At 36.1% G+C, this 72,089-nt stretch overlaps 2 protein-coding genes across 5 annotated transcripts; one reads left to right on the top strand and one right to left on the bottom strand.

Annotated features, from left to right (window-relative positions):
- The first annotated feature begins 21,434 nt into the window (after positions 1-21,434).
- LOC149820702 (uncharacterized) lies at positions 21,435-33,075 on the top strand. The gene is made up of 3 exons (XM_089983482.1): positions 21,435-21,713; positions 22,076-22,200; positions 32,254-33,075. Exons 1-3 carry the CDS (start codon positions 21,618-21,620, stop codon positions 32,975-32,977), a joined length of 945 nt encoding a protein of 314 aa, XP_089839608.1. The 5' UTR covers positions 21,435-21,617; the 3' UTR covers positions 32,978-33,075.
- A 1,397-nt stretch (positions 33,076-34,472) lies between these two features.
- Positions 34,473-39,049, bottom strand: LOC149820701 (replication protein A 14 kDa subunit-like). 4 transcript variants are annotated; one of them, XR_016426616.1, is made up of 4 exons: positions 38,916-39,030; positions 38,522-38,572; positions 35,165-35,424; positions 34,473-34,832 (listed from the first exon to the last, which is right to left on the bottom strand). XR_016426616.1 is itself a non-coding variant. In XM_089983091.1 (4 exons), the coding sequence occupies exons 1-3, from the start codon at positions 39,042-39,044 to the stop codon at positions 35,136-35,138; spliced, it is 435 nt and encodes a 144-aa protein (XP_089839217.1). In that variant the 5' UTR covers positions 39,045-39,049; the 3' UTR covers positions 34,473-34,832; positions 35,087-35,135. The 4 variants fall into 4 exon arrangements, 2 of the variants coding, with proteins under 2 accessions (XP_089839217.1, XP_089839216.1); XM_089983091.1 differs by having other exon boundaries at positions 35,087-35,424; positions 38,950-39,049; XM_089983090.1 differs by having other exon boundaries at positions 38,950-39,049.
- Positions 39,050-72,089: the final 33,040 nt, after the last annotated feature.

The following is a 72,089-nucleotide window of genomic DNA, read 5'->3' as shown; positions in this document are numbered from 1 at the left end:
AATCGATATTTGCAAAATTCAAAGTAGGTCATTAAATGTCAATTGAGTATATACGGATAGAATAGTTAATTAGATATAATATGGTATGTTTTAATTAGGTAATCTCTCCTTAGGATAGCCTATCAAATCGTGTTTTTAATGAATATTGTCTTTCATTCATGGTTTTCAAATTCGTGTCTTGCAATTTAGGAAATTTTGAATTCTTTGGTTCAGCCCCTAGGAAAATAGATATTGCAAATAAGTAGGTTAGCATTTCATTAATTGTGTGCGTTAACTTTTAACTAGGTCTCTTGTCCAGAATTGTGTAGTAGGGTGTGTTATTTAAAGTAACGAATGAAATTTCCTTAGGTCAAGTTGAAATTAACTATTTAAATTAGGTTAGATTTTAAATTGCTAGAATAGTTTCCATCCCTTACTCGATAGGATTAATTAGGTTGGTCCATAAAATAGTATTTTATTTGTAGCAAGTTTTTACTTTGTATTGGAATTTCAAAATCCTGTGTTGTGTTCTATTAAGCAAGTTTTGCATGTCATCTTTTTAGAAAGTATTGACTTTTTGGCTAGAATTTCAAAAAGGTGTAGTGTAAGTATACCAAGTGTAGTGTCTTTGCATTTAGAGTAACGTAATGTCCAGATTTTTTTATTGATTAGTTAAGTAGGTATATATATATATATATATATATATATATATATATATATATATATAAAGTAGTATAGTGTGTTTATTTAGAGTGTGTTGACTTTCTCGATTTTTGAAAATTCGTATGGTAGGTTAAGGTATTTTAGGCAAGTAAATATGTCAATTTCATAAATCGTCATTTGCGTCCTTTCTTTAGTGCTTAGGTTAGATTTTTAAGTTGAAGTATTTGCTGTGATTTCCATATCCTAGATGATTTACTTTAGATAGTGCTTAGGATTAGTCAAGAATCGTGTAATGTGTCTTTCAATTTTGATTAGTTGCATCTTTAGCTTTGACAAAACTTCCTATTTTAAAATTCGTAGGTTATTTTCCTATTGTTCTTCTAATGTTTTAATTTTAGTAAATGTTAATAGTAGTAGATTTCCTTTGATAATTAGTGCAACTTTGCATTTTTTTTAGTAACAATTGACTTTACTTAGATTTTAGGAAAATCGTGTGATATGCTTAGGCTAGATTGTTAAGTTGAATTTCTTGCTTTATCTAGTTGTTCCTTTTATGTCATTTTAGTAATGAGCAAATAATCATAGTGGGGTCCACTAAGGGGCATGAATGCTCAAGTCAAAGTCAATTTAAAACCACCCCTTGTGACCCAATTAGGTGAGTTAATTTCGGTTAGTCTTAAATTAGCTTTTAGATTTAAGTAAATTGTCTTAGTTTTAAATTCCAGTTGAGTTTTAAAGTATTTTCAGTTAAGTATGTAGGTTAGTTATTTTCATTGTTATAAGTATGTTAATTCATTACTCAAGGTTAGTCGGTTCAATGTTTTAGTAACTAATTAATTAGTGAGTCGTGTAGCCTATTTTTTATTGCTTAAATTGTAATTCATGACTTTTACGTGTTGTCGTTAGATTTTTAATTCTATTTACATTCCTTCCATGCTTAGTCCTTAGCATTTAATTTCTAATTAGTTATTGTGTTAGTTTAGTCAAGTAACTTAGTTAGAGTTAAACTAATTAGTTAGTTAATTATATATTATCTCTTTAGTTTATTTTAAGTTTAATTGCTACTTTGATTTAGTAATTCCTTATAGAATTAATTTTCTTGTAATTTTTAGAATTACTTATCATAATTGTATACTGACTTGCTGTTTTTGTGGTTTAGGTTGACAAGCAACTACAGGTTACAAGGTTAATTTTGTCAAGCAAAATAATACAAATATGGTGAAATGACATAAATGCCCTTGGTGATCTGTAAAAGACTTAGCAACCTGCTTAGGATTTAATTCTTGTTTTTAGTTTGTAACTTAATTAGAATTATAGTGTTTGACTTAGTTGTAACATTTCTGATATTAATAAATTGAAATTTTTAGAATTAATTTGAATATTTTTCATTCCCTGAGGATTCGACCCGTACTTAACACATTCGTGGAAAGTCGATTTTTATTATTTTTGGTTGACGATTTTCCAAATCTTTTATTGAAAAACATCTTTTTAAAAATACCATTGCAAAAGTTCAACCACCTCCCTTAAAAGAATTTCGTCCGCAAAATTTCCTAAGAAGGTTATCTGCAGAGATCGCAGTCTAATGCACAACATTTATGTGTGATCTCAACCAAGTATAATTTTAAAGTGAACATGACAACACATAATGAGTTGCTGAGAAATTTTTAAAGCCAACAACTTGGTTGAACAAAATATACATGTGATTTTATTAATAATTTTTTGTCTTCGCAAGAGTTTATATAGAGCCATAAAAAGGGTTTAGCAGAAGACTATAAAAATGTTTATTCGTTATCTTCTACTTGATTTGACACGTATGAAGAGGCACAATGAGACATTGCTCTAGCTTATTTTTGTTTCTTGAATGGAGGTCTCTATATTTTATGATTATCAGGTCGTTGTTTGTCGCTCTCACTATTTCTAACAAACTCTTTGTCCTGAATAACCTTAATTTATTCTCATCTCTTAAGGCCTTACACGACCAACTATCACCTGTCATGACTCACTTAAAGCGTCATTCTTTCTTAAAAAATCTCACCCTTTCATAGAAGGTCCAAAACATAATTTTATATCATGATCTAAAATCAATAAGAATCTGATTCTCACATTTGAGTTCAACATATACTCGTGCTATAACAAAAAAGCCAAATCTATAGCTTTATAACTGACTATTTCAATCAATATCAGAAGATCATAACAACTCACCATAACTTTTTATTGTAATCAAAATTCACAAGTTCCATGTCGGATCGCCTAGTCTGGGAAATATACGACCTCATAAGGAATTACCGCCCTAGATGGTATACCTGGTCTTGGATAATACATTTCCTCATAGGAATTCATCGTCTTTGCGGCTACCTGCTCTTAGATAGTGTACTTCCTCAAAGAGATCTACCGCTCTTGCTGGATTATCATATCTTGATCATACATATCTTCATAGAGAATTCTTTGGGAACCTGGTCCTCAACAAATGTCATATTTAATGAAAATTATTGTGATACACGCATCAACACAAATGACCGCTCTCAGGGTCGATAACCACTAATATAATTCACAAGATCCATGCTAGATCACCTGGTCTGAGAAATGTACGACCTCACAAGGAATTATCGTCCTAGATGGTATACCTGGTCTTGGACAATACACTTCCTCACAGGGATTCACCGTCTTTGCGGCTACCCGCTTTTGGACAGTGTACTTCCTCACAGAGATATATCATTCTAGCTGGATTACTTGATCTTGATCATACATACCCTCACAGAGAATCCTTTGGAGATTCGGTCCTCAACAGATACTATATTCAGTGATACATGCATTAATACAATTGACTGCTCAGAATAATTGACCGCTCTCGAGATCGGTAGCCACTAATATGGGCATAATCATATATACCACCAATATGCATCGTATCACTTTATATGACACTCAAATCATAAAATCACACATTCCTCCAATAAGGTTCCATGAACCATATTCATATATTTTCCACCAAGAACATTGCATTCCTCAAATAGGACCTCGAAGCATGCATAGACAAAGCATGAGTTCTATACACATGAGAACACGCATATTATATAATATGAATCAACTACACTTCAACATATGTAACTCCTACGTACTTCGAGTTATTCACACAGGATTTTATGTCATATATGCTTCTAAGATAATTCAGATCATTGCATCATCATATGCATTCATAATTCTTATCTCAAAACTCATGGGATTCGACCATTTTATTCAAATATTCATGATACTCATCAATCATGTTATACAGGTATGATATATTCATACAAACAATCATAATGTAATCCTCTGCAATGCAACTATGTAGGCGTGATGTATCATCCAAAAACTAATCGTTTATAGTCGTGAGATGTCATTCACCTAAATAGTTTCAGCTAATCATTTATAGGCGTGATATGTCAACCACCTAATAAGTCAGAACTAATCATTTGTAGGCATGACATGTCATTCACCTATATGCTAACATGAGCTTCACATCATTGGGATCTCGGAGAAACCAAATTCATACGTAATTTTATTGATAAGCTTTTACTTGACAAAAATACGTATCAAAAACACACAAAAGTCTTAAACTAAGGGGACGACTAGTGATCGAGAGAGTAAATCCCCAAAGGCATAGGTAGCTCGCGGATGCATCCAAACTTCTGCATAAGTGGCCAAAAAGCTATCTTTGTAGCATTTCTCCTAACTCTCTTGTTTGGATAAGCTGAGTCATTTGCCATAAATAGCCATTAATGGCTTATCCATCAGAGTTTTGTGCCATCCATCCTCTCTTTTGATGAACCATTTCGAACGGGCACAATGGGGGTTTCTTAACTGCCACCTCTTTCTACATGCTTTGGTCCATTATACTCTCTCGAGCGACTGCTTATGAAGAGAAAACCATTACCATTAGGTGATTAAACGCGTCAGTGCACGTTTGAGGCAACCACACACCTCTCATCCTACTCACTGCAGTACGCAATGTACCTATTAAAAAATACAACCATGATGAGAGGGGTTAATTTATAGTGAGGGTAAAAACATCACTATTTTGTAGTCTCAAAACACGTGTCCTTGCACGTTTGAGGTAGACACAGACCTCTTATCCCACTCATCATAGTACGCAATGTACTTGTTCAAAAGTACAACTATGATGAGAGGGATCCATATTTCTCACAGGAAATCCCCAAATCATCTGCTTTGCAAAAGTCCACAGTGTAATCATTCGAGTTCCAAATTGTCCTGCTCTGGTCCTTTAGACCGTCACAAGCATCTTGCATGTTAGGCGAATATCGATATTATATGATTACCATAAAGTGTCAAAACACGTTTCGAGGTTACCACAGACCTCTCATTTTGCTTCTCGTAGTCCAAACATATCATAAATGACTAAGAGTACAACTATGAGGAGAGGGACATGGATTTCTCAAAAGAAATCCATCAGCAATAATCTCGCAAAGGAAGTAAAAATGATAACTATCTTAGTTTGGCTAGAAAACCCAATAACTAGGTCTCGCATCAGAGGTGATGTAACAACAGTCTAGAGATGGCGCAAGTTCCTCAGTAGAACCTTAGCCCATCCCATGCACATGCCCTTAAACAAGGTTATCCGAGTTGTATCAGATATATGAACTGAAGTTGTAAAACACTTCTCCCAAATACATTGATCTGAGAGATTGAGCCTCTATCTCGTAAAAGACTTTCAAATTTTTCTTTACAAAACTATACGTTTCAAAAATAGGTTTGCGTCTAAAAGTCATTCCTTTGGAGAACCAAGTGCATAAGTGTGCATCATGTCTTTTAACACAAATGAAAAGAAAATACGCTCAAAGGCTGCACTTAAGTGCAAGACAGCAAAAAGCAAACCGTGCATAATATAGTGCAACGGTAAGGTGTGATCTATCCCCAAAGTACAAAACTGTGGGTTGAGCGCAGAAACCTCGTAAGCAGTGCACAAGGTACGAAATCATACCTTAGCTAAAGAGCCAAGCAAGTACATGAATACTCAAGGTAATGCATGAGGTACAAAACCACACTTCGGCTAAACAAACACGCAAGCAAGTAAAATACCCAGGGCAGTGCATGAGGTATGAAACCATATCTCGGCTAACCAGACATGCAAGCAAGTAATACACAAAGTAAAAGAGCATCCATAACTTAAAAACCAAAAAGGACATAAAGGAAAGCCTTGGCACATAAAGCGCGAGGCAACAAAAAAAAAAGTGCAGAAATTAAAAGAGACAAAATGTAAAAGTCATGGTGCATAAAGTGCGGGGCAACAGAAAGGAAAGTACAAAAAGTAAATGTGAAACAGAAGCCTGGGCACATAAAGCACGGTAGCAAAGTAAAGACAAGAAAGTAAAAAGCCGTGGCGAATAAAGTGCGGGGCAATAGAAATGTAAAGTACAGAAAAGTAAAGAGGACAAGGATCGCAAAACTGCGTCCTTGAGTTAAAAATACATCAAATGTAAAGACAAGAATTAAAAGCCTGGGCACATAAAGCGCGGCGACAACAGGAAAGTAAAGTGTAAAAAGGTAAACAGGACAAGGATCGCGAAACCGCATCCTTGAGTTAAAAGACATACATATATATTTTATACATACATGTATATCACCGTTCTTTTTCATTTTTAATTATCTTTTCTTATTTTAGCCTTTATCCATTCATTATCCTTTTACGCAACATTCAACTGCCTTGAGGGGTTGCAGGTCTAGGTACGTTGGTGAGCGTAAGTGCGAACGGGCTCAAGCCATAGAGAGGGCGAGTGTGTTCTGTAGTGCGACCTGCGAGTCGTAAAAGCGTTAGCATAAACATAACTTAAAAAAGAAGGTGATCGGTAAAACCCACCATGGGTTCAAACCGAGCCTCAAATCAGTTACCGTGAAGGCAGGCAGAGGCTCTGCTCCCTGCCTGCATGCTGCAGAGGCAGGGCCCCTGCATCCAGCAGATATACCGCATAGGCCCATGCAGTGACGGAACCAAAGAGCCATGCACCCTACCTAAACGAACAGCAACAGCGGCCTCTGGCTACTAAAAAGTGGCTCTACTCCCCATTCGTTCAGACAACAGAGGCAGAGGTAGTGCCTCTGTCCGACTCCAAGGAAAAATAAAGGAAGGTCGGTAGGGACCAACAACGGTAAGGGACCCAACAACAACAACACACTATAACATGCTGCAGTGTGGCTCGACAAACCGCATATCCAAGCCTTCTGGCAATAGGCACAAAGGGCCTTGCCAGCAACAAGCTGGGACACAATTCCTATATGGCAAAAGGAAAGCGAACACAAAGACCCAAAAAACACCAGTCGTGCACATAGACCCATGCACGATGGACAAGCAAAGAAGCCAAGCACCCAAGCACCTCATGGCAGACTAGCATAGCTCACAACCACGACGACATCGGTCATCAAAGCCAATGCCACTCATGCGCCAATGCATGAGTAGCATGCCTGAAACTCTACCCACTAGCTGGCACAACAGCTGAATGAGTGAGCAAGCAAGCCAGGGGCTACAGACACTGATCATACAAACATTTTGCACTTTTATTCATCTTATTTTACACATGATCCATGTTAAAATCACTTTGAAACCTCATTTTCATCGTGCAAGTCATTGCACAACAAGTAGTTTATAAGCTACATGTGATAAGCAAATCACACGACAACAGTTATATATTAACCACAAGATATAAGCAGCTTGTATGACAAGCAACTACATTAGTCCTAGTTGGAAATCGTTCATAGATTATGAGCTGTAAGCAGTCACATCAGTCATAAGATGTTTAAGTCAATAAGTGCTACATTATAACAAACATAAATAGTTCACCCAACTAGTAAAGCAAGTCACATGCTAATATATTGCAACTAACATAATGTTATTATCATAAGCATTTAACTAGTACGAGCAACTAGTTATTACTAGCACAGAACTAGCAAAATGCTACAACAGGCATGCATAGGTCAATGAGTAATATATTGAACTATTGAGCAAACAAGCAAGTCATGTCATAGCACGCACATCTCAACAATGTGAATAGGTTATATTTTGTTCTAATTATTAGCTGGCCATTGTGGGTACGCATAAGACACAAAACATAGAAACAACCGAGACTGATCCAGGGGTTATTATGCTATGTATTGTATGATACCCTGAGTGATTGATTGAGTCCGCTCCTAAGGGGACGGCTAGTGACCAAGAGAGTAAATCCCCAAAGGCATAGGTGGCCCACAGATACATTTGAACTTCTGCAGAAGTGGTCTGAAATCTATCTTTGTAGCATTTTTCCTAATTCTGATGTCTGGATAAGCTGAGTCATTTGCCTGAAATAGCCATTAATGGTTTATCCATCAGAGTTTTGTACCATCCATCATATGTCTTGATGAACCATTTCGAACGGGCACAATGGGGGTTTCTTAATCGCCGCCCCACTCTACATGCTCTGGTCCATTATACCAACTCGAGCACCTTGCTTATGAAGGCGAAGCCATCACCATTAGGTGATTAAACGCGTCAGTGCACGTTTGAGGCAACTACACACCTCTCATCCTACTCACCGTAGTACGCAACGAAATTATTTAAAAGTACAACCATGATGAGAGGGGTTAATTTATAGTGACGGTAAAAATATCACCATTTTGTGGTCTCAAAACACGTGTCCTTACACGTTCGAGGTAGACACAGAACTCTTATCCCACTCATCATAGTACGTAATATACTTGTTCAAAAGTACAACTATGATGAGAGGAATCCATATTTCTCATAGGAAATCCCCAACACATCTGCTTTGCAAAAGTCCACAGTGTAATCATTCGAGTTCCAAATTATCCTGCTCTGGTCCTTTAGACCGTCACAAGCATCTTGCATGTTAGGCGAATATCAATATTATATGATTACCATAAAGTGTCAAAACACGTTTCGAGGTTACCACAGACCTCTCATTTTGCTTCTCGTAGTCCAAACATATCGTAAATGACTAAGAGTACAACTATGAGGAGAGGGACATGGATTTCTCAAAAGAAATCCATCAGCAATAATCTTGCAAAGGAAGTAAAAATGATAACTATCTTAGTTTGGCCAGAAAATCCAATAACTAGGTCTCGCATCAGAGGTGATGTAACAACAGTCTAGAGATGGCACAAGTTCCTCAGTAGAACCTTAGCCCATCCCATGCACATGCCCTTAAACAAGGTTATCCGAGTTGTATTAGATATATGAACCGAAGTTGTAAAACACTTCTCCCAAATACATTGATCTGAGAGATTGAGCCTCTATCTCGTAAAAGACTTTCAAATTTTCCTTTACAAAACTATACGTTTCAAAAATAGGTTTGCGTCTAAAAGTCATTCCTTTGGAGAACCAAGTGCATAAGTGTGCATCATGTCCTTTAACACAAATGAAAAGAAAATACGCTCAAAGGCTGCACTTAAGTGCAAGACAGCAAAAAGCAAACCGTGCACAATATAGTGCAACGGTAAGGTGTGATCTATCCCCAAAGTACAAAACTGTGGGTTGGGCGCAGAAACCTCATAAGCAGTGCACAAGGTACAAAATCATACCTCAGCTAAAGAGCCAAGCAAGGTAATGCATGAGGTACAAAACCGCACCTCGGCTAAACAAACACACAAGCAAGTAAAATACCCAGGGCAGTGCATGATGTATGAAACCATACCTCGGCTAACCAGACATGCAAGAAAGTAATACACAAAGTAAAAGAGCATCCATAACTTAAAAACCAAAAAGGACATAAAGGAAAGCCTTGGCACATAAAGCGCGGGGCAACAAAAGAGAAAGTGCAGAAATTAAAAGAGACAAAACGTGAAAGTCATGGTGCATAAAGCGCGGGGCAACAGAAGGAAAAGTACAAAAAGTAAATGTGAAACAGAAGCCTGGGCACATAAAGCACGGCGGCAAAGTAAAGACAAGAAAGTAAAAAGCCATGGCGAATAAAGTGTGAGGCAATAGAAAAGTAAAGTACAAAAAAGTAAAGAGGACAAGGATCGCAAAACTCCGTCATTGAGTTAAAAATACATCAAATGTAAAGACAAGAATTAAAAGCATGGGCACATAAAGCGCGGCAGCAACAGAAAAGTAAAGTGTAAAAAGGTAAACAGGACAAGGATCGCGAAACCACATCCTTGAGTTAAAAGACATACATATATGTATATCATCGTTCCTTTTCATTTTTAATTATCTTTTCTTATTTTAGCCTTTATCCATTCATTGTCCTTTTACGAAACATTCCCCTACCTTGAGGGGTTGCAGGTCTAGGTACGTTGGTGAGTGTAAGTGCGAACAGGCTCAAGCCACGGAGAGTGCGAGCGTGTTCTATGGTGCGACCTGCGAGTCGTAAAAGCGTTAGCATAAACATAACTTAAAAAAAGATGGGGATCAGTAAAACCCACCATGGGTTCAGACCGGGCCTCGAATCAGTTACCGTGAAGGCTGGCAGAGGCTCTGCTCCCTGCCTGCAGGCTGCAAAGGCAGAGCCCCTGCATCCAGCAGACATACCGCATCCCTGTCTACCACGTAGTGACAGAGGCAAAGCGCCTTGCACCCTGCCTAAACGAACAGCAACAGAGGCCTCTGCCTACTAAAAAGTGGCTCTAGTCCCCATTCTTTCGGACAACAGAGGCAGAGGTAGTGCCTCTGCCCGATTCCAAGGAAAAATAGGGGAGGGTCGGTAGAGACCAACAGTGGTAAGGGACCCAACAACAACAACACACTATAGCATGCTGTAGTGTGGCTCGACAACCTGCATATCCAAGCCTTCTGGCAATAGGCACAAAGCGCCTTGCCAACAACAAGTTGGGACACGATTCCGTTGTGGCAAAAGGAAAGCAAACACAAAGACCCAAAAAACACCAATTGTGCACATAGACCCATGCACGATGGACAAGCAAAAAAGCCAAGCACCCAAGCACCTCATGGCAAACTAGCAAAACTCACAACAACAACGGCACCGATCATCAAAGCCAATGCCACTCATGCGCCAATGCATGAGTAGCATACCTGAAGTTCTACCCACTAGCTGGCACATCGGCTGAATGAGTGAGCAAGCAAGCTAGGGGCAGCAGACACTGATCATACAAACATTTTGCACTTTTATTCATCTTATTTTATGCATGATCCATGTTAAAATCACTTTAAAAACTCATTTTTATTGTTAGTTTGAGAAACCGCATCGAAATTGAATTTATTGAAAAATTGTGTATTTCGAAGCTTTTCGTGCATTTGTTTCAGTGCTTTTATTAGTTTAGGATTTTTCTTAATGATATTTTAATTAGATTAGGTTGTAATTAGTTTAAGAATTTGATTTAGTAAAACATTTTTTTAAAAGAAAAAGACCTCTTTTGGAAATTGTTGAAATCTTGGGACTTGTTTTGAAAATTTTATTTTAACCTAATATTGTATTATAAAATAGTATAACTCAACAAAGAGGAGACGTTTTTCACTTTTTGGAGTTGACGCCTCCTATTCTTGCCCTTTTCTCTCTCTCTCTCTCTCTCTCTCTCTCTCTCTCTCTCTCTCTCTCTCCACCGGTTTGCCATCTTCATCTTCATCTTCTTCTTCTTGCCTCTCTTTTCGCTGGTATCTCTCTTTCATCGAGAGGTGTCATACAAAAGGAAAAGCCATATCTCTTCTCAACCCGTCCGTCGGAAGCACTTGTGAGTGTTCTTCTTCTTTTTCCCTTTTCTTTTTACTCATTTTAGCATAGTATCCATAGTCTCGTTTTTTTTTTCTTTTTGAAAATAAAAATAAAAATATACATCAGGTTCTTCGTTAAAATGTTTCTTTAATCTCTAGGGTTTACATTTTTTTTAGATAAGTAGGTATGCCGCTTGGCTGTATTCAGCATGCTGTGTTGCTCGTGTGTGCATTAGTATTTTAATCTCAGCATGTCATCTGCGTTTAGTTTTTTTTGCTTTTTTTATGCATTTAGTTTATTCAGTCTTAACGCTATTAGTCTGAGTGTTTTATTGATCAACATATTTTAGTAGCCTGCCTGTTTTGCTTTTTGTTAGATTCAAACTGAATGTTAGTTTTTGTTAATCAGTATTTATTTTCAGCATTAGATCCAGTCGTCAGTCATTAGAGTGTTAGCATTTTGCATCTGTTTTATTGTTCAGTCGTTCTGCATCAGCGTTGAGTTGCTGTCCTGAGTGTCGGCGTTTGTTTCTTTGTGTTGTGTGCATTCTTTGTTTTTCTTGTTGTTGGTAGCGTCATTAACATTCATGTCTTGGTTGATCTGCTGAAGGGCATAAAGCTTAATTTTGATTAATCCTGGATGATCCTGATCGATAGATCAAACAAACATGGTTTTTGTTTAGAAGAAGTAGCAAAAGCATGTCCCAATAATTTCCTTTTATAGAGTGAAGCCAACGTCAATCACGGGTGAGCGTGAAAGACATTAACTTCGTTCTCCTTATTTTTAATTGAGCTGGGTTAGTTCAGGGTGATTAGTTTCATAGCCTAGTTGCTGTTAATATACATAATAACCTAAATCTTACCACATCCTTGTTAACAATCGTTTTCATGTGCATTAGTCTAAAGGTGATTTAATGATCTTTAGTTGCTTAGTTTTTAGTAGCTATAGTTAGTTTGTTGTGTGTCCTTATTTTTAGTTTACGTAATGACAACTTAGATTACTTCAAGGTTTTATTCACGTTTTGTTTTTAGAGACATTAGAGAGTTAACGTGTGTTAGGTAGGCTGATTTGCATTCCTTTCATTAGCTGTTAAAACTCGTTTTTGCTTTTCTTAAGACATATAATATTCATGGTTGTGTTTGATTAATTCATATCATATTGCATTAGTTGTTAGTTTATAGACTAATACATTCTAAGTATTCTAGATTGAATTTGTTTCATAGTTCTATTCAAGTAGCATAGTTGTTGAATTTGTTACTCAGTTAGTCATTGGTTATGCTATTTTCTCTTGTAGTGGTTTGTTAGAAGTTAGTTTAGATATTGTTTGCTGATTTTTAAGTTTAGATTTGGTATTAGTTAGCATCATACTGTTGTGTTCGTATTTGTGTTTTGCAGGGGAGCGTGTAGACGTGTGGGAGAAGCTATTTTGTGCCCCTCGAGAGTCCTTTGAGATCCTTAAAAGGGTACCCTCAAGGTACCCTCAGACCCTTTGAAGCACCCCTTAAGGGAACCCTAAGAAGAAAAACATAAATAAGATTCAAGCAAGGGACAGAGGGACCACAACAAGGCTCCAACATTGAAGATTTTTTCCTTTCTCTTTTTAGATTAGGCTTTCATTTTATTCAATTCATTGGGTTTGTAATAAGGCTTGTCTATTCTTTTATTCGTTTAAGCCCTCTGCGTAGGGCAACACTCTTCAGTTATTTATTTATTTAATTAATTCTTTTTCTTTATTTTGGCAATAAAGAGTAGCATAGTTGTGTATTTAAATACAAGTATTTTTCGTTCCCTGAGTTCGACCCAGACTCCACCACTCATGCGAGCCTGTTTGTATAAATTTGGTGTCTGGCTTTCATATTTGTTTTCCTTAAAAATATTATTTTAAAAAGGGTTTTACAAAACTAACACCAGACACGCTGAACGCGAGAGAGGAGGAGCAAACAGGGGTAGGGATGGCAGGCCCCGCCCTACCTCGCTCCATTTGGATCAGGGATTAAGGGTATGAAACGGGGATGGAGGCGGGGACGAAGGTTAAAATCCATCCCTATTTGGGGATGGACGTACACTTTTCCCCGCCCTGCCATGATCCCCGCCCCATCCCCACCCCGATCTGTCCCCATCACTTTTCCCCGCAATATCTTTGCCCCGTCCTGCATCATCCCTGTTTGAACCAAGGATGGAGGACATGAAACGGGGATGAAGGCGGGGGTGGAGGTTAAAATCCATCCCCTCCGGGGATGGAGGCGGGGATGGAGGTTCTAATCTTGAGGCGGGGCGGGGGTGGAGACCTTCTCCCCCACCCCACTGCCATCCCTAAAGAGGGGATCAGCCCTTCCCTTGCAAACAGAGGGACCAAGGAGGGGGCTCGGCCTCTACCCCGTTGAAACGAAAAGGCAGGGAGGGGCTCAGCCCCTCCCCTGCAAAAACAAGGCACCAGGGAGAAGCTTGGCCCCTCCCCTGTGAAATCAGGACAGCAGGGAGGGTCCCGACCCCTCTGCTGCGAAGACGAGAAGAAAAAGAAGAAGAGGAGGAGAGGTGCTCGGCACCTCCCTCCTGGTAGACCCAGAGCCACCCACGATGGTGGCTCTGATCCACTGCCAACAAACGAAAAAGGGGACAAAAAGGAAGGCTTACCTGGGAAGACCGTGGTGACAGGGGAGTTCGAGGATGACACAGACGATGGCGACAATGTTGGGACCTCCTTTGATGGGCGAAAAGGGACGAAGGAAGGAGAGGAGGTGGCCGACGAGGTCAGGAACAGAGGGTCTCATCGTCGGGGCTCGTAGGGGAAAGGTTGTGGTGGAGCAGAGTGAGCACATAGAGAGGGGAGCAGGTGATAGAGACTATTGTCGACGAGGAGTGCCAGAACACGAGCAAGAGGGAGGAGAGCAGTGGCGACGTTGGGGACATCGACTGAGCTGTCGGAGCAAGGGCGGCGACAGTCGGTGGTCGGACGGGACTCGAGGTTACGTCGGTGGTAAACAAAAGGGTTTGAGGGAGGTGTCGCCGGCGCTCGAAGGTCACCGACGGTCAGTGGTCGCCGGGAAGCGTGACAGCGAAAGAGGGCAGCAAGAGGAGGTGGGGTGTCGGGCGAGCTATCGACGAGGGGAGAAGAGGGTGACAGATGTAGAGAAGAGGTTGGGGCATTGACGAGGACACCGGTGGCTTCGATCGCCGACGACAGCAAGGACGACACAGAGACGGGAGGCAAAGAGGAGAGAGAGAAGGGGCGAGGGTTTTGCCCCTCGCCTCATAGCCTGTGTCTTTAAAAGATGCAGGCTCTCGATCCTTTGAGAAGCCGGGTCGTGGGTCTAGGTCGAGGTTGGGCCCGAATCCGATCTGAGTCCGCTACCGTAGACCGACATCGGCACGTGCCTGGCACGTCTTTTTTTTATGGGCTTTACAATATCATCCTTCTCATTTTGAGCACTGCTCTTGTGGGCTTTAGCGGTAGCCATGAAAGGCCTGCAGGGGTGAGCAATTCTCAGTATGCACTGAGAGTGGTGTCCACAATTGGTGCTGCTGCTTTCTTTGGGCTGTACCTGCTACTATTATTATAGCTCCTTGATGACAATCTCAGAAAAAGGAAGGTGGGAATAAGTTGTATGCTGGTTTTGGAGAACCAAATAATGATTTCTACCATAGCCATCTCATTTTCCTGTCAACAAATAAGTTTAGTCTATGATGTATATCCAATAACCAAAATTTGAGCCAGTTTAATGTCAAGAATCATACAACCTTTATCGGCATGAGGTATCCCCTCTTTGCTGGTCCAAAAATGCTTTAGTAAAGATTTAGTTCTTTACTGGCGCTGCCCGTCTACCTTTACTGGCGGAGTTTGTTTGTGACGCAGGTTCATGCCAGTGAAGACTTTACTGGCGCTATAAGTGTGCCACTGATTCACACATTTCTTGTAGTTAGGTTTAATAGAAATTGACCATTGGATCATGTTTTTCTAATGTATATATCAGATTTTACGAGGGTTGAAAAATCAACAGCGTACAATGTACCAAATTTTCAAATATAAAAAAAGATACTTTTTTTATGTCAAGATATTATGTTACAAGGGTTGATTCTCACTATTTTGACCATGTTGCATACATCCAAAATAACTTACCCATATGAGTTCCAACTAAGGGTTCCTTATCAAGGGTAGCAGATATGATTAGGTCTGACTCGATTTCTGCCCTTATACAAAAAGGAAAAAAGTAAAAAAGAACGAAGGGGTAAAAAGACGTTTGATGATGGTATGGGCAACAAACTGGCTTGGCCAGATCTTTGATGGACAACGGCTTGGTCAAACTTGGCCTAAAAAAGATCCAAACCAAATCTGATATCCAAACCAAATCTAACACTGTAGTTAGATTCGGTAAAGCAGACTAATTCCAGTTAAGAATTGGATTCAGTTTCGGTTGGAGACTTTCCAATGGATATCCATGTCCGATCAGACGTAACAAGATGGATTCAGTTTTACTTTTTTTCTGCTCAATCCAAATCTGGCTCTGAATCCTATCAACCATTATCCAACTAGGTCAGATTTAGTAAATACTACATCAAACACAAATTTCAATCCATTTACATCTCTACTTGAATGTCAAATTGGAAAGTATAAAAATCAAGGAGCAAAAGAAACGCTTCAAGTGCCTGCAAGGGCTTCACACACCTGGTTATGTGGGTCAGCTCAAGGCTTTCAAGTTGAAGGAGATCGAGAGTTCGAAACCCTGGGTGAATGTCGGTTCGCCGCAGGGCATTAGCCAAGTGGGAAATTAACCTGGTGGGTAGGGGGAGAGAGAGAGATCATGCAGTTTTACAATGCGAACACCAACTCCAGGCCACGATCAATGTAATACCTCTCAGCATGTATGGGATGTCCCAACCATAACAGTGAGCTTTTCATATTACATCGGAACACAAACACACACACACACACACGTGTGTGTGCTTCAAGTACAGCAAGTTTGATAGTGGTGTTAGTGTGTGGTAGAGTTGGAAGAAACTTACCAACGGGGTTCCGCTTGTCTCGTAGGAGCAGCTAGTGCACGTCGCCTTGTGTTGGGATGTTGCAGGTTCAAAATCCAATGGTATAGTTGTATACTGCTAGGGGTCTGACTAACCCCCAGCTTGCCCTTCCAAAAAAAAAAAAAAAAGAGTTGGAAGGAACTTAGGAAGCATGCAAATGATTCAAACTATCGTAGGGTCGCGTAAGCCATGCATGGCCAAGTGGTCTGAGGGGCTAGTTCTTGCAAGTCACCCTGAATCAAATCATATCATGTTGACGGCAGATCAGGTGCAATCACATTGTACACTTTGAGTGTTTCGCTGCACCTGACTGCACTCCATCTGCTGTTGGGCCCCACAACTGACGGGCTGTCGGCCAAAGATGGAGGGCGACTAGGTGCAGCAGCTCACTCAAAGTGTACAATGTGATTGCACCTGATCCGCCGCCTGCTCCACATCTTGAAAGCAATGGGGTTTGATCAGGCATCCATCATCTTGAGCATTGTCACACACACCCTGCTAGCCAGGTATGCTTAACTTGAAAGCTAGAGATTATTAGATTTGGGTCCTAGATAATACAGGATACCCTATCAGGTATAGGCCATACGGGATCAGGATGCAACTAGAGCCGGCTGATCTTAATCCAGTACTCCAGCTTGATCCATTTTCTTACTAGGGTTAGCAGTTCTAATAAAATTTGATCTGACCATCAACAGCTTTGATCTTGATGAAATTGGCTACATGCAGAGACGCATCAATTTGAGTCATATATGTCCAGTGACACTACACCCACCCGGGTCGCCCAAGTGGTAGCGGGCTTGGGTAGAAGGTGCTGACCCCTTCATCCCAAGTTCAACTCCAACCCGGTATGCGAGTACCTTTTACTGGTGGGCTCCATAAGGGCTTGGGTGTCAGTCACCCCACCCAGAGATTACCCTCTTCGGTGAGGAACTTCTTCATAAAATAACATGTTTAGTGACATGATATGACACGGTCACATGTGACACGCTATGACATATTTTAGGCACGGATCTCTCTCTCTCTCTCTCTCTCAGCACTTACCCTCGTATCCCAATTTTCACAATCATGTATCCTCGTCTCAATGTGCAGGTAAGATGCCAATGTGGGATGTAAACGGGTCGGTTCGGTTCAGGCATAGCCTTTACTGAATTCGACTTAATTGGATCGTGACTAATCGGATTCAGTGCTGGATCCAAATTCAGATGTGAAAGGGACCAATGCAAGATCTGACTAGAATAAAATGGGCAATCGGATATAATTTCTTTTATATGTACTCGGATTCAGTCCATTAAATTCCAATATAAAATCTCACACCGAATCCAAATCTGATTGTTAATTGGATAATTCTTTCTTTACTAACTCTGACCCAAAGGATCTGAATTCATTAGATGTCTGACCCAAATCAGAACCGTTGACATCCCTCATGCTTATCTCAATAGTGACAATTAAACCTCATCTTTGGGAAAATCTCAGCAAAGTGGTATTTAAAAAAAATCTTGTTTTTCTTAGAAAAATCTCAAGAAAATATCTGTATAAAAAAATAAAAATATATAAAACTATTTATTAAACATATAAATAATTTAAAAAAATTGCAAAAAAAAAGTGTTTTAACAATTTAAAAACATGAATGATATCTTCAAAAGGATTTTTTAACATATCATGTTTTTAGTGGTAAAATATTGGCGATTGAAAATACCCTAATTCTGAATATTATAAAAGCAGAAGCAAGGGTATATCAAGTGCAAAAAACTGAATGCTTTAGAATTTTTTCTTAATTAACATTCTTGTCATGTGAGTTGAGAATGTAAATTAAAAATTTGTATAGGCATCTTCCTAGAGTTTTCATAAAAAAAATGTTGCTTACATGGCACATTTTATTTTTTTTCAAACATTATTGAGTTACTATTTATGACCCGGTTCTCCCTCTTCACGTCTATTCCTCTACTATCCATAAAATAAAGAGTCTCTTCCCCCCTTTTAATAGGCATATAACGAGAAAACGTTCTCTCTCCCCAAAAAGTCTTTTTCTCCTTTTTTTAATAGCCATAAAATTAAATTATTTTTATAAATGTCAAATTATCAATTTATTTATGGTTCTCATTATTGTTTACTTTCAATCTTGATAAATGTATATGATGCAACCTTTCTTTTACCATTTAAATGATCTTATAGAGAGCCCAGCTATATGGTCAGGCTGATTATCTAGTTGCATTAAATTGACCATATTTTTCATAACATCCTCATTACTAGTGACCATAGTGACAAAATAAAAAAAAGGCAAAATATGATCAGCAGTAAAAAACTGTCGACAATTTGATTTTTTTTTTAAATCTCATGTTTCTTTCCGTTCTTGACAATAAAAAACAATTGAAAATTTTAAAATATTTTTTTAAGAAAATAAAAATAAAAATATCTAAAAATAAAAACCATAGATTTTTCATGATAAATTGCCAATAAAAATATAAATATTGCATTTAAATTGTGATATTTATGCTTTGATGACAAAATCATGATATTTTGAAGATATCGCGAGAAATTGCCATTTTTAACTTTTAGGTAATTTCTCATGATATTATCACGTGATTTTCGTAAATCTCGCGATATTTGTCACTATGCCTGTGACTCTCTCCACAATCTCTCGTGAAGCATGACCAAGATCATGAACTTTGATGTTTATGTTAGACCTATTGAAGTTTAGGAATTTGGTTATATTTCAAACACTATCATTAACATATTCCTAGGGGTGTCAACGTGTTGGGTTTGGTTCTGATTTGAGATGATAGTACCTCAGCCGGATCTGGGTCTAATCGGATCTATTATAAGAGAAACCATACCCCAAATCCTATAAGGATTACATGAACCATACCCGAACAATACCCAGTAAAATAATAATTTTTATCATTTTTACATTAAAAAATTATGGATCTTAATCGAAAACCAGGTCGGGACCAGATCTGGTATAAAATTTTGCAATCCATACCTGGATCCATTTATTAATTGGACTCTTCGGTCTGATCCGAATTCTAATCATGTTTATCACCAAACCCTGACCCTATAGGTTTTGGTACGGTTAGGTCCGGGTCAAACCCGACCCATTGACACCCTTACATATATTCCATATATAGAAAGAAGATTTAAGATGCCACGAATAACTGGATACTTTTTTAGGTATTTTGGTGAATAGGAACAATAAGTGCTCCATGAATACTTTGTCTATTTTGGTTATATGAGGCTCAAAACAGTATGATGCATGTTATATCTGTATAATTTGTCTGCCTCCACAGGTGCATTACATGCAATAAATTTGGTAACTGCCACTGGTGGAACTTCCCAGTTTATCCCATACATCCACATAAAAAGATGCATCCAAGCTCACCCTTAGATTATGGAAGCTGAGAGAGAGTTTTGCATTATGGTAAAACTTATTTTATAAAAATTTCAACCCTTCTAAAAAAAATGTTATAAATATCAACCATAATTTGCAAAAATCATATATTGGCCATATTTTCAAATGCATATAATTCTCGAAAAAAGTGCAATATTATCAAAATATCGTGCTTTTATTTTTATTATGTTGTTACATACATTTATATGGTTTATATTCTCATATATATTCATATCTTTCTAAGTGTGGTCAAATAAAGGGTAATATTTGCTACGTGGGTAAGGAACCCTTAGTGAAAAAAATGCAAGTTTTTTTTTATTCTTTTTATCTTTTTTACACATCTAATCCTCTAGATTAAATCTACAAATTAAGTTTAGTAGAAACTAACCTTTGAATCATGTTTTTCTGACTTATACGTCAGATTTTATCAAGATTGCAGTATACCAAAATTTCAAACATCAAAAAACATATTTTTACATAAAAAAACTTTGATGTAAGGATAGTTATTATTTTGATCATGTTGAATACATTGATGAGGTCATATTTGATCAAAACAACCTTCCCTCATGATTTTCAATTAGGGGATTCCTTACCCACCCATGAGGGTAGCAAACGCTATCCGTTCAAATAAAATTGCTAGAGCTGAGATTTATTTTTTGTTTTGAAAGGCAAGCTGGAGTTAGGTACTCTGTGACAAATATCACGAGATTTAAAAAAAATCTTGCGATAATATCATGATAAATTGCCTGAAAGTTTAAAATGGTAATTTCTCGCAAGATTGTCAAACCGTAACAAATATCAGGATATTTACATTTTTAACAGATATTTATCATGAAAACCTTCAAGATTTTTATTTTTAAATATGTTTTATTTATATTTTTTTATAAAAAGTATTTTTTTTATAAAAAGTATTTTTTATATTTTTTATTTCTTTTTTATTGTCAAGATTTTGCCAAAAATGTAAGATTTATGAAAATTTTTAAAATCTCTCAAGTTTTTTTACTGCCGATATTTTGGTGTTTTAACTTTTTGGCACTATGGTTAGGCAGACCCCCACCAGTTATTATTCAACGTGTCACAGGGGTTACCCCGAATAGCGGTTGGTTGCTAAAGGTGAGATTGCAACATCATAACTGAGGGTTTCATAGCAATATCATAACTCAGGGGTTTCAGGTTGGATAAATAAAATGAATTTTAACTTTGCCAAAAAATATAAATAAAATCTAAGATTTTATTTTTTCCTTGCCTAGGTTTTCCCGAGAACTTCTGAAGATTTGTGGCATTGTCGTCTTACCGGTTCTTAAACGTCTTACCCACGATTTAACCACCTCCGAGGGGTAATCTAGCATGGCCAAATCACCCACTGTGATTCAATTTTAACTTTGTCCAAAAAAATAGAAATAAATTCTAAGATTTTATTTAAAAATATATATATCTAATTTAGTATAAGTTTTTCCTAACTTCTGACGATTTGTGGCATTGTCTGCTTACCGGTTCTTAAACGTCTTGCCCACGATTCAACTACCTCCGAGAATCTCTCTCTGTCTCTCTCTCTCTCTGATTATGTATCACTAGGAAGTACAGAAAAGAGTGCTGCTTGTAAAATGATAATAAGAGTAAAGTGCAAGGCTTCCAAATAGGGAGGGTGTGCCTGCGTGTGTCTTGTAACACTGCTCTTTTCAGCCTCGAAAGCAACCTTTTCAACGACATTCTCGATGGGGATGTGAACCAGCCTCGAGGAGAAATGATGGTGGAAAAGGAATTCGAAATGGGTCGAATGATTGTGTTTGTTTCTTTGATAGGTTTTGTGCAAAATGCCTTCTTTCCCATGATGTTGGTGTATTGAAAGTGAATGTTGGGGTGTGTTTGTTTCGCTCTTCTCTCTCCCTCTCTGAGGTGAGGTGGGTGCATGAGGTGAAGGAATGATGGGATCGGAATCGAGCGGGAAGAGGAGTAGAGACCCCGAAGATGCTGTATATCTCGACAATTTTCATTCCCATAAGCGATATCTCAGCGAGGTTTGTTTTTTTTCTCGAAATTGTTCGTGAATGAGGCCAACTGTTCTTTTTTCTTGCTTGATTCTGATCTTGGTGGATGAATAGCTGGTTTTCCTCAAATGGGTGTTCGGTTTTTCTTGATAATCTTCCATGGTTTTCTTTCTGCCTTGTGTTTATGATGGGTATGGTCGTCAAATTGCTTCATTCCTTTGGCTTGGGCTATATTTTTTTTTTTAACAATGGTTTGTTTTTCATTTCATTTTCTTTGGTTGGGATGTTTATGATGATGATGGTCGTGGTGTTTTCCCTCTTCTATTCGTTTTGGTGGTTTTTGGTTTGTGAGTTTTCAAGTTAGTGTAATGATTATTGAAAAACTGTTGCAGATGATGGCATCCAGTTTAAATGGTTTAACTGTAGGAGACTCTCTGGCGGAGAATCACAGAACTTCACCATCTAGATTTGATCCCTTGGATTCGCCGGCAAGATCTGAGATAATCGGCTACTCTAGGTTGACTTACCATTTTGTGTTATTTCCTTCACTGCTAGTTTGAGTGTATTGCACCCATTTTGTGGTATTGGTCTATTAAGAATTATGTGTTATTTCTTTTCTATATGTATGTTTTGGATGGGTTAGGTGCATTGCTAGTTTGTAATTGTTGGCCTGAGACACTCTGTTGTGAAAATTGGACATTGCATGGGATAGTGATTACTGGTTGAAATGTTAATCTTTAGGTTTCCTGTGAGTTTTCTTTTAAGGATGATTTATGAAATTCTACTTGCTTGCTTGTTAAGCCCCAATATTCAGCTTAGATGCCCTGATCTAGTTATGCTGGCTTGTTATCTATAGCTATAACTAGATGCCAGGATGCTATCTTATAGATCTTGATAGAGGAGCATCCAGTGCACAATTTTCTTTGCATTGTTAATAGACTCCTATGAAATGCCTGTTGCCAATAATAACTTCAGTTCTTCATTCCTTTCTTTTTGTTGATCATTGGAATGGGATTATCCATTTGTATATATGGTCAATTGCATGAAAAAATCACAAAAACAGTGTTGTTTGTTGGAGAATGTTAACCTGATATTTCCTGCAGATGTTATCAATTTACAATTTTTAGGATGAGATGCAAAGTTCTGACGTTTTTAATTCTTAAACCCCTGTTTCTGAAATTAGTTAATCACTTCCCTGATGTAAATGTCATGCATTGTATTAATAGACGTGCATCTGCTATCTCATAAGTGTTTCATAGAGGAGCATCCTTTCCATTGTTGTTAGAATATTTTATGGATATTTGTAGCTTAATTGTTAGTTTGATTCCTTCACCATATCTGATTGTAGGGAGTTGCAAGATGGTCATCCATTCAATGTAGACATTCATCATTGTTACATGGAGATGTTATAAATTATGTAACCTTTATTGGAAACTGTTAGGCCAAATTTCCTTTGGATGTTATAAATAGCCCATTTTTAGAGTGGTTTGGGAATTTCTACCTTTTTGTTTTTTGTTAATTTGGTCAAGTGCCATCTGTGGACGAGACAAATCGGGATGACATGCAAAGGAATTTGGTTCAAAATCCTTTTGGTGGTTTTGTTTGTGTTGGAAAGATTTCTTTCTACTAAACCAACAAAAAGGGTGTGTATAACTCTTTTAGGGAGAAGTTGTTTTTTAAATCCTCATTTGGACACCTTTCTCCAGTTTTGAATACCCTCTAGTGCCCGCCTCTCAAACTGATTCCAGTATCCTGTGTGTCCATAACCCTCTTTCTGCTTTCCAAAATGAAAAAATCTCGAAACTACTTTTTTTAAGTTTTGTTTCTTTATTGAGGCTTAATCCAAGATCTGGTTCTTAATTTAAGATTCTGTTTGACCTTGACAAGTTTAAAGTAAACTCTATTGGTGAGAAATACATGCAAATTGTGAAGGCGCAAAATTTTCAAGTATATGATAAGTAGATTTGTCATTAATGAAATACCCTTTTGATTCTTACGTGCTTCAACTGCATAATATGTTTTCTGATATCAACAACCACACTCAAACCACAAGCAAAAGACATCCACACGCCATCCCCATTTCACATGCACACACATACACATGTTCCTCCCTTTTGAAAATGCCAGTGGCAGAACTTATTGTTAATTTTGTATCACCAGGATCTGTTCCAGTGAAATCGAGGAAGGCACGATAGGAAGGGCTGATATCAACCGTATATCGACTGTAGCAATCATCCCACCGCAGCTCTGATATCGATTACTTATATTTGTGTTTACAAACAATTTAGGGTACTAAACTGCCCTGCAACCAAAAATAAAAATTACAACAAAGCCATTATTAAGTGGCACATAACACACACGGGTTTGGATCTGGCTCCAGAAAAAAACCAATCCAATAACCCATTCTGTTTTTCACCCCCTTCAAGTTGTGCATGGTCTTGTACCATGAACAACTTGTTTTTGAGCTTCCAAAACCTGTATTTAGTTAATCCTTTAGTGAACAGGTTTGCTACTTGATCTTCGGTTCTCACAAATTCAGGTTCAATCTCCTTCTCTTCAACATTTTGCCGCACAAAATGTTGATCTATCTCAATGTGCTTGGCTCGACTATGGTGGATTGGATTAAAAGACATGTTGATAGCACTTTGATTATCATATTAGCAAAGATGATTGTGAAATTTCTTCCCCTACTTCCGTCAATATGTGTCTAACCCGCGTAACTTCTGCAGTGGCAGCAGCCATAGATCCGTACTCCGCCTCAGTGCTTGACCTAGCTACAACTTTCTGTTTCTTACTACTCCCGGAGACCAAATTTTGTTCAATGAAAACACAATACCCCGAGACAGATCTTCGCTCATCTAGATCCCCGGCCCAATCTGCATCACTGTAAATAGCAATTTTATGTGCACTTTGTCTTGTCGGCCTTTGCCTGTAGAGAAGTCCATCACCAATTGTCCCCTTTAAATATCTAAGGATTCTTTTGACCGCCTCCATGTGTCCAGCGTGCGGTTCATGCATGAATTGAGATACTTGATTGACTGAGTAGACAATGTCAGGTCAGGTGAACGTAAGATACTGTAACATCCCAACTAGGCTCCGATATCTGGTAGGGTCCTCATATAAATCCCCATCTTGGGCGCTCATTTTTTTATGAAGAATGCTCAGAGTGGCTAAAGGCTTACAGTCCTTCATACTTGCTTTGCTCAAGACATCCACTGTGTATTTGTGTTGGGTGAGTGCCAACCCATCTTCTCTTCTATCAACTTCCACCCCAAGAAAGTATTGCAAGTCTCCAAGGTCTTTCATTTTAAATCTCTGATTTAGCAGTTGTTTCACCTTTGCAATGTGATCCTCTGAGTTACCTATAATAACAATATCATCCACATATATAATCAGTAAAGTAACTACATCTTCACTTTTGAATATAAACAAGGAATGGTCTAGAAGAGATCTGCGAAAACTATATTTTTGTATATCAGACGAAAAACTGTCAAACCAGGAGCGGGACACCTGCTTTAGCCCATAGAGGGCTCTCCTCGATCTGCAAACGTAGTTCCTAGGATCCCCTTCTGCATGTCCAGGAGGTTGTTCCATGTAGACTTCCTCCTTTAAGTCACCATGCAGGAATGCATTTTTTACGTCAAGCTGGCTGAGCTTCCATCCATGTTCAACTGCTAGGGAAATGATAATTCTAATGGTCCCTATTCTCACAACTGGGCTGAAGGTCTTATCATAATCCTGACCTGGCGCCTGTGTAAATCCTTTATCTACAAGTCTTGCCTTATACCTTTCAATGCTTCCGTCTGGCTTGTACTTTATTTTATACACCCACTTGCATCCTACCACATTCATGTTCAGCGATTTGGGGACAATCTCCCATGTTCCACACTCATGCAAAGCTTCCATCTCACCATTCATGGCTTCTACCCATTTCTTAGAGTTATTTGCTTGATAGAATGGGACAAGTTCATCCTCTTTTTGTAAAGCCGTTAGGAACAACTAAAAGTCTGTAGAGAAATTGTCATAACCAACCCATGTTTCAATTGGGTGACGAACACGAGTGGATCTCCTGACATCAAGAGTATACGAGGACGTGGATGGTTGTTCAGTCCCTTGTCTCGAAATAGGTGGATCCTCCCCATTTTGTCGGGTGTAAATGATGTCCTTATATCTGTCTGGTTCAGACGGTAATGTCATTTCTCTTGGGGATGGTGTCTCATCCTCTGCGCCAGTATACCCTTATGACTGCATACAATTTGAAGGACAATTATCATCAATTCTGCTAAAAAATTCTGAGCTAAGCCAAGGATGATAAATTTCGCCCGGTGATGAATCTGCAGGAGTCATGTTGGTTTGAAGATCAAAGTTCAACTCATCAAATATAACATTCCTCGATATCTTGATGCGTTTGCTTATGGGATCATAACATCTGTATCCTTTGTACTCGTTTGCATACCCTACAAACCTGCACTTTAATGCCTTGTCCTGAAATTTGTGCCTCAAGGACCCATCAATATAAACATAGCAAACACAACAAAAAACATGTAAGTCATGGTAGTTGGGATGGACACCAAGAAGAGAGAAATAAGGTGACTTATTTTCCAAAGGAGTCATAGGCAATCTATTTATCACATGTACAGCAAAATGAAAAGCTTTCGTCCACAAAGAAATAGGGAGATTATTGTTATGCATCATACTCATTGCACTCTCAACAATATATCTATGCTTTCGTTCAGCTATACCATTTTGTTGTGGTGTGTGTGGGCAAGACACTCTTTTTCTCATCCCATTAATTTGGAGAAAATGTATGAAGTCACTGGAGGAAAATTCACCGCCTCCATCAGATTAAAAATGTTGAATAGATTTAGAAAACTGGTTTTTGACTAGAGAGTGGAAGTTTTGGAACAAAGAAAAGATTTCAGATTTACTTTTCATAAAGTTATATCCAGGTATAACAGAAGTAGCTGTCGACAAAAATTAAGTAGTATCTGCTTTCATAACTAGAAGTAACAGGAGCAGGTCCCCACACGTCAGAACAAATAATCTCAAAAGGCTTTGAAGCTCTTTTATTAACAGAATTAAAAGGCAACACGTGACTCTTGCATAAACGACAACTGAAACACATATGATCACTCATCCCTGTATTCAGACTATCCTTAAGAATGAGATTATTGGAAACAAGCTTTTCAACAAAATGACTCCCACAATGACCCAACCGACTATGCCAAACATATGGCTTATTACATTAAAAAACATTCATAACACACTTAGTCAACGCTGAAGATGACATGGATGAATTCTTTGAGATGGAATAACCAGGACGAGTAGAATCCAAGATATGTTCTTAAAAGATGTACATGTCCCCTTGCCTTTTTCCCTCAGCGAATGTTTTCCTCGTGCGAAGGTCCTTGACCTGCACAAAAAAGGGAGTGAATTCAACTGAGGCATGATTATCATCGACAAGCTTAGAGACAGAAACGATGTTTTTCTTAATATTGGGAGCATGAAGAACATTAGACAACTTAAGAGTAGAGGTTGGCATAGGAACAATGGAGTTTCCAATATGAGAGAAAAGGTGATGAGTTCTGTCTCCAGTGACGATGCTACTTTTGCCAAAATAGGGGATAGGATTAAGAATCTTACCAGCATTACCAGTCACATGGGTTGCCGCACCAGAGTCAACATACCAAGTCCCCTGATCACTGTTGCTTTAGATTTAATCCCGCCAATGCAGATAACAGTAACTCTCTGATTTCATCATTAGCCTTGGCACTACTAGACTCTCTCTTGACATCTGTTTGTGGGGACTTTCCTTAATTTGAGGATTAAACCAACAATTTGCCTTAATATGTCCTCTTTTATTGCAAAGATAACAAGTGGGTACTGCCTTTTGCCCTTGCACATTTGGCAACATATTTGGTGTAGGCAGCAGTCCACGTCCACCTTGTCCTCCTCTTCCACAAAACCCAAAACCTCCTCATCCTTGCCCATATGACATTCCTGTAGCAAGAACCTCCTGAGCATTTGTGTGAGACTGTGACTCCTCAGAAAAACCCTTCAGAGTCATTTCATACTGAATCAACTTGGCGTGCAACTCTTCAAAAGTAGGGAGGACAGACAAGCACAATAGAGAAGTAACAATCATGTTGTAATCAGGCCCTAGCCCACTCAAAGTTTGCTGGACCATATCTGTGTCACTTATCGTGCACCCCACAATGGCAAGCTGGTCTGTGATAGTGTTCATCTTATTCAAATACTTCGTGATGGTCATACTGTCCTTTCTGAGCAACTGAAACTCTCGCTTCAAAAAAAAAACATTCTCGCCTGCGAAACTTGAGAATATGTCTGAACTAATCTATTCCAAAGCTTGCTAGCTGAACAATCATCAGGTATAGCTACGAGCACCTCCTGCGACAAAGTTGAAGTGATGTAGGACACAACTGACTGATCTTTCTTTTCTCAAGTCTCCAATTCTGGATTTTTGATATACACAGTTGAGGTCGCCCCTTTGTCATCCTTTCTTTCACATGCAATAAATTCTGGCGGAACTGAAATAGTTCCATCCAGATGACCAAAGAGGCCTTGACTCCTTATAAAAGGAATAATATGTCTCTTCCAAGTCAAGAAGTTTGAGGTGTTTAATTTTTCGGAAACAAGTTGATTAAGAAAGCTTGAAGAAAGACCCGAATGAGGTGGGAAGGACGAGAAAGAATCCATAACACAAGAGTAAAGAAAATACAAAACACACACAATTCAATGCTGAGGTGTGAATAAGATTAATCACGAGCCGTCCTTCCTTTACCCCTTTTTTTTTAGGGTTTAGGGTCAACAACTGTCAACAGGCTCAAACATGAAATCAGCTGCCAATAGTCACGTTCAGATCCTACAATCAACCAATATTTTTTGCTCCTTTTTTTATATAAATATATACTTCGGCCTTGAATAGCGTGCAAAACAGATATAAAATGTGGTACACAGTAGAAAAGGAATTTCAACAGAAAACCCAAGCACGTGAATGGCAAATACTGGGCTGAAATCGGGTGATACTTTGAAAAGGAGAGGGAATATGAAATATTTAGTTCTGTTACTTACAGATCTGATCTACAAGAGATGAACAACCACAATGATAAATTTGAGAGGGAGGAGAACATTGATTCTTAAGGAAGAGGCAAGCTTACAAGGAATAGATATAATGTTCAGACGTAACGTTAGCGGGGAGAGACAAAAGAGGAATAACTGGAAGTGGATGATCTGATTTGTAAGTCGATAAAAAAAAAATCACGCAGAAATAGATCTTAGCAGAAGAAGGAGATTCGGATTGGCGGAGTTGAAATAGATTCTGTTTAGAGGCAGATTCGGTAAAAGAGAAGAGAGAGAGGAGATGAGAATGAAGCTATGGAAAATGAATCTTGACTTGGAGATCAGACGTCTCTTTGGTCATACCTTTTAGAGACTTCTTCAAATCCAACAGTGGCTGGCTCTGATACCATGTTAATTTTGTATCACCTGGATCTGTTGCAGTGAAATCGAGGAAGGCACGATAGGAAGGGCTGATATCAACCGTATATCGACTGCAGCAATCATCCCACCACAGCTCTGGTATCGATTACTTATATTTGTGTTTACAAACAATTTAGGGTACTAAACTGCCCTGCAACCAAAAATAAAAATTACAACAAAGCTATTATTAAGTGGCACATAACACACATGGGTCTGGATCTGGCTCCAGGAAAAAACCAATCCAATAACCTATTCTGTTTTTTACTTATGATAAAATATTGGTTATAAAATTTCATTTTGTTATCACTACCATTGAGGACATTTTGCATTTGATTGCCCATTCTCTACTTTCGCAACTTTGTTTATTTTATTATTCCAGCCTTAAAGAGGGGTTGCCAAAATGATTATGTTCTTCTATAGTTCTATTTGTTTATGTGCATGCATGTGCACCTTTTGTTTACTGTTTTACATACCACTTATTATGGAAAATTGTCGGCCATGCATTTTTTTCAACAATCTTCTTTTATATTATTTTTCATTTGTGTTTGCAAACCTCATATATTCTTGAATCTTTTAAATAACGAATTACAAAGAGCATGATTTTGTTCATTTTGTGTTCACCATATAGCTTTTCATGATGTTTTACACTTTGTTATTAGCATGGTAAGAATATACAAAGTGTTAGATAGTGACCTCTGCCAGATTCTTACAGTTAGATGTGGAGTGATAATTTGACCTTTGTCATAACTTTGATAGGCAATGCTTTCTTGCCTCTTCTTCCTCTCTTTTAACCCTTTCTAGTTTTTTCTTTTTCTAGAAGATAATGCATAGGTTTGGGGCAGATATTGATAATGGCTGATATGGGAAGATTTCCTTGGTTGACTAGGAGACTATAACATGTAACCCAAAATCTAGTGGATTGTGTTTTGCCAAGAGTTGTCAATCAAGGAAGCAGGAGCAGAAAGAGATTCGGGAAGAGGAAGCGGGAGGCGAGGCACTTCTAAAATTTTAGGAAGCGGGAAGCACAGGACGACTTAGAAGCGAATCGAGAATCATCTTGGAAGCGAGAAGGGAAGCGAACCGGAAGCGACCTAGGAAGCAAACCCAAAGCGAATAAGAATCGAGTTTTCCCGATATTAGACAAAAAAAATAATTGTTAAAGGCTCCAAGGCCCCCCAAAAAAGAAAACTTGTATCTTGATATTGGGAAGTGAGTGGGAAGTGAGCGGTAAGCGAGTGGAAAGCGTCTGGAAAGCGTGGAAGCATGCTTCCTAATTAAAAATGGCGCTTCCCCGTATGTTTCGAAAGTGCTATGTTTCACGCTTCTGAAGCGTGTTTCGGGGAAGCACACTTCCCCATTCCTATGGGTGCTTCCGGTAACCTTGGTTTTGCCTTGTCTCCATTGTCTTGGGAGTAGTTTGGGTGGTGGATTCCATTTTCCAATCATAAGTGAGTGGAAGTGATTTGTTGTAGCTATAAAAAAAAAGTCTTTTCTGGGGCCGAGGGCCCAATTGGATTAGACATGAGGGCATTGTGGAAGAATTTTATGAAGTCCATGTATTTGTTTCTTTAGAATCTTTACGTTCTTCAGATATGGATTTTGCTGTGGTAGGACGATCTAGCTTTTTGGGACCTTCGGAGAAGGATGTAGTAAATCCACAAATTTTATATAGGTTGAAAGGTTCGGAAGTTGTTGAAACTTGAGATGAAACTTTTTGGGACCCCAATTGTTTTGGGATGAAGGCGTAGTTGTTGTTGTTGAAAGGTTCGGAAGTGATCCTTTTAGTTTAATGGATGACTCATTGGGGATGCTAGAACTAGTAAATCCATCTTATTTGGAGTTTTCTTCTTTTTCTCTTGTTTCTCAAGTCTTTTATGGAAACTTGAGATATTAAGATCCCACTTTCCAAGTCATGAAAGTAGCTTAATTTTATCTTATCTTTGTTTTTTTTTTAATGAAAGGAACCATCCATGCAGGGCAGTTGGGGAAGGTCTAACAAGCTCAACCGTCTCTTTGCCAATTGCCCCTTGTGGATGTAAAACATACGGATACCCCTTCCCCACTGCCTGCTGGGTAGGTCTCAACATCACTTTGGCCTTGCAGTAAGCGACACACTCCAGGTATCAAACCTTCAATGTCCTTCAGCTTGAATGCCTTAAGCCAACCCACCTAGCCAGGCGGTAAGAGACACGCTCCAGGTATCGAACCTTCAATGTCCTTCAGCTTGAACGCCTTAAGCCGACCCACCTAGCCAGATGTGAGAGCCCTTGTGGTCATTTTTTTCTTGTCTTTTAAAGGTAATAAGACTAAATTGTGATCATCACAACGGTTCGAGCTTGGGGCATGATATCATGCATGATTTAGCCTAGACTGGATTTGATTTGTCTGCTATTCCCTTGTATTTGTTTGTACTTTCTATTATCTAACCAAAGGAACATCAATGCGTTAAGCCATCTCACTAGGCTTTGAAAGAACTGCTGATGGGCTGTTCCTTTTTCTTTTTCCTTTTTATTTTTGAGGAGCTTCTGTGTTTCCCTGCTTGATTGAAACCTCTTGATCACCCTTTAGAATGTGGAAATTTTTTGCTTGAGTCAATATTTTTTGTGGCATTCTCTTAGTAGGTGAGTTACTTGATTGAGGATGGAATTGATTGAGAACAAGCACATTATGGAACCAGTTGTGGTCCAAGTCTGATTGATCTCCACCAAGTTTTTTTGGATCAGAAAAGTTACTCCACCTATCTTGAGCAACTTGGAGGCTCATCACCCTTAAAGATCAAGCGCTCATTGAGCATGTTCTGGTGTTTGTGGTGCATGGTTCAAATAAATGCATCCTTATGACATCATACTTCAAGTAACATCAAATTTGTCTGTGAAATTGGGCTTTTGTATGCTACTAGTTACAGGGATGACTTTTATGTGGTCTAGATGTACAATTTGGTTCTATTCTTGTCCTTGTATTTAGACTAACATACAGAAAGTATGTTTGTTTAGGGATGAATCTTGAATAAAGGTTTTGTTTCATTCTTTATTCGGTTCTAGTTTCATGTCTTGTTTATTTTCCATTTCAGGGATGAACTGTCTTCACCATATTCTCCTATGTCAGAAGATCCAGATGACTCCAGATGCTGCGAACAATCCTTGAGCATCACCATGGCCCAAACTGACGGCTTCTCCAGACCCACTAGTCCAGTTTCTCCTTGTAGACATTATCACAAATCAGTATTTGGCTGCCCATCGATCCCTACCACAATTGCAGCTTCTTCAATGTGCATTCCTTCTCTTGTAATGGGTAGCTCTCAGCAGAGGCAAAGGAACTCAGATTCAGAGGGCAGGTTCCCTTCCTCACCCAGTGATATTTGCCACTCTCCTGACTTGAGGCGTGCTGCACTCTTGCGCTCTGTGCAGATGAAAGCACAACCACAGAGGCCACTGGCCTTTGATTTGCCATTTGGTACCCGCCCTGCCATTCAACATTTTGAAGAGACTGATGAGCAGTCTCGCTCTTTTACAAAACTTATGGTTGATGAGAGGGGATATCCATTTGTTCCTGCGACCAGAAGTTCAGAGTGCGTTCCAAACTTGCTTCTTGAAGAATGCTCAACGATGGGCATAGCTGAGGACCAATCATGCCAACAGAAATGTTTCAGAAGGATAAACTTGAAAGACGATGCAGGAAGAGGGATTATGGAAACTAGGGAGGAAGTTTTTGGAGAGAATGGGGTAGAGACAGAGTTGTTAAGTGGTAGAAGGTCAGTAATTGGACATTCCAAAGCTTGTGGTGCTTACAAATGAATATGCATGTAGTCAATGTGTATGTTTTGTATTAGAATAGTTGGGAGGATCATGCCCTGTTATATTAATCAAGAAGCACATAAAAATTGTGCTTTTTGTTGAACACAAGTCCATGTCTAACAAGAAGCTAATTCCAAGTTGAACTCTGAGCAGTGTGCTCTAAGGCTTCAAAGGACTAGGTCCTTGTGGCCTTTGTAGATGGCAGTGGATAGGGGTTTTTTCTTTTTTGTGTTTTTTACTTGGGTTCCAGCGGCTTTTACTGACAGGCCTCTATAAAACCTTTGCAGAGAGAGAGAGAGAGAGGTTTTGGACTTTCACGTTTAAGATTGTGTTTTTTCGACACAGAAAGCTGGGGTTAGGCAGACCCCTACCAGTTATACAACCATACCATTTAGGGTTCGAACTTGCAACGTCCCAACACAAGGTGACATGCATTAACTGCTCCCCCCCCCCCCCCCCCTTACCAGGGAGTGCATTCAATTTCGATCTTGCGGCTAGGGATGACTTCCATGGATGTTGAGGTATATGATCATCACCCTTGGCTAGGAAGGCAGAGCCCTTATAGTCTATTTTCATGTTTAGTGGTTGATTAGTATGGATATTCATGTAATTTATAGACTTTTCAAAATCAGCAACAAAAGATGGTATTTGCCCACCTCCATCATACCTTAAATACCGATTTTTTTTACCCTCATCATGATCATGATTTGAAAAGTCCATCAACGTCCTTTTAATATACAATCAATACCAAAAACTAGCTTTTAACAAAAACAAGGTATATAATCAGCAGTCTAAGAAAAGAAGGTTTAGGCTTTGCAGTTGAACAAATAGAAGATTTTGATCATGTTTGAGTTCAAGGCAAGGAATAAGAAAATACATAGGGATACGTCATTGGATGAGTACTCGATTGGACCTCAACTGACTGCAGAAAACAAGCAGCTCATGACATTAGAACGCTTATATATATGATTTCAGCATCCTAGTAAAATTTTCACTTCTTTCAAAGATCATGTTCACGCATTGTGGATTACTTGACTCCTAGAAAAGGCATGATTCAAGAACCCTCTCTCTCTCTCTCTCTCTCTCTCTCTCTCTCTCTCTCTCTCTCTCTCTCTCATGCACATGCAGACATCACTTATTAAATTTATTGATTTGTTTTAGCGCATTCGCATGATCATTAAGAAAATAACACACCGCAGATTAACATAAAGATACTCCTATTTCATCATAATCTTAGAGTTCCAAGGTTTGAGGCATCTAAATCCGTCATTAAATAAAATTTTAACTTGTTATAATAGTAACTTGGCTTGTTTCTCATTGGGCTGACCAAATCGGTTGACACCTTGAGCTCTTCTTCAAGTCCTTGTGTTCTTAGAGTTATGACTTGTGATCAGGATAGGACGTGTAAATTGAAACTTTACACAGGCACTTAAACAGATACACGGGCAAAGTATTATGTTAAAATTTAATCTCAAAAAAGCACACGGCACATCAGCAAGCAAATATCGACAGATTTATAACGACAGGGCAAAGATGAAGCTCTAAGAAAAGCACTTAAACCTCTCTATATAGAGGCAGGTATGTTTGATAACGAGAAGTCTAATATATCAGAAATAACCTCTGCTACACAGCATTTGCAGATGAACCATGCTGATCAAAATACTTCTTGTTCATATACATACTGTCTTTGCATTTCAAACTAAACATTTCTTTGAATTAAAATGAAGGTAAGGTCCCTGATCCTCCAAAAGAGCAAAAGAGAAAGCAATGTCCACTAGAATAGCCATCTCCTAGATGAACATACTCTTGTACTCCGAGTTAGCTACACGACACAACTCATTGAAGTTATCCAAAGCTGCAAAAGAGAGTTAAGCCCAAATAAGTGAAAGAAGTTCAGGTGCTGCAGATGCATAAAAAAAATTACGGTTGACTGACAACCTAATAAACGACTAGCAGGGATTATAGAAAGGACAAGAAATATTTGCTATAACTGGAACTATCAGAAATATTGACAGAAAAAGAAAGGTTCTCATTAGTAATGGCATTGGTGGAGCCAATGAGATTGGAGAACCCCACTAGAACACCATTAGTATGATGAAGATATGACACCTGATCGGCCTGTCATGTCAAAGCCCACTGTCAACATACATAGTTTTGCTTAATCCACATCGGTGATGAAAGAAATACCAAAAGTGTCACCAAAGTTTGTGCATATTTCGGCGCGAATGGATTGATTGCCCTCGGCAACACCAATAACTTCAACATATTGTGACAGCTTGGAAGGAGTTAACCCTTTAATGGATATTTGATGGCCATCTGGTGACTGCCCGACCAGAAACCCACCGTCAGTTCGTAAAACCTTAACTACAGTCCGCACCCTACGCCCGGTGTACATCTTTAAGAGCTCTGCATTGACAAAAACTGCAGGGCTTGAAGTATCCATTCTTCTGCAAGACAAAACAAGGAGATCACTGTGATTTGCAAACACCTTAAACAGATGAATCTTATTATTTGATGAATAATAATGTGAAAATGAAACAAATCAAGACAGTTAAAATGTTAGGTGCAGTGACATGCAGGTTTTGATACATAAAATGCTAGACTAGGAAATAGTTGACTACATATTAGGCTTTCACAAAGCCTTCCAGCTACATAATTTGGTGTTTATATGATGGTGCACAAACTAACAAGTATTTTCACAAGTTGGACTTTATCTGTCTGTCATGTTTCCCGCAACAGCATGTCCAGAGCAAGTAAACTGCTCACCTGAACATAGTTTTAAAAGGTTGATTTCAGGGCAAGTGATGCCCACCTTGAAATGTGTGAGATTCACATGCTTCAAGCAAAGACCAATACGAAATGCTTCTAGGCATGAAAATGTTTTGGCTGGATATGCCTCTAGGTGATGCACACACATTTGCTTACAGAGATCTCATATTCAGCAAGATTTAATTTATCTCTTATTTTTGTTTGTTTTCTTTTTTTAACTTCAGACTTCAATTTGAGTTTGATCCCGATATTGGATCGAAGAAAGGAGTCCAAAAAGGAGACTACACCAAGTCACAACAGATTGCCAGAGAGAAACAAAGAGCTGATTTCTTTGCAGTTAAGTGAATTTGAATTGCTAACCAAGCTATAACAGTTCAAGACAAGATTTATATAATAGTGATAATTAAAATATTTTGGCAACATGAGCATTAATGCAGAATTGCTATCGGTTGTCATATTTTTTGTGTTACATCATACTGGATGCAACCCATAACATAAATTATACAAACATTAAAAAAGAAGTTTTATCATCATTACTCTTTTGATTAAGAGAACCCAATCACAGTCACAAGTTGCAAACACATACATGATGTGGAAAATCTCACAATCAAATTTAAGTGGTACACGAACAAAACAACTGGGCCTCTTAAATTGAGTGTGGGAGTGCAGATATATATGTGAGCAATGTTCTAGTCAGGTCCCACGATAGGTCCTGGCAAAAAACATGGTTGTAGGTGTTTTTTGTCGAATCTGAACCTGTTGATGTGTTCACAATTGTTTATTTACCAAAAAAAACAGGATTTTCTATCATAAAATTTTAGCACAATATAAGCCGTTGATTTTTCACCCCTCTAAAAGAACACATATGTGCATAAAAAATACCTAATTGGATGCATGTTAACTACTAAGTAAACTATGATAAACACATCCATTGGTTTAGATCAAGTAAAAAGCACCTACAGCCACATTTTTGTTGGGACCTAACTTGGGGTCAATGTTGTTAAAAGCATACCTCAAGGCGCAAAAAACGTGCCTTGCTACAAAATGAGGGTCCTTTGGCCTTGAGGCACACTAAAAAGCACAATAGCCTATGAGGCGCCCGCCTCATGGCTATAAGGTATGCCTCAAGGCGCAAAAAGTGCACCTTGCCACAAAGCGAGGGCCATTTGGTCTTGAGGCGCACTAAAAAGCGCAATAGCCTATGAGGCGCCCGCCTCATGGCTATGAGGTATGCCTCAGCCTGAGGCATGCACCTTATAGGCTTTGGGTCAAATGGGGGTTAAAGCCCTTTGACCCAAAATAGGGGAGGCCCGATTCATTAGGGCACCTCTCTCTCTCTCTCTCTCTCTCTCTCTCTCTAACGTTGAATTCTTTTTTACATATCATTTTTTTTTTGCAGTTTTACTTCAAACGTTGAATTCTTTTTGTTTTTAAGTTCTTATTAGATGAAATTGTATATCAGTTTTTTTTTTTGCATTTGTATTTTATCTCTTCCTATTCACATTACTTGTCTTGCTGTGAAACATGTATGCATGTAAACAATGATTGCAGTTTTACTTGGAATGTTGAATTCTTTTTGTTTTTAAGTTCTTATTAGATCAGATTACATATCAGTTCTTATTAGATGAAATTTCATATCAGTTTTTAAGTTCATATTAGATGAAATTGAATATCTTTTTGCATTAAATGAATTGTATTCTCATATTAATGTTACTTTTATGTGTTAATCTCATATTTTTTGGTATTTATTTGAGATTTTTTTTTCTTATTGGTTGTTGCTTTATCAATAAAGTGTTTCTTTTAATTATTTGAATTTTTAGATATTTTTTAAAGTTTTTTTTTTAGTTTTCAAAAAAAAAAATGAGGCTTACGTACACTTAGCTACGCCTCAATGCTTTTCACAACATTGCTTGGGACCTAACGAAAATGGGATGACTAGAACACATACATATATATAATGTGTGTGTACATATTTATGTATATAATATAGATAAAAAGGACTTGGTTAGGGTTAACTGAGTACAGTTTTGGATAGAAATGAACTCCGATGTGGTTGACCACACCTTACTACAGAAGCCGTGACCAAGTGTCGCACCTGCACCAATGCAGGTGTGTCACGGATGAGTTGCCCTTTTAGAAGTATTTGTGTTACATAGATCATGCCTTTTATCCAAGATAACTGTAGGCATACAGTTAAAAAGAAGGGACACCTAGGGAAATCCCTATTACATCAAGAATCCTTTACGCTTGTTATCAATTCTTCTAGATTATGCTTTCTGGATACTCATTGAATCTTAGGCTTGCTCAGTGTCTACTATAACATAAGAACAATTCTATGAAGTTCACTACCACAAAGCTCGAAAACTACTTTGTTGCCAACTTCTAACATATAGTTTGAAGCACATAAAGTACACTAAAGTAGAGAGAGATTAGTATGCAGAATTGCAGATGAAAGAGAAATACAGATCCCCAACAGCAGCACATCCCAACCAAAAATCAATATTAAAAAGAAGAAGAAGCAAAACCTAACAGAGCAACAGATACGAGAAGCAAAATAGAGGCTACAAGGACCATATGCAAAAGGAATGGAAAAGCATATCCAACTACAGAATGATAGCGAAAACCTTCAAGGAAAGAAAGATGGTTTCTCCCATTCGCACATGATCAAACAAGAAAAATAAAGACGAAAAGGATGATTTGGACAAAACAAAATCAATTTCTCTGTCGATTCCGAGGATTTCAAGGAATACTGCTTCAAGATTAAAGTTAACTCACAATGATGCAGAAGGGATAGAACCATCATCAGATGTTACTCCTTTTTTACATCTAATTGAAACAGAAGGAGAAAGCATTAGAAACTAATAAGTGAGGAAAATCCCCGGCAAATTCAGATCTCGATCGAAAATTATGGGGTTCTTTTATTTTCCTTTCTTTTGGGTTATTGATCATACTGGGGCTGTCTAGCAAAATAGGGGTACAGAAAGAAACCCCACTTGGGTCAGAGTTGGTTTTCCAACTTTCGAGTGAAGGATTAGGTATTGAATAAAAGATGAAACGGGTTTTATGGTTTTCGCTAGAAGATCATCTTCTACACGAGAACCATTGTCGGATTAATCTCCTCCTACGATATCTCCATCAACACCCGCAGAGAGAGAGAGAGATTCCTTACTTGGATAGATGATGGTCGTTAATGGGGTGCCCACCTGCAACGAGAGAGAGAGAGAGACGCGGGAAGATCAAACAAGAAGCCCCAATTCCCGCTCGCAGCTTTTATTTTTTTTAACAGAAGCTGGTCCATGTCACGAAGACACGAAGACGCGTAATGCGATTTCGACTCGCTAGTTCGATTTTTTTTTTAAATAGGACACGAACTTTTAATTCTTAATCAATAAAAACTGTTTTTTGATATTTAATATTACAACATGCCTTTTTATTTTAATAAAAGAATAAAAGAATAAAAGAATAAAAATATTAAAATATTGTTGCTCGTGTCATCGCCTGTGACATAAAATCTGAGGCATAGTTTCTTAAACTTTAATTAAAAAAATATTGGCTTCACTCAACCGCATCGTACCCTCTAACTGAAACTCATGGCTAAGGATTTGAGGGAAAATGCATGCTACCTTCATGGATTCCAAACCCCTTAGCTAAAGATTTAACTATATGTTTTTTTTATTGCACATCTGACCCTCCAAATGTGATGTACGTGTTTTAGTTTAGTACAAACTGGCCTCATATCATGGTTGTATAACATGTATGTGGGTAGGGATGGCAGTCGGCTCGAGGAAAATGGGGCTCCACTGGAGATGGAAAACATGAAACGGGATGGAGGCGGGGATGAAGGTTAAAATTAGAACCTGTGTTGGGATGGATGCGGGGATGGACTTATGCTTTCACTGCCCAATCCCCGTTCTATTCTCTATTCCTGTTAGTAAAATAATTAAAGTACCTTTATTAGAGATGGCAGTGGACTGGAGGGAAACGAGGCCCTGCCATGCCTCGCCTCGTCCCGTTTGGACTGGGGATGAAAGACATGAAATGGTATGAACACCTTAAATTTTTCAAAAAAATTACAAATTTTCTTTTTTTGCCCCTAGCCCCATCTTCTGAATAACTTGGGTCAATTTCTGATCAAATTTCAGTCATTTCTCGGATTCACTGGTTGAAGATCTTAAATCCAAATCAAATTTCACATCTGACCCAATTTCGGATCTAGATCTGATATCCAAATCCAATTCTGAGCCTTATTATCCATTTTTCAATTCAAAATTATAAAAATATCAAAATAGTTTTCTGAATGGCTCAGACAGTTCATCCAGTGTCCATTTGGATTCATTGTTCTTTATTCCTCGATTCGAGATCCAAAACTCGAGCATTTTATCAAAACTCCGGATCCAGACCCGTTTTCTGAAAAATTTCTGAAGTCTAACTCTATATTCTCAGAAAACTCCTCTTTTATAAAAATTTCAAGCTTTACAAAAATGTTTCAAAATCCCTTATTTTCCCCATAATTTTAGAAAGGTTTCTTTCAAAAACATAAAAAAAATAGAAAACACAAAGAAAAGAACAAAAAAAATAGAAAAAGAAAAGAAAATTCAAAAAAATAGCCTAGAAACCCTTTTTTAAAACACTTTCATAGTTACAACCACTTTTTGAAAAAAAAAATGAAAAGGACCACCCTTTTAAAAACTTTCAAAAAGTCTTTGGATTCAATTTGTAAACCCCCCAACGGTCTTCTGTTCTAAGAAGAGTCGGGGGGGGGGGAGTCGAGGATCATTGCCTCTTCACCCCAACACCCTTCTCCTTCTCGAACGATCGCCTCCTTCTCCCTTTTCCCATCTCTCCTTCCCCTTTTTCCCATTTCCCTTTCTTCCCCTGGTCTTCTTCCCCATCGACTGAAGGAAGTCGATCCTGCTGTAGAAGCTTCAAGCAATCCGGTAAAAGCCTTTCCCCATTTTCTCTTTGTAACTTCCGATTTTCTTGCTTTCTTTTAATTTTCCTGTTTAATCGACCCCATTAGAGCACTTCTATGGTATCACTTTGCATTTAGCAAATACCGATCCATATACACAATGCAACATCGACGGAATTATCAGATTCCAACATTTTTTAGTTGTCTTTGCAAAATTTTATGTGATTTCTATTGCTTTGATCTTTCTTTCTTTTTTATTATTATTGCTTTGATCTTTCTATTGCGTTCTATGTCCTTAAGTCGATTTGAGACTTACATTCTGTTCATTTTTATTAGTTGCAGCATATCATCCCCATCTACGATTATATTTGTTCATGTTACAACCCGTTTTTCCTTTTTTTTATTTTGATTTTGATTTCTTGTTTTACTATGATCACATGTTCATATTTGGTGCCTTGTTTTGATAACATCTGATGCTCATTCATTTTTTTTTACGATGTTTCATTCATTCTAATTGTGTTATGCTGTGTTATCTATTACATCTTTGTTTAACTTCATCTGATCTATTGGATGTTCATCGACATTTCATTTTCATCCCCGTCCATGGTCTTAATTCAGCACTGGTGTTCGTATTTATTTTCTTCATTGCATAGTCCATTAGATCAAATCTAGTTCATTTGCATTTTGGTTGTAATCCACCTCCACCATTTATTTCAATATGGCTGGTGCAAAGACCCATTCTCAAGGTCGTATTATGGGAGCACATTTCTTTAGCCCTGCTCATGTGATGCCCCTGCTGGAAATTGTTCGCACTGAGAAGGCATTGTTACGACAATGAAGTCATACATGATACTTCAAGTACAAGGTTTTGATGATGAGAAGTGGAATCAACTGCATTTCAGCTAAGGCTTTGAAGAAATTGAAGAATTCAGTGAAGAATCTTTGAAGACTAGTGTGCAAATGTTTAATTTATTAAAAGTCTTAGATTCTTGTAAGAGCCTTACCTAGAGTGCATATTTAGGTTGCATTTCACCTTAAAAGTCTTTAGAAAAACTTTTCTAAAAAGAACCCTCATGAAAATCTTTTTAGAAAACTCTTTTCTTAAATTTTCATGTTTATTAGTCGACCAATAGACTTACCAGTCGACTAATCCTTTCGCGCCATATTTTCTAAATAGTAATTTTTGTCAAATTAGTCGACCGAAGTTTTTATCAGTCGACTGGACAGAATGTCTGTTTTCTGGAAAATTAGCAACAGTTGACTAATGGTTTCATGTATTTTCTGAAATTTAGCAGCAGTCAACTAATGCTTTTTATCAGTCGACCGAACAGAATGTTTGTTTTTCAGAAGATTTTAGCAGCAGTCGACTAAAAGGTTTTTCAGTCTACTGATGATATTATCAGTCGACTAACTTTTCTCAAGTCGACTAAGTTTCAAAAGTTCAGATTTTCAAACGGCTCGATTAACAGATCAGTCGACCGACGATAACGGTCAGTCTACTAATAATTAACTATTAGTCGACTAACTGATGTTTCAGTCGACTAATTTTGTCGTTTTCCTGAAACTTCAAAAAGGCGTGTCTTTTCATTTTTCAAACGTTTTGATCGTTCGAAATAGACAGTTTTGATACCCTTTCATACCCTCAACGTATGGAAAACTTTAACTATAAATATGAGTGCATTGTACACTAAAAAAACAACAAGAATTCAATCGATTTGAATCATTTACTTATTGCTTTTCACTCCTATTCATTCAAGTATTTGTTTTCTCACTCACGTGATATTTTCACTTCAGTTTTTCACTCAAATCATTTTGAGAGATAGTGAATTCGTGAGTAGAGTATTTCAACAACCTCAAAAGCCAATAGCATCTCATTTGCATTCAAAAGGAAGGCTCATAGGTTGTTTTGTAAGTTGTTACTTATTTTCTGTAAAAAGAAGGACTCCTTGGTGTAAAGGAGTTGTTTGCTTTCAGTAGGGTTGTTACTGAAAGTGGGACCAGTTATGGTCTATGTGATCTTGTAGTTTACAAGGTTGATAGTGAAAATCTCAAGCGGGTTTTGCTTGGGGACTGGATGTAGGTCGGGTTAGACCGAACCAGGATAAAATCTTGTGTTCTTTGTGTGTTTTGCTTTTCAATTTGCAAAATCCTTCAATATTCCGCAGAAATTTTTTAAAAAGCACTATTCACCCCCCCTCTAGTGCTCGTTGCCTAGATCCTAGTGCACTTTCATTTGGTATCAGAGCAAGGTTTGCTATTACTTTGATTTGACCATCATCTAGCATGACAACTACAACATCTCAGCACAAAGAAGGAAGCTCCTCTGTTCGTCCTCCTCTCTTCGACGGAACAAACTATGGTTACTGGAAAGTAAGAATGACAATATTCTTGCAATCCATGGATCTAGATATTTGGAGAGTGGTTTCAGAAAAGTACCAAACTCCATCAACTGATTTCAGCCGATGGACCGATGATGAAAAGAAGACTGCTTCACTGAATGCCAAAGCCATGAATGCATTATATTGTGGCGTTGACAAGGTAGAATTCAATCGCATCTCTCAATGCTCTACAGCAAATGAAATTTGGCATACTCTTCTAGTAACTCACGAAGGTACGTCAAAGGTAAAGGAATCTAAAATTGCTTTTTTAGTTCATAAATTTGAATTGTTCAAAATGAAGCAAAATGAATCTATATCGGACATGGTAACTAGAATGACCGATATAACTAACACTTTGAAATCCCTTGGAAAAGAATATTCACAAGTGGATTTAGTCAGAAAGATTCTAAGGTGTTTAACTCCTGAATGGGAGAGAAAAACCACTGCTATTGAAGAAGCAAATGATCTCAATACTCTCACTCTTAAAGACTTAGTTGGTAACCTAATGGCATATGAGGTCCAACTTAAAGACAGACAAGAAGAAGAGCTTAAGAAGAAATCTCTTGCTTTTAAGGCTACTTCTGACTCAGAAAATTCAGAAGAAGATGAAGATGAAGATATTGCCCTCATCACAAGGCAATTTAGAAGATTCATCAAAAAAAGAAGATTTCAAAGAAAGGTAAAGAAAGCAGATTCTTCCATTTCCAATAAAGTAAAGTGCTTTAACTGCAAAAAGGCAGGACATATCAAGAAAGATTGTCCTCTTCTCAAAATCAAGCTCAAGGACCAATTCAAGAAGAAAAAGGCATTTCAAGCATGTTGGGAAGATAGTGACTCCTCTTACGATGAAGAATCAAATGAAGAAGTCGCCAACATGTGTTTTGTAGCACAAGAAGATTCGGTACACAACATAAGGAGCAAATGGATATTGGACAGCGGCTGTTCCAAACATATGACTGGAAGGCCGGAGTTATTTTCTACCCTCCAAAATAAGGATGGAGGAACCGTCACCTTTGGTGACAATAACAAGGGAAAAGTGATAGGTATTGGTAATATTGGCAATCCAAAACTTCCCTTGATAGAAAATGTTCTTTTAGTAGATAGTTTAATGCATAATTTTATATCTATTAGTCAATTATGTGATAAAGGTTTTCATGTTTCTTTTGAAAATGATTTATGCTTAATTTCTGATTTTCAATCTAAAAAGATCATTTTTAAAGGTAAAAGAAGAAACAATGTGTATGAACTATATCTAGATGAATTACCCACTTTTAATGAAAAATGTCTTATTGTTTGAAATGAAATTCAGTGGTTATGGCACAAGAGACTTGAAAATGTTAACTTTAAAATTATTTCAAAGTTATCCAAGAATGATCTTGTAAGAGGCCTACCTAGAATACCATATAAAAAGGATCACTTATGTGATGCTTGTCAAAGGGGTAAACAAATCAAGAGTTCTTTTAAAGCAAAAGATATAGTTTCAACAAAACGTCCTCTTGAACTTTTACATTTAGATCTATTTGGACCATCTAGAATTCAAAGTTTGAATGGTAGCAAGTATGCTTTTTTTATAGTAGATGATTATTCTCGGTTTACATGGGTAATTTTTCTAAAAAGCAAAAATGATGCTTTTTCAGAATTTTCTAAACTTTGTAGAAGAATTACAAATGAAAAATCTACATCTATTATTAAAATTCGCAGTGATCATGGTGGTGAATTTGAAAATGAATCTTTTCTAAAGTTTTGTGATTTACATGGTATATCTCACAACTTTGCTTTTCCTAGAGCGGCTCCACAAAATGGAGTTGTTGAAAGAAAGAATAGAACTTTGCAAGAATGTGCTAGAACCATGCTTCAAGATAAAAATTTACCAAAATACTTTTGGGCTGAAGCAATTAATACAGCATGTTATGTCTTAAATTGTGTTCTTATTCGACCAATTTTACATAAAACATGTTTTGAATTGTATTATGATCGTATACCAAAGATCTCATATTTCAAAATTTTTGGTAGTAAATGTTTCTTGTTAAATACCAAAGATAATCTTGATAAGTTTGATTCAAAATCAGATGAATCAATATTCTTGGATATTCTTCTAGAAGTAAAGCATATCGTATTTTCAATAAAAGAACATCTTGTATTGAAGAATCTTTACATGTTGCATTTGATGAGAATTGTGAGCAGGTTATACCTCTAAGCGAAGAAGAAGAAGTAATACTTTATGAAGAACCCTTGATAGAGAGTACTTCTCAAGGAAATATTCCTCTTCAACCGGTTTGGAAAAAAGTTCCTAATCATCCACATGAACAAGTTATTGGTGAAATAAAGAGTGGTGTCCAAACTAGAATGCAGTTAGAAAAATATATTGCAAATGTTGCTTTCATATCTAAATTAGAACCAAAGAATATCAATGAGGCTTGTGTTGATGAATTTTGGCTTTTGGCCATGTATGAAGAACTTAACCAATTTACTAGGAATGATGTTTGGGATCTAGTTGATAGACCAAAGGATCATCCGGTAATTGGAACAAGATGGGTCTTCCGAAATAAGCTGGATGGAAATGGTGAAGTCATTCGTAACAAAGCAAGGCTAGTGGCACAAGGCTATAATCAAGAAGAAGGCATAGATTTTGATGAAACCTATGCACCAGTGGCTCGATTAGAGTCAATTCGAATGATGCTTGCTTTTGCTAGTTACATGAACTTCAAGTTATATCAAATTGATGTTAAGAGTGCATTCTTAAATGGACACATCAATAAAGAAGTTTATGTAGAGCAACCTCCAAGCTTTGAAAATGAGAAATATCCAGAAAAAGTCTACAAATTAAAAAGAGCTTTGTATGGACTCAAACAAGCACCAAGAGCGTGGTATGAAAGACTACGAAATTTTCTAGAACAATCTGGTTTTTCCATTGGTCGGGTAGACTCCACTTTATTTATTAAAAATCTTAATTCAGATATTCTTATTGTGCAAATTTATGTTGATGACATAATATTTGGTTCTACTAATGATTCTCTCTGTAAAGAATTTGCTAAAGCTATGCAGGAAGAGTTTGAAATGAGCTTGATGGGCGAATTAAACTACTTCCTTGGACTTCAAATAAAGCAAACTGAAGAAGGAATCTTCATCAATCAGGCTAAGTATATAAAAGAACTTCTCAAGAGATTTGGGATGGACTCATCGAAATCAAGAAGGAATCCTATGAGTACAACTACTTCTCTTGATAAAGATGAAAATGGAAAAAGTGTAGATACTAAGCTCTACAGAGGTATGATCGGATCTCTATTATACTTAACTGCTAGTCGACCTGATATTATGTTTAGTGTTTGTATGTGTGCAAGATTTCAAGCTAATCCAAAGGAATCTCATTTAACTGCAGTAAAACAAATTCTTCGTTATTTGAAAGATACTTCAAATTTCGGTTTGTTTTACCCAAAATCATCTTCCTTTGATTTAGTTTCATATAGTGATGCAGATTTTGCAGGAAGTAAATCTTATCGAAAGAGTACTAGTGGAACTTGTCATTTCTTAGGAAATTCCTTAGTCTCTTGGTTTAGTAAAAAACAAAATTCAGTATCACTCTCAACTACTGAAGCAGAATATAGCGGCTAGTTTAGCATGTTCACAAGTACTATGGATGAAACAAACCTTAAAAGATTTCGGTTTGAATTACTCCACAACAACTATTTATTGTGATAACACTAGTGCTATAAATCTTTCGAAAAATCCTATTCAGCACTCAAGAACTAAGCATATTGAAGTGAGACATCATTTTTTAAGAGATCATGTGTTAAAAGGAGATATTTCGTTAAATTTTATTTCCACTAAAGAACAACATGCCGATATCTTCACTAAACCTCTTAAAAATCAAGATTTTATGAGAATTAGAAGAGAACTAGGTATTTGCTCATTTTTGGATTTATAAAAATGTTGATTTTTGAACAAAATCTCAAAATCGCACTATATTAGTCGACCGATAAAATTCTAGTCGACTGGTGTTTTAAATTTTGGAATGTATCACACTATATTAGTCGACCGATATATTTCTAGTCGACTGATGATATTTTTAGAATGAGTCGCACATTTTTAGTCATACTTTATGGGTTGTAATATTTTAAACTTGTATCTTTATTTTGCTTATGCTATTTCTGCCCTTACTCTTTTTTATTATGACAAAGGGGGAGAAAAAGATAATAGCAATTACATTGCAGGAGATCTTGCATGAGAAATGCAAAATTAAGAGAAAAAGAGCTTTGAATGAATGTATTTCTAAATGCATGAAGAAATGATGAATGGAAATGCAAACCAATCAATATGTGATATATGTGCTTTAAATGTGCTAACTTTTAATGTTTTGCAGCATATTGATAGGGGGAGTAAAATCTCCATCTATGCATCTAAATGCTTCATCTTTGATTAAGTTTGTCATCATCAAAAAGGAGGAGATTGTTACGACAATGAAGTCATACATGATACTTCAAGTACAAGGTTTTGATGATGAGCAAATGGAATCAACTGCATTTCAGCTAAGGCTTTGAAGAAATTGAAGAATTCAGTGAAGAATCTTTGAAGACTAGTGTGCAAATGTTTAATTCATTAAAAGTCTTAGATTCTTGTAAGAGCCTTACCTAGAGTGCATATTTAGGTTGCATTTCACCTTAAAAGTCTTTAGAAAAACTTTTCTAAAAAGAACCCTCATGAAAATCTTTTTAGAAAACTCTTTTCTTAAATTTTCATTTTTATTAGTCGACCAATAGACTTACCAGTCGACTAATCCTTTCGCGCCATATTTTCTAAATAGTCATTTTTGTCAAATTAGTCGACCGAAGTTTTTATCAGTCGACTGTACAAAATGTCTGTTTTCTGGAAAATTAGCAGCAATTGACTAATGGTTTTATCAGTCGACTTAACAGAACATGTATTTTCTGAAATTTAGCAGCAGTCGACTAATGCTTTTTATCAGTCGACCGAACAGAATGTTTGTTTTTCAGAAGATTTTAGCAGCAGTCGACTAAAAGGTTTTTCAGTCTACTGATGATATTATCAGTCGACTAACTTTTCTCAAGTCGACTAAGTTTCAAAAGTTCAGATTTTCAAACGGCTCGATTAACAGATCAGTCGACCGACGATAACGGTCAGTCTACTAATAACTAACTATTAGTCGACTAACTGATGTTTCAGTCGACTAATTTTGCCGTTTTCCTGAAACTTCAAAAAGGCGTGTCTTTTCATTTTTCAAACGTTTTGATCGTTCGAAATAGACAGTTTTGATACCCTTTCATACCCTCAACGTATAGAAAACTTTAACTATAAATATGAGTGCATTGTACACTAAAAAAACAACAAGAATTCAATCGATTTGAATCATTTACTTATTGCTTTTCACTCCTATTCATTCAAGTATTTGTTTTCTCACTCACGTGATATTTTCACTTCAGTTTTTCACTCAAATCACTTTGAGAGATAGTGAATTCGTGAGTAGAGTATTTCAACAACCTCAAAAGCCAATAGCATCTCATTTGCATTCAAAAGGAAGGCTCATAGGTTGTTTTGTAAGTTGTTACTTATTTTCTGTAAAAAGAAGGACTCCTTGGTGTAAAGGAGTTGTTTGCTTTCAGTAGGGTTGTTACTGAAAGTGGGACCAGTTATGGTCTGTGTGATCTTGTAGTTTACAAGGTTGATAGTGAAAATCTCAAGCGGGTTTTGCTTGGGGACTGGATGTAGGTCGGGTTAGACCGAACCAGGATAAAATCTTGTGTTCTTTGTGTGTTTTGCTTTTCAATTTGCAAAATCCTTCAATATTCCGCAGAAATTTTTTGAAAAGCACTATTCACCCCCCCTCTAGTGCTCGTTGCCTAGATCCTAGTGCACTTTCATTTGGTATCAGAGCAAGGTTTGCTATTACTTTGATTTGACCATCATCTAGCATGACAACTACAACATCTCAACACAAAGAAGGAAGCTCCTTTGTTCGCCCTCCTCTCTTCGACGGAACAAACTATGGTTACTGGAAAGTAAGAATGACAATATTCTTGCAATCCATGGATCTAGATATTTGAAGAGTGGTTTCAGAAAAGTACCAAACTCCATCAACTGATTTCAGCCGATGGACCGATGATGAAAAGAAGACTGCTTCACTGAATGCCAAAGCCATGAATGCATTATATTGTGGCGTTGACAAGGTAGAATTCAATCGCATCTCTCAATGCTCTACAGCAAATGAAATTTGGCATACTCTTCTAGTAACTCACGAAGGTACGTCAAAGGTAAAGGAATCTAAAATTGCTTTTTTAGTTCATAAATTTGAATTGTTCAAAATGAAGCAAAATGAATCTATATCGGACATGGTAACTAGAATGACCGATATAACTAACACTTTGAAATCCCTTGGAAAAGAATATTCACAAGTGGATTTAGTCAGAAAGATTCTAAGGTGTTTAACTCCTGAATGGGAGAGAAAAACCACTGCTATTGAAGAAGCAAATGATCTCAATACTCTCACTCTTAAAGACTTAGTTGGTAACCTAATGGCATATGAGGTCCAACTTCAAGACAGACAAGAAGAAGAGCCTAAGAAGAATTCTCTTGCTTTTAAGGCTACTTCTGACTCAGAAAATTCAGAAGAAGATGAAGATGAAGATGAAGATATTGCCCTCATCACAAGGCAATTTAGAAGATTCATCAAAAAAAGAAGATTTCAAAGAAAGGTAAAGAAAGCAGATTCTTCCATTTCCAATAAAGTAAAGTGCTTTAACTGCAAAAAGGCAGGACATATCAAGAAAGATTGTCCTCTTCTCAAAATCAAGCTCAAGGACCAATTCAAGAAGAAAAAGGCATTTCAAGCATGTTGGGAAGATAGTGACTCCTCTTACGATGAAGAATCAAATGAAGAAGTCGCCAACATGTGTTTTGTAGCACAAGAAGATTCGGTACACAACATAAGGAGCAAATGGATATTGGACAGCGGCTGTTCCAAACATATGACTGGAAGGCCGGAGTTATTTTCTACCCTCCAAAATAAGGATGGAGGAACCGTCACCTTTGGTGACAATAACAAGGGAAAAGTGATAGGTATTGGTAATATTGGTAATCCAAAATTTCCCTTGATAGAAAATGTTCTTTTAGTATATAGTTTAATGCATAATTTTATATCTATTAGTCAATTATGTGATAAAGGTTTTCATGTTTCTTTTGAAAATGATTTATGCTTAATTTCTGATTTTCAATCTAAAAAGATCATTTTTAAAGGTAAAAGAAGAAACAATGTGTATGAACTATATCTAGATGAATTACCCACTGTTAATGAAAAATGTCTTATTGTTTGAAATGAAATTCAATGGTTATGGCACAAGAGACTTGGACATGTTAACTTTAAAATTATTTCAAAGTTATCAAAGAATGATCTTGTAAGAGGCCTACCTAGAATACCATATAAAAAGGATCACTTATGTGATGCTTGTCAAAGGGGTAAACAAATCAAGAGTTCTTTTAAAGCAAAAGATATAGTTTCAATAAAACGTCCTCTTGAACTTTTACATTTAGATCTATTTGGACCATCTAGAATTCAAAGTTTGAATGGTAGCAAGTATGCTTTTGTTATAGTAGATGATTATTCTCGGTTTACATGGGTAATTTTTCTAAAAAGCAAAAATGATGCTTTTTCGGAATTTTCTAAACTTTGTAGAAGAATTACAAATGAAAAATCTACATCTATTATTAAAATTCGCAGTGATCATGGTGGTGAATTTGAAAATGAATCTTTTCTAAAGTTTTGTGATTTACATGGTATATCTCACAACTTTGCTTTTCCTAGAGCGGCTCCACAAAATGGAGTTGTTGAAAGAAAGAATAGAACTTTGCAAGAATGTGCTAGAATCATGCTTCAAGATAAAAATTTACCAAAATACTTTTGGGCTGAAGCAATTAATACAACATGTTATGTCTTAAATTGTGTTCTTATTCGACCAATTTTACATAAAACATGTTTTGAATTGTATTATGATCGTATACCACAGATCTCATATTTCAAAATTTTTGGTAGTAAATGTTTCTTGTTAAATACCAAAGATAATCTTGATAAGTTTGATTCAAAATCAGATGAATCAATATTCTTGGATATTCTTCTAGAAGTAAAGCATATCGTATTTTCAATAAAAAAACATCTTGTATTGAAGAATCTTTACATGTTGCATTTGATGAGAATTGTGAGCAGGTTATACCTCTAAGCGAAGAAGAAGAAGTAATACTTCATGAAGAACCCTTGATAGAGAGTACTTCTCAAGGAAATATTCCTCTTCAACCGGTTTGGAAAGAAGTTCCTAATCATCCACATGAATAAGTTATTGGTGAAATAAAGAGTGGTGTCCAAACTAGAATGCAGTTAGAAAAATATATTGCAAATGTTGCTTTCATATCTAAATTAGAACCAAAGAATATCAATGAGGCTTGTGTTGATGAATTTTGGCTTTTGGCCATGTCTGAAGAACTTAACCAATTTACTAGGAATGATGTTTGGGATCTAGTTGATAGACCAAAGGATCATCCGGTAATTGGAACAAGATGGGTCTTTCGAAATAAGCTGGATGGAAATGGTGAAGTCATTCGTAACAAAGCAAGGCTAGTGGCACAAGGCTATAATCAAGAAGAAGGCATAGATTTTGATGAAACCTATGCACCAGTGGCTCGATTAGAGTCAATTCGAATGATGCTTGCTTTTGCTAGTTACATGAACTTCAAGTTATATCAAATTGATGTTAAGAGTGCATTCTTAAATGGAGACATCAATGAAGAAGTTTATGTAGAGCAACCTCCAAGCTTTGAAAATGAGAAATATCCAGAAAAAGTCTACAAATTAAAAAGAGCTTTGTATGGACTCAAACAAGCACCAAGAGCGTGGTATGAAAGACTACGAAATTTTCTAGAACAATCTGGTTTTTCCATTGGTCGGGTAGACTCCACTTTATTTATTAAAAATCTTAATTCAGATATTCTTATTGTGCAAATTTATGTTGATGACATAATATTTGGTTCTACTAATGATTCTCTCTGTAAAGAATTTGCTAAAGCTATGCAGGAAGAGTTTGAAATGATCTTGATGGGCGAATTGAACTACTTCCTTGGACTTCAAATAAAGCAAACTGAAGAAGGAATCTTCATCAATCCGGCTAAGTATATAAAAGAACTTCTCAAGAGATTTGGGATGGACTCATCGAAATCAAGAAGGAATCCTATGAGTACAACTACTTCTCTTGATAAAGATGAAAATGGAAAAAGTGTAGATACTAAGCTCTACAGAGGTATGATCGGATCTCTATTATACTTAACTGCTAGTCGACCTGATATTATGTTTAGTGTTTGTATGTGTGCAAGATTTCAAGCTAATCCAAAGGAATCTCATTTAACTGCAGTAAAACAAATTCTTCGTTATTTGAAAGATACTTCAGATTTCGGTTTGTTTTACCCAAAATCATCTTCCTTTGATTTAGTTTCATATAGTGATGCAGATTTTGCAGGAAGTAAATCTTATCGAAAGAGTACTAGTGGAACTTGTCATTTCTTAGGAAATTCCTTAGTCTCTTGGTTTAGTAAAAAACAAAATTCAGTATCACTCTCAACTACTGAAGCAGAATATAGCGGCTAGTTTAGCATGTTCACAAGTACTATGGATGAAACAAACCTTAAAAGATTTCGGTTTGAATTACTCCACAACAACTATTTATTGTGATAACACTAGTGCTATAAATCTTTCGAAAAATCCTATTCAGCACTCAAGAACTAAGCATATTGAAGTGAGACATCATTTTTTAAGAGATCATGTGTTAAAAGGAGATATTTCGTTAAATTTTATTTCCACTAAAGAACAACATGCCGATATCTTCACTAAACCTCTTAAAAATGAAGATTTTATGAGAATTAGAAGAGAACTAGGTATTTGTTTATTTTTGGATTTATAAAAATGTTGATTTTTGAACAAAATCTCAAAATCGCACTATATTAGTCGACCGATAAAATTCTAGTCGACTGGTGTTTTAAATTTTGGAATGTATCACACTATATTAGTCGACCGATATATTTCTAGTCGACTGATGATATTTTTAGAATGAGTCGCACATTTTTAGTCATACTTTATGGGTTGTAATATTTTAAACTTGTATCTTTATTTTGCTTATGCTATTTCTGCCCTTACTCTTTTTTATTCTGACAAAGGGGGAGAAAAAGATGATAGCAATTACATTGCAGGAGATCTTGCATGAGAAATGCAAAATTAAGAGAAAAAGAGCTTTGAATGAATGTATTTCTAAATGCATGAAGAAATGATGAATGGAAATGCAAACCAATCAATATGTGATATATGTGCTTTAAATGTGATAACTTTTAATGTTTTGCAGCATATTGATAGGGGGAGTAAAATCTCCATCTATGCATCTAAATGCTTCATCTTTGATTAAGTTTGTCATCATCAAAAAGGAGGAGATTGTTACGACAATGAAGTCATACATGATACTTCAAGTACAAGGTTTTGATGATGAGCTAGTGGAATCAACTGCATTTCAGCTAAGGCTTTGAAGAAATTGAAGAATTAAGTGAAGAATCTTTGAAGACTAGTGTGCAAATGTTTAATTTATTAAAAGTCTTAGATTCTTGTAAGAGCCTTACCTAGAGTGCATATTTAGGTTGCATTTAACCTTAAAAGTCTTTAGAAAAACTTTTCTAAAAAGAACCCTCATGAAAATCTTTTTAGAAAACTCTTTTCTTAAATTTTCATTTTTATTAGTCGACCAATAGACTTACCAGTCGACTAATCCTTTCGCGCCATATTTTCTAAATAGTCATTTTTGTCAAATTAGTCGACCGAAGTTTTTATCAGTCGACTGGACAAAATGTCTGTTTTCTGGAAAATTAGCAGCAGTTGACTAATGGTTTTATCAGTCGACTTAACAGAACATGTATTTTCTGAAATTTAGCAGCAGTCGACTAATGCTTTTTATCAGTCGACCGAACAGAATGTTTGTTTTTCAGAAGATTTTAGCAATAGTCGACTAAAAGGTTTTTCAGTCTACTGATGATATTATCAGTCGACTAACTTTTCTCAAGTCGACTAAGTTTCAAAAGTTCAGATTTTCAAACGGCTCGATTAACAGATCAGTCGACCGACGATAACGGTCAGTCTACTAATAACTAACTATTAGTCGACTAACAGATGTTTCAGTCGACTAATTTTGCCATTTTCCTGAAACTTCAAAAAGGCGTGTCTTTTCATTTTTCAAACGTTTTGATCGTTCGAAATAGACAATTTTGATACCCTTTCATACCCTCAACGTATGGAAAACTTTAACTATAAATATGAGTGCATTGTACACTAAAAAAATAACAAGAATTCAATCGATTTGAATCATTTACTTATTGCTTTTCACTCCTATTCATTCAAGTATTTGTTTTCTCACTCACGTGATATTTTCACTTCAGTTTTTCACTCAAATCACTTTGAGAGATAGTGAATTCGTGAGTAGAGTATTTCAACAACCTTAAAAGCCAATAGCATCTCATTTGCATTCAAATGGAAGGCTCATAGGTTGTTTTGTAAGTTGTTACTTATTTTCTGTAAAAAGGACTCATTGGTGTAAAGGAGTTGTTTGCTTTCAGTAGGGTTGTTACTGAAAGTGGGACCAGTTATGGTCTGTGTGATCTTGTAGTTTACAAGGTTGATAGTGAAAATCTCAAGCGGGTTTTGCTTGGGGACTGGATGTAGGTCGGGTTAGACCGAACCAGGATAAAATCTTGTGTTCTTTGTGTGTTTTGCTTTTCAATTTGCAAAATCCTTCAATATTCCGCAGAAATTTTTTAAAAAGCACTATTCACCCCCCTCTAGTGCTCGTTGCCTAGATCCTAGTGCACTTTCATTTGGTATCAGAGCAAGGTTTGCTATTACTTTGATTTGACCATCATCTAGCATGACAACTACAACATCTCAACACAAAGAAAGAAGCTCCTATGTTCGCCCTCCTCTCTTCGACGGAACAAACTATGGTTACTGGAAAGTAAGAATGACAATATTCTTGCAATCCATGGATCTAGATATTTGGAGAGTGGTTTCAGAAAAGTACCAAACTCCATCAACTGATTTCAGCCGATGGACCGATGATGAAAAGAAGACTGCTTCACTGAATGCCAAAGCCATGAATGCATTATATTGTGGCGTTGACAAGGTAGAATTCAATCGCATCTCTCAATGCTCTACAGTAAATGAAATTTGGCATACTCTTCTAGTAACTCACGAAGGTACGTCAAAGGTAAAGGAATCTAAAATTGCTTTTTTAGTTCATAAATTTGAATTGTTCAAAATGAAGCAAAATGAATCTATATCGGACATGGTAACTAGAATGACCGATATAACTAACACTTTGAAATCCCTTGGAAAAGAATATTCACAAGTGGATTTAGTCAGAAAGATTCTAAGGTGTTTAACTCCTGAATGGGAGAGAAAAACCACTGCTATTGAAGAAGCAAATGATCTCAATACTCTCACTCTTAAAGACTTAGTTGGTAACCTAATGGCATATGAGGTCCAACTTCAAGACAGACAAGAAGAAGAGCCTAAGAAGAAATCTCTTGCTTTTAAGGCTACTTCTGACTCAAAAAATTCAGAAGAAGATGAAGATGAAGATGAAGATATTGCCCTCATCACAAGGCAATTTAGAAGATTCATCAAAAAAAGAAGATTTCAAAGAAAGGTAAAGAAAGCAGATTCTTCCATTTCCAATAAAGTAAAGTGCTTTAACTGTAAAAAGGCAGGACATATCAAGAAAGATTGTCCTCTTCTCAAAATCAAGCTCAAGGACCAATTCAAGAAGAAAAAGGCATTTCAAGCATGTTGGGATGATAGTGACTCCTCTTACGATGAAGAATCAAATGAAGAAGTCGCCAACATGTGTTTTGTAGCACAAGAAGATTCGGTACACAACATAAGGAGCAAATGGATATTGGACAGCGGCTGTTCCAAACATATGACTGGAAGGCCGGAGTTATTTTCTACCCTCCAAAATAAGGATGGAGGAACCGTCACCTTTGGTGACAATAACAAGGGAAAAGTGATAGGTATTGGTAATATTGGTAATCCAAAATTTCCCTTGATAGAAAATGTTCTTTTAGTAGATAGTTTAATGCATAATTTTATATCTATTAGTCAATTATGTGATAAAGGTTTTCATGTTTCTTTTGAAAATGATTTATGCTTAATTTCTGATTTTCAATCTAAATAGATCATTTTTAAAGGTAAAAGAAGAAACAATGTGTATGAACTATATCTAGATGAATTACCCACTTTTAATGAAAAATGTCTTATTGTTTGAAATGAAATTCAATGGTTATGGCACAAGAGACTTGGACATGTTAACTTTAAAATTATTTCAAAGTTATCCAAGAATGATCTTGTAAGAGGCCTACCTAGAATACCATATAAAAATGATCACTTATGTGATGCTTGTCAAAGGGGTAAACAAATCAAGAGTTCTTTTAAAGCAAAAGATATAGTTTCAATAAAACGTCCTCTTGAACTTTTACATTTAGATCTATTTGGACCATCTAGAATTCAAAGTTTGAATGGTAGCAAGTATGCTTTTGTTATAGTAGATGATTATTCTCGGTTTACATGGGTAATTTTTCTAAAAAGCAAAAATGATGCTTTTTCGGAATTTTCTAAACTTTGTAGAAGAATTACAAATGAAAAATCTACATCTATTATTAAAATTCGTAGTGATCATGGTGGTGAATTTGAAAATGAATCTTTTCTAAAGTTTTGTGATTTACATGGTATATCTCACAACTTTGCTTTTCCTAGAGCGGCTCCACAAAATGGAGTTGTTGAAAGAAAGAATAGAACTTTGCAAGAATGTGCTAGAATCATGCTTCAAGATAAAAATTTACCAAAATACTTTTGGGATGAAGCAATTAATACAGCATGTTATGTCTTAAATTGTGTTCTTATTCGACCAATTTTACATAAAACATGTTTTGAATTGTATTATGATCGTATACCAAAGATCTCATATTTCAAAATTTTTGGTAGTAAATGTTTCTTGTTAAATACCAAAGATAATCTTGATAAGTTTGATTCAAAATCAGATGAATCAATATTCTTGGATATTCTTCTCGAAGTAAAGCATATCGTATTTTCAATAAAAGAACATCTTGTATTGAAGAATCTTTACATGTTGCATTTGATGAGAATTGTGAGCAGGTTATACCTCTAAGCGAAGAAGAAGAAGTAATACTTTATGAAGAACCCTTGATAGAGAGTACTTCTCAAGGAAATATTCCTCTTCAACCGGTTTGGAAAAAAGTTCCTAATCATCCACATGAACAAGTTATTGGTGAAATAAAGAGTGGTGTCCAAACTAGAAGGCAGTTAGAAAAATATATTGCAAATGTTGCTTTCATATCTAAATTAGAACCAAAGAATATCAATGAGGCTTGTGTTGATGAATTTTGGCTTTTGGCCATGTCTGAAGAACTTAACCAATTTACTAGGAATGATGTTTGGGATCTAGTTGATAGACCAAAGGATCATCCGGTAATTGGAACAAGATGGGTCTTCCGAAATAAGCTGGATGGAAATGGTGAAGTCATTCGTAACAAAGCAAGGCTAGTGGCACAAGGCTATAATCAAGAAGAAGGCATAGATTTTGATGAAACCTATGCACCAGTGGTTCGATTAGAGTCAATTCGAATGATGCTTGCTTTTGCTAGTTACATGAACTTCAAGTTATATCAAATTGATGTTAAGAGTGCATTCTTAAATGGACACATCAATAAAGAAGTTTATGTAGAGCAACCTCCAAGCTTTGAAAATGAGAAATATCCAGAAAAAGTCTACAAATTAAAAAGAGCTTTGTATGGACTCAAACAAGCACCAAGAGCGTGGTATGAAAGACTACGAAATTTTCTAGAACAATCTGGTTTTTCCATTGGTCGGGTAGACTCCACTTTATTTATTAAAAATCTTAATTCAGATATTCTTATTGTGCAAATTTATGTTGATGACATAATATTTGGTTCTACTAATGATTCTCTCTGTAAAGAATTTGCTAAAGCTATGCAGGAAGAGTTTGAAATGAGCTTGATGGGCGAATTAAACTACTTCCTTGGACTTCAAATAAAGCAAACTGAAGAAGGAATCTTCATCAATCAGGCTAAGTATATAAAAGAACTTCTCAAGAGATTTGGGATGGACTCATCGAAATCAAGAAGGAATCCTATGAGTACAACTACTTCTCTTGATAAAGATGAAAATGGAAAAAGTGTAGATACTAAGCTCTACAGAGGTATGATCGGATCTCTATTATACTTAACTGCTAGTCGACCTGATATTATGTTTAGTGTTTGTATGTGTGCAAGATTTCAAGCTAATCCAAAGGAATCTCATTTAACTGCAGTAAAACAAATTCTTCGTTATTTGAAAGATACTTCAAATTTCGGTTTGTTTTACCCAAAATCATCTTCCTTTGATTTAGTTTCATATAGTGATGCAGATTTTGCAGGAAGTAAATCTTATCGAAAGAGTACTAGTGGAACTTGTCATTTCTTAGGAAATTCCTTAGTCTCTTGGTTTAGTAAAAAACAAAATTCAGTATCACTCTCAACTACTGAAGCAGAATATAGCGGCTAGTTTAGCATGTTCACAAGTACTATGGATGAAACAAACCTTAAAAGATTTCGGTTTGAATTACTCCACAACAACTATTTATTGTGATAACACTAGTGCTATAAATCTTTCGAAAAATCCTATTCAGCACTCAAGAACTAAGCATATTGAAGTGAGACATCATTTTTTAAGAGATCATGTGTTAAAAGGAGATATTTCGTTAAATTTTATTTCCACTAAAGAACAACATGCCGATATCTTCACTAAACCTCTTAAAAATCAAGATTTTATGAGAATTAGAAGAGAACTAGGTATTTGCTCATTTTTGGATTTATAAAAATGTTGATTTTTGAACAAAATCTCAAAATTGCACTATATTAGTCGACCGATAAAATTCTAGTCGACTGGTGTTTTAAATTTTGGAATGTATCACACTATATTAGTCGACCGATATATTTCTAGTCGACTGATGATATTTTTAGAATGAGTCGCACATTTTTAGTCATACTTTATGGGTTGTAATATTTTAAACTTGTATCTTTATTTTGCTTATGCTATTTCTGCCCTTACTCTTTTTTATTCTGACAAAGGGGGAGAAAAAGATGATAGCAATTACATTGCAGGAGATCTTGCATGAGAAATGCAAAATTAAGAGAAAAAGAGCTTTGAATGAATGTATTTCTAAATGCATGAAGAAATGATGAATGGAAATGCAAACCAATCAATATGTGATATATGTGCTTTAAATGTGCTAACTTTTAATGTTTTGCAGGATATTGATAGGGGGAGTAAAATCTCCATCTATGCATCTAAATGCTTCATCTTTGATTAAGTTTGTTATCATCAAAAAGGGGGAGATTGTTACGACAATGAAGCCATACATGATACTTCAAGTACAAGGTTTTGATGATGAGCAAATGGAATTAACTGCATTTCAGCTAAGGCTTTGAAGAAATTGAAGAATTTAGTGAAGAATCTTTGAAGACTAGTGTGCAAATGTTTAATTCATTAAAAGTCTTAGATTCTTGTAAGAGCCTTACTTAGAGTGCATATTTAGGTTGCATTTCACCTTAAAAGTCTTTAGAAAAACTTTTCTAAAAAGAACCCTCAAGAAAATCTTTTTAGAAAACTCTTTTCTTAAATTTTCATGTTTATTAGTCGACCAATAGACTTACCAGTCAACTAATTCTTTCGCGCCATATTTTCTAAATAGTCATTTTTGTCAAATTAGTCGACCGAAGTTTTTATCAGTCGACTGGACAGAATGTCTGTTTTCTGGAAAATTAGCAGCAGTCGACTAATGGTTTTATCAATCGACTGAACAGAACATGTGTTTTCTGAAAATTTAGCAGCAGTCGACTAATGTTTTTTATCAGTCGACCGAACAGAATGTTTGTTTTTCAAAAGATTTTAGCAGCAGTAGAATAAAAGGTTTTTCAGTCTACTGATGATATTATCAGTCGACTGACTTTTCTCAAGTCGACTAAGTTTCAAAAGTTTAGATTTTCAAACAGCTCGATTAACAGATTAGTCGACCGACGATAACGGTCAGTCTACTAATAACTAACTATTAGTCGACTAACTGATGTTTTAGTCGACTAATTTTGCCGTTTTCCTGAAACTTCAAAAAGGCATGTCTTTTCATTTTTCAAACGTTTTGATCGTTAGAAATAGACAGTTTTGATACCCTTTCTTACCCTCAACGTATGGAAAACTTTAACTATAAATATGAGTGCATTGTACACTCAAAAAACAACAAGAATTCAATCGATTTGAATAATTTACTTATTGCTTTTCACTCATATTCATTCAAGTATTTGTTTTCTCACTCACCTGATATTTTCACTTCAGTTTTTCACTCAAATCACTTTGAGAGATAGTGAATTCGTGAGTAGAGTATTTCAACAACCTCAAAAGCCAATAGCATCTCATTTGCATTCAAAAGGAAGGCTCATAGGTTGTTTTGTAAGTTGTTACTTATTTTCTGTAAAAAGAAGGACTCCTTGGTGTAAAGGAGTTGTTTGCTTTCAGTAGGGTTGTTACTGAAAGTGGGACCAGTTATGGTCTGTGTGATCTTGTAGTTTACAAGGTTGATAGTGAAAATCTCAAGCGGGTTTTGCTTGGGGACTGGATGTAGGTCGGGTTAGACCGAACCAGGATAAAATCTTGAGTTCTTTGTGTGTTTTGCTTTTCAATTTGCAAAATCCTTCAATATTCCGCAGAAATTTTTTGAAAAGCACTATTCACCCCCCCTCTAGTGCTCGTTGCCTAGATCCTAGTGCACTTTCATTTGGTATCAGAGCAAGGTTTGCTATTACTTTGATTTGACCATCATCTAGCATGACAACTACAACATCTCAACACAAAGAAGGAAGCTCCTTTGTTCGCCCTCCTCTCTTCGACGGAAGAAACTATGGTTACTGGAAAGTAAGAATGACAATATTCTTGCAATCCATGGATCTAGATATTTGAAGAGTGGTTTCAGAAAAGTACCAAACTCCATCAACTGATTTCAGCCGATGGACCGATGATGAAAAGAAGACTGCTTCACTGAATGCCAAAGCCATGAATGCATTATATTGTGGCGTTGACAAGGTAGAATTCAATCGCATCTCTCAATGCTCTACAGCAAATGAAATTTGGCATACTCTTCTAGTAACTCACGAAGGTACGTCAAAGGTAAAGGAATCTAAAATTGCTTTTTTAGTTCATAAATTTGAATTGTTCAAAATGAAGCAAAATGAATCTATATCGGACATGGTAACTAGAATGACCGATATAACTAACACTTTGAAATCCCTTGGAAAAGAATATTCACAAGTGGATTTAGTCAGAAAGATTCTAAGGTGTTTAACTCCTGAATGGGAGAGAAAAACCACTGCTATTGAAGAAGCAAATGATCTCAATACTCTCACTCTTAAAGACTTAGTTGGTAACCTAATGGCATATGAGGTCCAACTTCAAGACAGACAAGAAGAAGAGCCTAAGAAGAATTCTCTTGCTTTTAAGGCTACTTCTGACTCAGAAAATTCAGAAGAAGATGAAGATGAAGATGAAGATATTGCCCTCATCACAAGGCAATTTAGAAGATTCATCAAAAAAAGAAGATTTCAAAGAAAGGTAAAGAAAGCAGATTCTTCCATTTCCAATAAAGTAAAGTGCTTTAACTGCAAAAAGGCAGGACATATCAAGAAAGATTGTCCTCTTCTCAAAATCAAGCTCAAGGACCAATTCAAGAAGAAAAAGGCATTTCAAGCATGTTGGGAAGATAGTGACTCCTCTTACGATGAAGAATCAAATGAAGAAGTCGCCAACATGTGTTTTGTAGCACAAGAAGATTCGGTACACAACATAAGGAGCAAATGGATATTGGACAGCGGCTGTTCCAAACATATGACTGGAAGGCCGGAGTTATTTTCTACCCTCCAAAATAAGGATGGAGGAACCGTCACCTTTGGTGACAATAACAAGGGAAAAGTGATAGGTATTGGTAATATTGGTAATCCAAAATTTCCCTTGATAGAAAATGTTCTTTTAGTATATAGTTTAATGCATAATTTTATATCTATTAGTCAATTATGTGATAAAGGTTTTCATGTTTCTTTTGAAAATGATTTATGCTTAATTTCTGATTTTCAATCTAAAAAGATCATTTTTAAAGGTAAAAGAAGAAACAATGTGTATGAACTATATCTAGATGAATTACCCACTGTTAATGAAAAATGTCTTATTGTTTGAAATGAAATTCAATGGTTATGGCACAAGAGACTTGGACATGTTAACTTTAAAATTATTTCAAAGTTATCCAAGAATGATCTTGTAAGAGGCCTACCTAGAATACCATATAAAAAGGATCACTTATGTGATGCTTGTCAAAGGGGTAAACAAATCAAGAGTTCTTTTAAAGCAAAAGATATAGTTTCAATAAAACGTCCTCTTGAACTTTTACATTTAGATCTATTTGGACCATCTAGAATTCAAAGTTTGAATGGTAGCAAGTATGCTTTTGTTATAGTAGATGATTATTCTCGGTTTACATGGGTAATTTTTCTAAAAAGCAAAAATGATGCTTTTTCGGAATTTTCTAAACTTTGTAGAAGAATTACAAATGAAAAATCTACATCTATTATTAAAATTCGCAGTGATCATGGTGGTGAATTTGAAAATGAATCTTTTCTAAAGTTTTGTGATTTACATGGTATATCTCACAACTTTGCTTTTCCTAGAGCGGCTCTACAAAATGGAGTTGTTGAAAGAAAGAATAGAACTTTGCAAGAATGTGCTAGAATCATGCTTCAAGATAAAAATTTACCAAAATACTTTTGGGCTGAAGCAATTAATACATGTTATGTCTTAAATTGTGTTCTTATTCGACCAATTTTACATAAAACATGTTTTGAATTGTATTATGATCGTATACCACAGATCTCATATTTCAAAATTTTTGGTAGTAAATGTTTCTTGTTAAATACCAAAGATAATCTTGATAAGTTTGATTCAAAATCAGATGAATCAATATTCTTGGATATTCTTCTAGAAGTAAAGCATATCGTATTTTCAATAAAAAAACATCTTGTATTGAAGAATCTTTACATGTTGCATTTGATGAGAATTGTGAGCAGGTTATACCTCTAAGCGAAGAAGAAGAAGTAATACTTCATGAAGAACCCTTGATAGAGAGTACTTCTCAAGGAAATATTCCTCTTCAACCGGTTTGGAAAGAAGTTCCTAATCATCCACATGAACAAGTTATTGGTGAAATAAAGAGTGGTGTCCAAACTAGAATGCAGTTAGAAAAATATATTGCAAATGTTGCTTTCATATCTAAATTAGAACCAAAGAATATCAATGAGGCTTGTGTTGATGAATTTTGGCTTTTGGCCATGTCTGAAGAACTTAACCAATTTACTAGGAATGATGTTTGGGATCTAGTTGATAGACCAAAGGATCATCCGGTAATTGGAACAAGATGGGTCTTTCGAAATAAGCTGGATGGAAATGGTGAAGTCATTCGTAACAAAGCAAGGCTAGTGGCACAAGGCTATAATCAAGAAGAAGGCATAGATTTTGATGAAACCTATGCACCAGTGGCTCGATTAGAGTCAATTCGAATGATGCTTGCTTTTGCTAGTTACATGAACTTCAAGTTATATCAAATTGATGTTAAGAGTGCATTCTTAAATGGAGACATCAATGAAGAAGTTTATGTAGAGCAACCTCCAAGCTTTGAAAATGAGAAATATCCAGAAAAAGTCTACAAATTAAAAAGAGCTTTGTATGGACTCAAACAAGCACCAAGAGCGTGGTATGAAAGACTACGAAATTTTCTAGAACAATCTGGTTTTTCCATTGGTCGGGTAGACTCCACTTTATTTATTAAAAATCTTAATTCAGATATTCTTATTGTGCAAATTTATGTTGATGACATAATATTTGGTTCTACTAATGATTCTCTCTGTAAAGAATTTGCTAAAGCTATGCAGGAAGAGTTTGAAATGATCTTGATGGGCGAATTGAACTACTTCCTTGGACTTCAAATAAAGCAAACTGAAGAAGGAATCTTCATCAATCCGGCTAAGTATATAAAAGAACTTCTCAAGAGATTTGGGATGGACTCATCGAAATCAAGAAGGAATCCTATGAGTACAACTACTTCTCTTGATAAAGATGAAAATGGAAAAAGTGTAGATACTAAGCTCTACAGAGGTATGATCGGATCTCTATTATACTTAACTGCTAGTCGACCTGATATTATGTTTAGTGTTTGTATGTGTGCAAGATTTCAAGCTAATTCAAAGGAATCTCATTTAACTGCAGTAAAACAAATTCTTCGTTATTTGAAAGATACTTCAGATTTCGGTTTGTTTTACCCAAAATCATCTTCCTTTGATTTAGTTTCATATAGTGATGCAGATTTTGCAGGAAGTAAATCTTATCGAAAGAGTACTAGTGGAACTTGTCATTTCTTAGGAAATTCCTTAGTCTCTTGGTTTAGTAAAAAACAAAATTCAGTATCACTCTCAACTACTGAAGCAGAATATAGCGGCTAGTTTAGCATGTTCACAAGTACTATGGATGAAACAAACCTTAAAAGATTTCGGTTTGAATTACTCCACAACAACTATTTATTGTGATAACACTAGTGCTATAAATCTTTCGAAAAATCCTATTCAGCACTCAAGAACTAAGCATATTGAAGTGAGACATCATTTTTTAAGAGATCATGTGTTAAAAGGAGATATTTCGTTAAATTTTATTTCCACTAAAGAACAACATGCCGATATCTTCACTAAACCTCTTAAAAATGAAGATTTTATGAGAATTAGAAGAGAACTAGGTATTTGTTTATTTTTGGATTTATAAAAATGTTGATTTTTGAACAAAATCTCAAAATCGCACTATATTAGTCGACCGATAAAATTCTAGTCGACTGGTGTTTTAAATTTTGGAATGTATCACACTATATTAGTCGACCGATATATTTCTAGTCGACTGATGATATTTTTAGAATGAGTCGCACATTTTTAGTCATACTTTATGGGTTGTAATATTTTAAACTTGTATCTTTATTTTGCTTATGCTATTTCTGCCCTTACTCTTTTTTATTCTGACAAAGGGGGAGAAAAAGATGATAGCAATTACATTGCAGGAGATCTTGCATGAGAAATGCAAAATTAAGAGAAAAAGAGCTTTGAATGAATGTATTTCTAAATGCATGAAGAAATGATGAATGGAAATGCAAACCAATCAATATGTGATATATGTGCTTTAAATGTGATAACTTTTAATGTTTTGCAGCATATTGATAGGGGGAGTAAAATCTCCATCTATGCATCTAAATGCTTCATCTTTGATTAAGTTTGTCATCATCAAAAAGGAGGAGATTGTTACGACAATGAAGTCATACATGATACTTCAAGTACAAGGTTTTGATGATGAGCTAGTGGAATCAACTGCATTTCAGCTAAGGCTTTGAAGAAATTGAAGAATTAAGTGAAGAATCTTTGAAGACTAGTGTGCAAATGTTTAATTTATTAAAAGTCTTAGATTCTTGTAAGAGCCTTACCTAGAGTGCATATTTAGGTTGCATTTAACCTTAAAAGTCTTTAGAAAAACTTTTCTAAAAAGAACCCTCATGAAAATCTTTTTAGAAAACTCTTTTCTTAAATTTTCATTTTTATTAGTCGACCAATAGACTTACCAGTCGACTAATCCTTTCGCGCCATATTTTCTAAATAGTCATTTTTGTCAAATTAGTCGACCGAAGTTTTTATCAGTCGACTGGACAAAATGTCTGTTTTCTGGAAAATTAGCAGCAGTTGACTAATGGTTTTATCAGTCGACTTAACAGAACATGTATTTTCTGAAATTTAGCAGCAGTCGACTAATGCTTTTTATCAGTCGACCGAACAGAATGTTTGTTTTTCAGAAGATTTTAGCAATAGTCGACTAAAAGGTTTTTCAGTCTACTGATGATATTATCAGTCGACTAACTTTTCTCAAGTCGACTAAGTTTCAAAAGTTCAGATTTTCAAACGGCTCGATTAACAGATCAGTCGACCGACGATAACGGTCAGTCTACTAATAACTAACTATTAGTCGACTAACAGATGTTTCAGTCGACTAATTTTGCCATTTTCCTGAAACTTCAAAAAGGCGTGTCTTTTCATTTTTCAAACGTTTTGATCGTTCGAAATAGACAATTTTGATACCCTTTCATACCCTCAACGTATGGAAAACTTTAACTATAAATATGAGTGCATTGTACACTAAAAAAATAACAAGAATTCAATCGATTTGAATCATTTACTTATTGCTTTTCACTCCTATTCATTCAAGTATTTGTTTTCTCACTCACGTGATATTTTCACTTCAGTTTTTCACTCAAATCACTTTGAGAGATAGTGAATTCGTGAGTAGAGTATTTCAACAACCTTAAAAGCCAATAGCATCTCATTTGCATTCAAATGGAAGGCTCATAGGTTGTTTTGTAAGTTGTTACTTATTTTCTGTAAAAAGGACTCATTGGTGTAAAGGAGTTGTTTGCTTTCAGTAGGGTTGTTACTGAAAGTGGGACCAGTTATGGTCTGTGTGATCTTGTAGTTTACAAGGTTGATAGTGAAAATCTCAAGCGGGTTTTGCTTGGGGACTGGATGTAGGTCGGGTTAGACCGAACCAGGATAAAATCTTGTGTTCTTTGTGTGTTTTGCTTTTCAATTTGCAAAATCCTTCAATATTCCGCAGAAATTTTTTAAAAAGCACTATTCACCCCCCTCTAGTGCTCGTTGCCTAGATCCTAGTGCACTTTCATTTGGTATCAGAGCAAGGTTTGCTATTACTTTGATTTGACCATCATCTAGCATGACAACTACAACATCTCAACACAAAGAAAGAAGCTCCTATGTTCGCCCTCCTCTCTTCGACGGAACAAACTATGGTTACTGGAAAGTAAGAATGACAATATTCTTGCAATCCATGGATCTAGATATTTGGAGAGTGGTTTCAGAAAAGTACCAAACTCCATCAACTGATTTCAGCCGATGGACCGATGATGAAAAGAAGACTGCTTCACTGAATGCCAAAGCCATGAATGCATTATATTGTGGCGTTGACAAGGTAGAATTCAATCGCATCTCTCAATGCTCTACAGTAAATGAAATTTGGCATACTCTTCTAGTAACTCACGAAGGTACGTCAAAGGTAAAGGAATCTAAAATTGCTTTTTTAGTTCATAAATTTGAATTGTTCAAAATGAAGCAAAATGAATCTATATCGGACATGGTAACTAGAATGACCGATATAACTAACACTTTGAAATCCCTTGGAAAAGAATATTCACAAGTGGATTTAGTCAGAAAGATTCTAAGGTGTTTAACTCCTGAATGGGAGAGAAAAACCACTGCTATTGAAGAAGCAAATGATCTCAATACTCTCACTCTTAAAGACTTAGTTGGTAACCTAATGGCATATGAGGTCCAACTTCAAGACAGACAAGAAGAAGAGCCTAAGAAGAAATCTCTTGCTTTTAAGGCTACTTCTGACTCAGAAAATTCAGAAGAAGATGAAGATGAAGATGAAGATATTGCCCTCATCACAAGGCAATTTAGAAGATTCATCAAAAAAAGAAGATTTCAAAGAAAGGTAAAGAAAGCAGATTCTTCCATTTCCAATAAAGTAAAGTGCTTTAACTGTAAAAAGGCAGGACATATCAAGAAAGATTGTCCTCTTCTCAAAATCAAGCTCAAGGACCAATTCAAGAAGAAAAAGGCATTTCAAGCATGTTGGGATGATAGTGACTCCTCTTACGATGAAGAATCAAATGAAGAAGTCGCCAACATGTGTTTTGTAGCACAAGAAGATTCGGTACACAACATAAGGAGCAAATGGATATTGGACAGCGGCGGTTCCAAACATATGACTGGAAGGCCGGAGTTATTTTCTACCCTCCAAAATAAGGATGGAGGAACCGTCACCTTTGGTGACAATAACAAGGGAAAAGTGATAGGTATTGGTAATATTGGTAATCCAAAATTTCCCTTGATAGAAAATGTTCTTTTAGTAGATAGTTTAATGCATAATTTTATATCTATTAGTCAATTATGTGATAAAGGTTTTCATGTTTCTTTTGAAAATGATTTATGCTTAATTTCTGATTTTCAATCTAAATAGATCATTTTTAAAGGTAAAAGAAGAAACAATGTGTATGAACTATATCTAGATGAATTACCCACTTTTAATGAAAAATGTCTTATTGTTTGAAATGAAATTCAATGGTTATGGCACAAGAGACTTGGACATGTTAACTTTAAAATTATTTCAAAGTTATCCAAGAATGATCTTGTAAGAGGCCTACCTAGAATACCATATAAAAATGATCACTTATGTGATGCTTGTCAAAGGGGTAAACAAATCAAGAGTTCTTTTAAAGCAAAAGATATAGTTTCAATAAAACGTCCTCTTGAACTTTTACATTTAGATCTATTTGGACCATCTAGAATTCAAAGTTTGAATGGTAGCAAGTATGCTTTTGTTATAGTAGATGATTATTCTCGGTTTAAATGGGTAATTTTTCTAAAAAGCAAAAATGATGCTTTTTCGGAATTTTCTAAACTTTGTAGAAGAATTACAAATGAAAAATCTACATCTATTATTAAAATTCGTAGTGATCATGGTGGTGAATTTGAAAATGAATCTTTTCTAAAGTTTTGTGATTTACATGGTATATCTCACAACTTTGCTTTTCCTAGAGCGGCTCCACAAAATGGAGTTGTTGAAAGAAAGAATAGAACTTTGCAAGAATGTGCTAGAATCATGCTTCAAGATAAAAATTTACCAAAATACTTTTGGGATGAAGCAATTAATACAGCATGTTATGTCTTAAATTGTGTTCTTATTCGACCAATTTTACATAAAACATGTTTTGAATTGTATTATGATCGTATACCAAAGATCTCATATTTCAAAATTTTTGGTAGTAAATGTTTCTTGTTAAATACCAAAGATAATCTTGATAAGTTTGATTCAAAATCAGATGAATCAATATTCTTGGATATTCTTCTCGAAGTAAAGCATATCGTATTTTCAATAAAAGAACATCTTGTATTGAAGAATCTTTACATGTTGCATTTGATGAGAATTGTGAGCAGGTTATACCTCTAAGCGAAGAAGAAGAAGTAATACTTTATGAAGAACCCTTGATAGAGAGTACTTCTCAAGGAAATATTCCTCTTCAACCGGTTTGGAAAAAAGTTCCTAATCATCCACATGAACAAGTTATTGGTGAAATAAAGAGTGGTGTCCAAACTAGAAGGCAGTTAGAAAAATATATTGCAAATGTTGCTTTCATATCTAAATTAGAACCAAAGAATATCAATGAGGCTTGTGTTGATGAATTTTGGCTTTTGGCCATGTCTGAAGAACTTAACCAATTTACTAGGAATGATGTTTGGGATCTAGTTGATAGACCAAAGGATCATCCGGTAATTGGAACAAGATGGGTCTTCCGAAATAAGCTGGATGGAAATGGTGAAGTCATTCGTAACAAAGCAAGGCTAGTGGCACAAGGCTATAATCAAGAAGAAGGCATAGATTTTGATGAAACCTATGCACCAGTGGTTCGATTAGAGTCAATTCGAATGATGCTTGCTTTTGCTAGTTACATGAACTTCAAGTTATATCAAATTGATGTTAAGAGTGCATTCTTAAATGGACACATCAATAAAGAAGTTTATGTAGAGCAACCTCCAAGCTTTGAAAATGAGAAATATCCAGAAAAAGTCTACAAATTAAAAAGAGCTTTGTATGGACTCAAACAAGCACCAAGAGCGTGGTATGAAAGACTACGAAATTTTCTAGAACAATCTGGTTTTTCCATTGGTCTGGTAGACTCCACTTTATTTATTAAAAATCTTAATTCAGATATTCTTATTGTGCAAATTTATGTTGATGACATAATATTTGGTTCTACTAATGATTCTCTCTGTAAAGAATTTGCTAAAGCTATGCAGGAAGAGTTTGAAATGAGCTTGATGGGCGAATTAAACTACTTCCTTGGACTTCAAATAAAGCAAACTGAAGAAGGAATCTTCATCAATCAGGCTAAGTATATAAAAGAACTTCTCAAGAGATTTGGGATGGACTCATCGAAATCAAGAAGGAATCCTATGAGTACAACTACTTCTCTTGATAAAGATGAAAATGGAAAAAGTGTAGATACTAAGCTCTACAGAGGTATGATCGGATCTCTATTATACTTAACTGCTAGTCGACCTGATATTATGTTTAGTGTTTGTATGTGTGCAAGATTTCAAGCTAATCCAAAGGAATCTCATTTAACTGCAGTAAAACAAATTCTTCGTTATTTGAAAGATACTTCAGATTTCGGTTTGTTTTACCCAAAATCATCTTCCTTTGATTTAGTTTCATATAGTGATGCAAATTTTGCAGGAAGTAAATCTTATCGAAAGAGTACTAGTGGAACTTGTCATTTCTTAGGAAATTCCTTAGTCTCTTGGTTTAGTAAAAAACAAAATTCAGTATCACTCTCAACTACTGAAGCAGAATATAGCGGCTAGTTTAGCATGTTCACAAGTACTATGGATGAAACAAACCTTAAAAGATTTCGGTTTGAATTACTCCACAACAACTATTTATTGTGATAACACTAGTGCTATAAATCTTTCGAAAAATCCTATTCAGCACTCAAGAACTAAGCATATTGAAGTGAGACATCATTTTTTAAGAGATCATGTGTTAAAAGGAGATATTTCGTTAAATTTTATTTCCACTAAAGAACAACATGCCGATATCTTCACTAAACCTCTTAAAAATCAAGATTTTATGAGAATTAGAAGAGAACTAGGTATTTGCTCATTTTTGGATTTATAAAAATGTTGATTTTTGAACAAAATCTCAAAATTGCACTATATTAGTCGACCGATAAAATTCTAGTCGACTGGTGTTTTAAATTTTGGAATGTATCACACTATATTAGTCGACCGATATATTTCTAGTCGACTGATGATATTTTTAGAATGAGTCGCACATTTTTAGTCATACTTTATGGGTTGTAATATTTTAAACTTGTATCTTTATTTTGCTTATGCTATTTCTGCCCTTACTCTTTTTTATTCTGACAAAGGGGGAGAAAAAGATGATAGCAATTACATTGCAGGAGATCTTGCATGAGAAATGCAAAATTAAGAGAAAAAGAGCTTTGAATGAATGTATTTCTAAATGCATGAAGAAATGATGAATGGAAATGCAAACCAATCAATATGTGATATATGTGCTTTAAATGTGCTAACTTTTAATGTTTTGCAGCATATTGATAGGGGGAGTAAAATCTCCATCTATGCATCTAAATGCTTCATCTTTGATTAAGTTTGTTATCATCAAAAAGGGGGAGATTGTTACGACAATGAAGCCATACATGATACTTCAAGTACAAGGTTTTGATGATGAGCAAATGGAATTAACTGCATTTCAGCTAAGGCTTTGAAGAAATTGAAGAATTTAGTGAAGAATCTTTGAAGACTAGTGTGCAAATGTTTAATTCATTAAAAGTCTTAGATTCTTGTAAGAGCCTTACTTAGAGTGCATATTTAGGTTGCATTTCACCTTAAAAGTCTTTAGAAAAACTTTTCTAAAAAGAACCCTCAAGAAAATCTTTTTAGAAAACTCTTTTCTTAAATTTTCATGTTTATTAGTCGACCAATAGACTTACCAGTCAACTAATTCTTTCGCGCCATATTTTCTAAATAGTCATTTTTGTCAAATTAGTCGACCGAAGTTTTTATCAGTCGACTGGACAGAATGTCTGTTTTCTGGAAAATTAGCAGCAGTCGACTAATGGTTTTATCAATCGACTGAACAGAACATGTGTTTTCTGAAAATTTAGCAGCAGTCGACTAA

This window comes from Nuphar pumila, chromosome 12, assembly GCF_984573655.1.
Source record: "Nuphar pumila chromosome 12, dmNupPumi1.hap1.1, whole genome shotgun sequence".
Lineage (NCBI taxonomy): Eukaryota > Viridiplantae > Streptophyta > Magnoliopsida > Nymphaeales > Nymphaeaceae > Nuphar > Nuphar pumila.
The sequence above is the reverse complement of the archived record's forward strand: the minus strand, read 5'-3'. Positions and strand labels throughout refer to the sequence as shown.

Excerpts from the sequence above, each read along its gene's own strand:
- LOC149820701 (XM_089983090.1), bottom strand. The coding sequence starts at position 39,044 with ATGGACCAGCTTCTGTTAAAAAAAATAAAAGCTGCGAGCGGGAATTGG. Across the intron at positions 38,573-38,949 it reads CTCTCTCTCTCTCGTTGCAG|ATGTAAAAAAGGAGTAACAT; the intron begins GTGGGCACCCCA and ends TGTTTCAATTAG. Across the intron at positions 35,425-38,521 it reads TCTATCCCTTCTGCATCATT|AAGAATGGATACTTCAAGCC; the intron begins GTGAGTTAACTT and ends TTTGTCTTGCAG.
- LOC149820702 (XM_089983482.1), top strand. The coding sequence starts at position 21,618 with ATGATGGGATCGGAATCGAGCGGGAAGAGGAGTAGAGACCCCGAAGAT. Across the intron at positions 21,714-22,075 it reads ATAAGCGATATCTCAGCGAG|ATGATGGCATCCAGTTTAAA; the intron begins GTTTGTTTTTTT and ends AAACTGTTGCAG. Across the intron at positions 22,201-32,253 it reads GAGATAATCGGCTACTCTAG|GGATGAACTGTCTTCACCAT; the intron begins GTTGACTTACCA and ends TTTCCATTTCAG.